The 72,089-nt window shown below is 39.6% G+C and overlaps 1 pseudogene; it reads left to right on the top strand.

Annotated features, from left to right (window-relative positions):
• Positions 1–8,352: 8,352 nt before the first annotated feature.
• LOC101334134 (small ribosomal subunit protein eS6-like) lies at positions 8,353–57,751 on the top strand (annotated as a pseudogene).
• Positions 57,752–72,089: the final 14,338 nt, after the last annotated feature.

Genomic DNA, 72,089 nt, shown 5'->3' on the forward strand with positions numbered 1-72,089 from the left:
AACAACTGTTCTTTTCTATCAAGCTCCGCAATAAAAATGGAAGTTAATGTTTGCCGCACATTCACACAGGCCTATTGGATTATAATGGCACTAACCCTGCCAGAGAAAACAGATATATGGCCCCAGCTGGTAACTCCTATGCTCTGGTACGTTCTGAGTTTTTTTAGAGGATGGGGGAAGGGCTTTTTGAGGTCTAAGCATGTTTTAAAGATGGCATGCATAACATTGCTATCACATGAGAACTCTGTGGTGTAAATAATAAACTCTAGTGCTTCAAAAAATTCTAAAAAGGATTTAGCCAAGTCTATGCGCGAAAAAAAAGGGGTTTTCACTAGGTATCATGCTTTACAGATGACGATGCTTGTTGTGTGAACGACCTTATTTTGCAGCTATGTGCTTTACCACATCACAAACAACACTTCATTCACTGTTGCTTAGGAGAATATTCTGGCTATCCTTTTTTTTTCTTTAAACTATATTTTGTGATAATTTCAAACACACAGAAAAACTGCAATAATGGTACAAAGAACAAATAATAGTACAATGTGTACCCTTCATCCAGATTCAGGAGTTTTTAATATTTTTACCTCATTTACTTTAATATTCCCTCTCTCTCTCTATATATATCTCTTTAGGTAGATAGAAAGATAGATATTAACTCTCTCTATATATATGTAGATAGATAAAAAGATATATATTTGCTGCAAAACAAATATGGGTTAAAATGACACGTAATACATATACATGTATGTAATGATTATATGATTTTTCTGAACCTTTTGAGAGTAAGTTGTAGACACAGTGTCTCTTTATCCCTAAATAGTTCAGTGTGTATTTCCTAAGAAGAGGGATATTCATTCACATACTTATGGTACAATGATCAAAATGAGGAAGCTGAACGTTGATACAGTACCATCTAATCTACAGATCTTTATTCAAGTTTTGCCAATGGTTCCAGCGATATCCTTTAGAGTAATTTTGTCCCTGGTTCAGAATCCAATTTAGGATCTTGCATTTTGTTTAGTTTTTATGACTTTTATTTTTCTCTAATTTGGTATGTGTCTTTAACCCTTCTTCGTCTTTATGATATTGTTTTGAAGAGTATAGGTCATTTATTTTGCTGAATATCACTCAGTTTGGGTTGTTCTGACGTTCCATTACAATTAAATTCAGAATCTACCTATCTATCTATCCATATCTCTCTCCTTTTTTTAATTTTAATTATTTTTGGTAAGCAATACAAGGTAAGTGATAAGTGGTACTGTATCCTTGTGTCCTTTTTTCACGATGCTGTTAATCTCACTATTGGTGATGCTAAGTTGGGTAGGGTGGCACCGGACAGAGTTCTCCACGGTTCAGCTGCTATTTTTCCCTTTACAATTTATTAGCAAATTTCGGGGAAAATCTCCTTTTCTTTGTTGGTTTTGCTCTAAGATAAGCATAGCTGAACAACACGCTGCTAGAAGCTATTCTCACATATTTTAAGAGGAGGCTAGATAAGATTTCTTAAATAGTTTAGAAAACATGTTGACTAAACATATTTGGATTTTATTTTTCTCTTACTCTGTGGTGTACAGTCCCGCACAGAATCAATCAGTGCCCTTCCCTTATCCGAAACTCAAGGCTTATCATTTGTTGACAAAATAATCTAGGAACTCCCTGCCTGCCATTTCTGTGAGGGAAGGTGACAGGGGTGTAAAGAACTATTAATGGGGAAGAGGCATGAGAGAAGAATGGGGAGAGCACATACATGCTAAAAGCACGATAATGACAGTTTACAAAGTCTTCTCACATAAATTAGATGTGCACAAATCCGCTTTAGCCCTTTCAACATATACAGGTCCTAAGCCATTTGCTTCTCCCCTCACAGCTACTCCTACTTCCTGCCATTGTTTTCCATTTCAGTGGAAACAGTGGCATCTTCCTGCAGGAAATAAGCTCAATTAAGCTGACACAAAGTTTGTTATCGGTTTCCTCAAATTGTCTTAGTCATACTCATTGTTGAGAGCATTCAAAAAAGTAAATATTATTATGTATATGTTGGAAGATGAAAAAGTATAGCCAAAAGGGGACACGCCTGGGTACGCGATTGACGTTGTCCGTAGATCAAACCCAGGGTTGAGGAGAAACAACTCGTCCTGGCACTGAGAGCTAAGAGAAGTTTCTCCAGCAGGCCTTCACAAAGAACGTGCTTTGTAGTGAAGTAAATACCGTCCTTGACAACATCCTTACAGGAAAGCAGAAAATGAGCTACAGGGTTGTTTCTTATGAGGTCTCTCAATGTGGCTGATTGCCTTATGCCGAAGCACAGGGGATAAAAAGAGATCAGTCAGCTGGTGACAATGCGCTCTGTGGTCTGGTTTATTCCAAGGTTAACTTGTAGAGTATCTAAAGCAGTATTTCCAAATGTCCTTTTTTTAAATCTCCCTCAGCCATGTCCTCAGATCTGTCAGATGGGAATTATAAAGCTTCCTCATTGATTGCAGTGAGGGTTGAACGAGGTAAACCGATGGGATCCAAGCAAGGCGGAGCCAATGATGGCAGAAGAAGAAATTAACAAATGGAAGTTATTAGCAGTTTTGTCTCTCAGGAAACAAAAAGGAATGAATGGATAATCAAGGCCCCAAACAGGGAATGTCCACAATAATGTAGCTGGAAAATTTTAAAGCAGTTTTACCACTCCATGACGCACGCTGTTAGAAATGATCTTTGTAAGTCATCTAGTGAATGTCTGGTTTTATGTAATTTATCTTTCTAGGAGACAGGAAAAGCAGGATATAAAATATGTCCCTACGTGACTTAGTAGATTTGCTAGGTGGGGTTGTTAACTATAACCCAGTTACCTTTCAGCTTGGGTGCTGGAAAAGCACACAATTTCAGTGACTCTCAAAGTGTGGAATTCGAACCTGCAGCATCAGGACCATCTGGGAACTTGTTAGAAATGCAAGTTCTCAGCCTTATCCTAGATCTACTGAATCAGAAACTGTGGAGTGAGACCCAGCAAGCTGTGTTTTAACAAGACCTGAAGGTGACTCTGATGCTGGCTAAAGTTTGAGAATCACTGCTCATGCGTCATAGTTAAATAAGAGGGCTAATAAGCTATTAAGGCCTTTCCCAGGATATGACTGTCTCCTCAAAAACAAAAATCCCCTTTTCACATAGAAGGATGCTTATTTTTCCTTCTCTATGGAGAAGGAGGAAGTAGAACATCCAGTTTATGGTTCAAGTGATATCACATTATGGTATATTATTAAGATCAAAGTTAATATGAAAGGGGATCAAACTACATTTGTCTCTAATGTATCCCAACGGAAAAGACTGAATTTGGCCAATACTGTACCTCCTGACTCTAATATTGGCTTAGCCTAAAACTGGTTTCTCTTCACAGAGTTAAAGGCTGTGGGACAATCAACAAATGTTACAAATGATGCTATGAAAATTAAACCAGTACTACTAACTGGCTTTCTTCTGTTGCATAAGGCAAAGGATGCTGAAATATAGAGCACGTGCTCACAGGAGCAGAGGGAAGTTAGAGGATGAGCTGTGTATACTTTCTGGTGTTTGAGCTTTAACTGGGCTCCTTTCTCTTCTAATAAGAAAAACATACTGAAGGGCTTCCCTGGGGGCGCAGTGGTTGAGAGTCCACCTGCCGATGCAGGGGACACAGGTTCATGCCCCGGTCCGGGAAGATCCCACATGCCGTGGAGCGGCTGGGCCCGTGAGCCATGGCCGCTGAGCCTGCGCATCCGGAGCCTGTGCTCCGCAATGGGAGAGGCCACAGCAGTGAGAGGCCCACGTACCGCAAAAAAAAAAAGAAAACAAACAAAAAAACTGAAACGCAGTAACGAGTGTGATATTTTATAGGAAAATTCATAAATGTCATCTCATTTCCATTTTAATTAATTGTTTGTCTACAACTTTTGGCACTTTACGAAGAGCAACAAATTTCCAGTGGTACCCACATAACCAACATGACTCTTTACAACTATACTAGTGCATTAAACAGTATGCAGGCAAAAATGGGTTCTGAGCAGTAATTCCAGACCTTATTCTGAGTGAACCAGGCTTATTAAGTTTTTTTTTTAATACGCTGCTCAGTCTTGAACTGCACACTTAGGCTGTAGCACTGGAGGTGATTTAGAATTTGGATTCCCAAGTAGAGTTAAGGGAGCAAAATGAACATTTTTCTCTCCTGCTCAGTAAATATTTAAAAGGAAGAGAGAGCTAACTAGAGAGAAAAAGAAAAGGAGGGGAAAAAAGGGAGGGGGGATTTTCAATTTTCGTAATGGCCCAATCATTTGGTCACCCTGGGGAGAAGTGACCTGGCTTCACCACTACCCTGAAAGCCTCAGCCAGACTGCCTGGTGTCGAGAACAAAAACGCAGATGGCAATGACCACATAGACCAGACCGGGGTGGCTCATCGGGTACATGCTTTAAAGACAGATCTTTAACCATAATCCCATGCGATATGGGAAAAGAAGTGGGGAACTCTGTAAATATGACTGCTTTTCAGTTTAGTCTGAATGTTCAATAGTAAATTTTAGAAAAAACAGGTTACCTTTAATTCTAAAATTGGCTCATTTGGCTAAATGTCATATCCCTGTCAAAAAGGAAGAAGGAATGCGTTGCTGTCTTCAAACTCGTAGCAGGCTTTTAGGTTTTCCATTTTTAAAAACTTATTTAGTTTTTACAATATGAAAATTATAGACAGAGTGACATTTAAACCTTTGCTTTTCATAGCATTTCACACTTACACCATTTTAAAAGACAGCTATTAACATTTACAAAAATCTTTCAGAAACCAAATGTTCTAACATGCAGAATTCCAATTATACTGTGTAAGAGGGATATCAACCATTCTTCTACAAGAATACTTTGAAGTGTCTGGTATTAAACCAAGAGCTAAAATGTCAGTTGCACATAGACAATAAATTAGGGTTTATAAAATCTTGTAAGATTTATTTAACATTACAATTTTGACCTTTAGGCTGTCCTCACCATAGCTTACTTAAGTTTCTTTCTCTCTCTCCCCCTGCCCCCCATTCCTGTAATTTTACTTGAATGTTAAACAAAGCTTGTGTGGCAAGTTATATAAAAGTGATAGGATCCATTCATGCTCCTCAAGCCTCCCCAGACGCCCCTGTTTGGGGTGATGGAATCCATGAGGCACTGCCCATTTGCCTACAGAGAGCACTTGTGGGGTTATCAGTGGAATGCTAACCCTCTTAGCAGCAATGCCAACAGAGCACAACCTGTTCTGTTCCTGGAGCAGGAAGGCTGTCCACCTCTTTTAGGACCGACTTTGGAAGGCAAGCCTGAAAATGTAAGAACCATTCTCACACCCCTTAACTACTTTGCAAGAGAGATTAAAAGAAGGTGGTATTCACATCTATTATGCTTACAATCTGGGGTGAGATTCGCTGAAATTCCCAGAAAAAGTGATCAAAAGAAAATTTGATCATTCCCACTGAGCTGAGGAAGAGTCAGGGCATTTCCCTTGAAGAATGGGATTCCGACCAGGTACCATCCCTTGGACATCTCGTGGGAGGCTCCTACAAACAAATCGTTCTCACCATTGGGCGCTTTTCCCAGAAATGTGGGAAATGTGGAGGGGAGACAGGAAATATGAGAATAGAGAAGCGAGCAGTCGATCATCTTGGTCTTCTCCAGCTGTTGGCAACAATGAGAAATGCTCCCTCTCTTCCACATGTTGGAAAGCAGCTAGAACCGTTGTAGTTTTTAGGAATGCTCTCTCAACCACTAAATAAATCTTAATAATATCAGCCAACTGTTATACAGCGTTTCTATAGCCCAGACTTCATTCTGAGCACTTCACATATTCACAACTCACAAGGACTCTAGCATTTACTGATGAGTAACCAAGACATGGCGAGCTTTAATTAAGTAATTTGCTCAGGGTCAAACAGCTAGGAGATGGTCGAGCCATGATTTGCACCCAGGCAGTTTGGCTTTAAGGATGGCAAGGGTCTTTCTGAGAACCAACCTCTTCAGCTGGGTTAAGAAAACTACACCAGCCTATTAATGCTCTTACGTTTTTTACCAACAATCTGTGAAGTTACAAATGACCTGAAATAAGGCCGTAGACTTGAGCCTTTATAGAATTCATTTTGTCACCTGCTTCTGAAAGCAGCTTTGCGCTGGAGCCAAAAGCAACAAGCAGAATCTAATCGCGAGGAATTGCTTAAGTAAGTGGTTCTCTCCAGCCAGCTACCAAGTCAGAAGCCTGTGAACAACCTGCAGCTGACGCATTAATGACACTTTTCATTTGTGGCAGATATGACTTTTTTTCTATATTTCTGTTAAACAACATATTGTGACATATTGTGCGAGCACATTTCTGAATGTTAGCTTCTGAGATAGATCTATGTGAAAAATAGATCAGTATTCATGAACCCATAGAAGGGTATCTTGCTCTACTAGACTACATTTTATGATTGTAGTACAAATCAAATTCCATTCCAATGAACTATATTCAAAGATTTCTTACTTTCAGCCAATGGCCCACTTATTTTAAGTAATATTCCATACAACAAAATTCTAACATAACCATAGAATTGGGTCATTTTCTTGGAGTTCACGGAAAGGGATTTGGCATGCAGCCGTAAGATTGGCACTGTAAACAGCCATCCATTTATACTGATATCTATCTAAAGTGGTTTTAACCCCTTATCCACTTCTACTGGATTTCTATGCACTTAGGTCATGGGTAACAAATACTTTACACCTGAATAGGCCAGCTCTGTCAACAAGAAATATTTGCCGATTTCCATTTCTTAAAAGGTAGATATCCATTTTTTTGTGGTAACTCCTGATAAAATGGAGGCAACTGGGATTCTTTTTCACCTGACATGATGTTGCTTTTTCTGCAAGAAGGGTTCTCTGGAAGGCAGAGATTGCACAAGGCCTTTGTTATTTTATTTGTACTTAACTTTCAAAATATTGGCCTTTGCACTTGGCAAGTGGTCCTTTTAAAGTAAATTCTATCATTTACTAGAAATTTACCTCTAGCGTTAAGCACCAACCTAGGATAATAGAAACAGTCATTTACCTACATTTGGAACTTTGGTTTCAAGACTCCATTTACAAAAAAGAAATGAAGCCTGTTAAAATTGGTAATAAAAAGATTACATTTTAGTCTTATACAGATAAAAATAGGAACACAAGTTAAAGATTTTATTTACTTCATTAATGAGGAAACCAGTGAGCTGTCTGAACCAGTTCAAGGGAGAAATTTTTTTTCAGTTTACATTTTTAGATCAGAAATGTTGAAATAAACACGCAAATGGAGGCAAAACTGGCCTCTTCCGTGTGGGGAAGAAAGTCAGTTGAACTTCCACTAGGCAGAATTTATACATCTGCAGACAAGAATTATTTTGCATTGCTAACAGTTGTCTACAAATTACAGAGTTGTAAAAGCTCAAAGACAATTACAGACTAGAATAAGATAACCTGGAAAGGTGTGCTCCAAAGAATGCATTTTCCACTGAAGCACATTTTTTTCCTTTACTAAAGTCTCTGTGAAAAACCAGGAAGGGAATCAGAAGCAGACTTATTTCTGTTGGCCTACCATCGGAGCAGTTAACAAATCTCCTAGTTCAGTCCCTCATTACTGCATTACTTCTCACCTGTAGAGGTGCAAAAGCTTCCTACCTGGTCTCCCCTTCCAGACTTTTCTTTCTCCAGTTTGTGCTACTTGCTGCTGACAGTTTGATCTTCTTAGAGCACTTCTGTGATTGCTACAATCCCCTTAAAACTTGTAAATGGCTCCCTGCTGCCTGTAGATAATATTGGAAAGTTCTAACCTGGTCCCCCAGGATTTAGTCCTCTATCAGTCAGGGTCCCACGTTGTAAGTTACAGGAACCGACTCTGGTTGATTTAACCAAGAAAGGAATTTCTTAAAAAGGATACTGGGCAGTTCACAGAATTGCTGGGAGGGCTGGAGAACCAGGCTCAGAAGTTTATGCTGCCAGAGCTTATTCTCAAAATCACGCCGAGGAACTGTTTGGATGAAGACATCACTGCTGCCGCGACCAACAGCTGGAAGGGGCGGTTCCCACCACTCATGTTGTTGCTGTGGGCGCTGGCTTCTGCTTCAGCCATCACCCTCCTGCTGCCCCCAGCACAAAGTTCCGCAGCTGTCACCAATGCCACCGTGGATTTCTTCCTCTCCCTGCTACTTACATTACAAACCCCCTATTCAAAAATCGGGGGGTGGGTGGAACTTAGGTCACAGGCCCATGCTCTAGCTGCAATGCAGGCTGGGAAAGAACAGTTGGCAACTGGCCATCTTTAATGGTGGGTGGATCTACCTCCTTCCATGATTCAAAAATGGTGGATTCCATAAAGGAAACTGGGAATTCCTCAGAAGAAAAGGAGCGGGGGTTAGATTCCGGGTAAAGGCACAATGTTCGCTACAGGCTCCCTCTGTCTTCCCAATCTCACGTCCTGCTACTCCCACTCCTATATCCTACATTCCAACAAAACCCAAGAGCAAATCAACTAATTACTGTCTCACTTAGCAAATATTTGATGATACCTATATTCTCAGCACTGTGCTGGGTAATGAAAATAGAGAAATAGTGGTTACTTCAAGGAGATTATAGTCTAGGCAGGGGCACATACAGGTAAGCAGGCAATGATAACCCTGTGCTGTGAGACAGGTAAACTCAAGATGCTTTGGGAATGTTCATGGGGGGGGGGGATATTCTGGAGGGAAGAAATCATCACCTAGTTGTAGTGGTGATTTCTTCCTTCAATGCAGACCGAGTCAGAACAGGTGGTCCTGCTGGTGCCTTTGTGCCTCTTCTGGTCATCCATCAAACCATGGATGAAACCAAACTGACTCTTCTATACCCCACAGCACTATTTAGGTCTGGCCACCAGCATGTTTACTAGGACCCTCAGCTTGTCCATCTCATAAGCTACCTTCAGAAGCTGCCAAGAGCACATTCCTGCAGAATGGAAGGAACTCAGCCCTGCCCCTTTCTTGTGTCTCTGTGGAAGTGACCATTTTCCTACTCACAACCCTCTCCACTACCTGTGCCTCTACTCTTCGACTGCCCTGTTGCAGCTCAGTTTATTCAGAGAGAAGCTGCCCATACTCATCAGCCTGGTCGCCAAAGCTCTGCTCAGGCAGCCTGCAGAGTGGCATTGGCCTGCCCCTGACCCCTGAAGTCCCTCGTGATGTTCGGTCTTTCTGCCTGCCTCTTGGCATACTTTGTTATTTTTGCCTACCTCTAGATTAGTGGATGACTTTCCCTGATCCCAGCTGAGATAGTCTTAACACTTTCTTCATCCAAGGAGCTGCTTTGATTTTAACTAATTTTTCTGAACATGATAAGAAAGGGGGTATGATGTTTCAAGTTCTTGGAGCATGGTTTCAGAACACCTAAACTATATAGAGTGTCATGTGCCAGCTTGGCAGTTGGATGCTGGCCTGGAAAAACTGGTTCTCAGCTGACAGCAATGTCTTACTTCATTTTTTTCACCATTCCTGAACTTTGCTGCCAGGGAGAGATCCAAAAAAATGTCAATGGGTTGTTTAAACTGAGTTATTGTGAAATTTGTGTTGAATGGCACGTCACACTGCTGCCCTGTGTTAGCCTTTTGAGTCTATCACCCTTGTAGACTGTTGGTCCCCAGAGGACAGGGCCTCTGACTCATTTTGGTAAGACTCAAAATCTCCATCAGACTGCCTTGAACTCCAGAAACAGATGTCAAATACATGAATAATTGAATAAATGGTCTTCCTACTAATAAAGAAGTTGGCAGCCTATGTTTCATGGGATGATTTGACCTACTTAATGTTTTCAAACAACCTGCAGTGTCTTCAAAACCTGTAATTGGTCTGACTCATGTCCAGGGGCTAGAGTGAATGCCAGTTCTGGGCCCTGGCCCAGAGGTTTGCTGGCTTATTGTTTTTCTGAGCAGATGAGGAGTGAAATGTGCTGGTGATGAGCAACGGGATTGGAAACAGTACGTCGTATTCTATTCTTTCCCTCCTTTGCTTTCATGAAACTAGATGACCTCTTAGGAAATCAAAAAAGGAAATGATTTCATAGCTGCTAGTCCTTGAAACTATGTTCTTTTTCTATAGATCTTTATAAAGGTATTGTTTCTCTGTTTGTCAGCCACCTAAATAGTAAATATTTAGTGTCTTTCACATATTCAGGTGCATAGAGCAAGCACATTAGACACCATTAGCCCTCTGCTCGAACTACTTTGGAGAAAGGTACCAGGTTCTGCTGACTGAGTCTTGTGCTATTGATTTGGGCATCTGACCTTTCTTTCCCCTCCCACTGCCTCCATCCCAGCTGAGTCTTTATGAGATCTCATCTGGACGTGCAGTACCCTTCCAGCTGTTCACCCTGCCGTTTACGGATTCTATCATTTATCTATTACATGAATTTAGATGTCACTAAGTACATTGTGAGCAGTATAAAGTTCTGTTTATCTGTTCATACACTCCACTGCTCAAAAATTCTTCCATCCTGTTTACAGTATGAATGAAGCCCCTTAGAGATGTGCAGGGCCCCATCTGCGCAACTGTAATGGTGGTTGTCCTATTCAGACTCTAAAATGGCCCCAGATGATCCCCATTTTCTGATAGCCACAGCGCTGTGTAGTCCCACTCATACGGCAGGAGGGTTGGGCTGAGAGACCCATAGAATATGGTGGAAGTGATGGTAGTCGTTTCCAAGATCAGGTTACAAAAGGCACTAGAGCTTCTGATCTGGTCTTTCTCTCTTTCTGCCTATGTCTCTCATTACTTACTCTAGGGGAAACCAGCTCCCGTGTGGCGAGGTCCCCACGGAGGCGGACCGAGGCCTCTGGTTGACAGCCATGTGAATTGAGAAATGGAAACTCCAGCCCCAGAAAAACCTTAGGTGACTGCAGCCCAGACTCATAGACACCATGATCGCAGCCTCATGAGAGATTCTGAGCCTGAATTACTCAGCTAAGCTGCACCAGGATTCCTGACCTACAGAAACTGTGATGTAACAATTATTTTTTGCCTGAAGCTGCTAAGTTTTGGGTAATTTGTTATGCAACAAAAGAGAACTAATACTAAATAGTCCTGATGCTCTTTTCCATCTGTCTTCTCCTCTCCCTTATATCCTTATATATGTTTTAAGCTCCAGCCAAACTGAACAGGTCTTCTTCCCCCAAACAGAACCAGAGGATACAGACTTTTACATCCACGCCTTCTCCTCAAGATGCTCTTCTATCCAAACTGCCCTTTCCTGCTGTCTCCACTTGCCAATGTCCTCCTCATGTTCGTTAAGGCCCAGTTCATGTCACATCTCCACCTTAAAGCCTGTCTGATCATGTCTATTGAATGGAGAGTACTCGTTCCATCTAAGTCACAAAATTACTTTTGTTCCTCTCATGTCATTTAGCTCTTGGTGTCTTTTATGTGTTCATCTGAATATGTCCTTCTTGCTGTATGAACTGAGTTACACAGAACAGGGATATGTAAATATCTGTCAAATGAGAAGATTACTCTTAAACCTGAAAACCAACCTGGTTTGGCTGGTTTAGTCATTTTCACTGCAATGACGTCTTCTCCCCTGTGCTAAGCATAGGAGACATTTAAGCTTCACGACAATGTCCAGGGAGGCTTTTTCCATCTATTTCAGAGAGACAGGTCTCTGGGAGACGAGATTTTCAAAGGCAACATTGTTTCCTGGACAATAGTGGTTTCCACTGTTCTATGATTTCCACCGTCACCCTAAATGAGCAGTTCTTGTAACTCTGTATGTTTGATCCACAGACAGGCGTTTTCAAAAACACAGAGCTTTGATCCTGAGCTTTAAACTTAGGCTTCAATTTTTCAAACTACTTGAAAATCTAAATAAATGTCCTTATGCAGGCCCTTCTTCCAACCATTTCCTTACATCATTTATTAATAAGTAAGATGCTAATGCCGGAAAATGGTTACGCAAATGAGAAATGAATTTGCTTTGCTGCTGGCTCTAGCACTGCATTCTATGTGAAAACAATCACGTTCAATTCTTTGTCCCCTTCGGTTGTGAAACTAAGGTACATTTTTATTTTATGGCTCTGTGGGGAATAGGAGAACGATTGAAGCAAATGGGAAGCTGGTTCAAGAAAATGAAACAGAGAATATAGATGGATAACGGTAAAGAGGTTTCCTCTGTGTTTACGTCAGATATCCAAGGCTCAAAGGGCAACATATATGAGGTCTGTTCTTATGTGGGAAATCTGGTCACCCAGACTTTTAGAGAAGTGAGTATAAGATGACTCTAGGCAATTTAAGGAATGAGGTTCAGAGAATGGGTGGAGAATGGGAATAGCAAACTCTAATTAATATGTAAGGGAGAAAATGGGATCTTATGGTAGAAATTTAAAATTTTCCAATTGGTTTGTCACTTCAGTAAACCAAATTCCTTAAACTTAAAAAATAAAGAGGCTTAAGAGAATGAGAAGACAAGCCAGAAACTGGGAGAAAATATTTGCAGAAGATATATCTAATAAATGACTGTTATCCCCCAAATTCAAAAAACACTTAAAACTCAAAAATAAGAAAATGAACAACCCAATTAGAAAATGGGCAAAAGACCTGAACAAACACCTCACCAAACAAGACAAACAGATGGCAAATAAACATATGAAAAGACGTTCAACATACGTCATCAGGAAATTGCAAATTAAAACAACAATGGGATCCACTACATACCTATTAGAATGGCCAAAATACAAAACACTGACAACAGCAAACGTTGATGAGAATGGGGAGCAACAGGAACCCTCATTCTTTGCTGGTGGGAAAGCAAAATGGTACAGCTACTTTGAAAGATGGTGTCTTAGTCAATTTGGGCTGCTATAACAAAGTTCCATAGAGTGGATGGTTTATAAACAACAGAAATTCATTCCTCAGAGTTCTGGAGGCTGGAAGTCCAATATCAGGGTGCCAGCATGATTAGGTTCTGGTGAGAACCCTCTTCTGCGCTGCAAAGTGCCAATTCTCATTATATCCTCACATGGCAAAGAGCAGAGAGGGGAAGCAAGCTGTCTCTTATACGGTTCTTATAAGAGCACTAATTCCATTCCTGAGAGTTCCATCTACATGATATCTAATCCTAAATACCTCCCAAAGGCCCTCCCAATGCCATCACATTAGGGAAGGGGGTACGGATAGGGTTTCAATGTATGAATTTTTGGAGGACACATTCAGTCCATAACAGAGTTTGGCAGTTTCTTACAAAACTAAACACACTCTTGCCACACAGTCCAGTAATAATTCTGATGGGATTCAGTACATGCTACCTCAAAATACAGCACTTTGGCATACTGAATATTTCAAGCTGAAGGAATTTGAGAAATGGCAAGTGTAGGAAGGACTTTCTGATCTTCCCCTGAGGCAGGTCATAAAACCCTTCTATGAAAGGTGCCCTCCCTATACTTGGAAAAAAGGAGCATCCTTGTCACTGAAGATGGAAGGACACAGAAGAATCTGAAGGAACAGGCCATATAAATTTCCCCAGTTTACTACACTTGCCTCATACTCTTTCTACGTACCACTTTCCATTCTTTCTCAAAACTAGCATACACACACTCAAGTTTAACCATTTCTTTGGGGTCTTCATTTCCTTCTGAAGGTTCCTGTGCCACATACAGTTTTATCTTAAATAAATGTGTAAGCTTTTCTCCTGTTAATCTGTCTTATGACACTTAATTTTAGGCCCAGCTAAGGACCCAAAGAGAGTTGAGAAAAACTTTCCTCCCCTATAGCACTCCTTAGTATTTCCCCAAATGGATTAAAAAATTATGTCTACACAGAAACCTGCACACAGATGTTTAGGGCAGCTTTATTCAAAACTACCAAAGCTTGGAAGCAACAAAGACATCCTCCAGTAGGTGAATGAATAAATAGACTGTGGTACATTCAGACATTAGAATATTACTCACCGTTCAAAAGGAATAAGCTATCAAGCCATGAAAAGACATGGAAGAAACTTAAACGCATATTACTTAGGGAAAGAAGCCAATCTGAGAAGGCTACACACTGTATGAGTCTAACAATATGACATTCTGGAAAAGGCAAAATTATGGAGACAGTAAAAAGATCACCGGTTTCTAGGGATTAGGGGAGAGGGATAGATGAATAAGCAGAGCACAGAGGATTTTTAAGGCAGTGAAACTATTCTTTACGATACTGTAATTGTGGATATGTGTCAAATGTGTCAATACACTGGTTAAAACCCACAAATATAAAAAACCGAGGAAGAAAAGTAATGTGAACTATGGACTTTGGGTGCTAATAATGTGTCAATGTAGGTTAAACAATTGTAACAAATGTACCACTTTGGTATGCGCCGTCAATGATGGGAGAGGTTGTGTATGTGGGTGGACAGGCAGTATATGGGAATCCTCTGTACTTTCCACTCAGTTTTGCTATGAACCTAGGAGTGGTCCTAAAAATAGTGTGCTAAAAAAAAGAGACCAATAACTCACCAGAAAATGGCATGAAGCACTGAATTTATCATGAAGTTTAAAGTTATCTGAATTTAAAAAAATTAACTTTACCTCTATTATTTGTATTTAAATTTATGATGTGATCTTGAACACTGGAATATCTTCTTATATATTTTATATTTTTACATAACCTGATTCTATTAAAGTTATTTTCCAACAAGTTGTGTGACAATTGAATATTTGTAAATACACTCCTGTTTTTCTTACGTTTGTGAAACTACAACGTTCCAAACATTTTTATTTACAATGTAAAATATCCCTTTATATCTCAAGTAACAATTGAATATATGGTCATAAAAAGTTCAACAAGAGCAAAACACTGAAGGTGGTTAACCCTGTTGGGGGGAGAGGGAGACTTCAATATTTTGTTTTATAGTTTTCATATTGCTTGAATTAAAAAAATGCATTACTTTTGTAATTTGTAAAACATGAATTACAAACATTTTTTTTTTTTTTTTTTTTGCGGTACGCGGGCCTCTCACTGCTGTGGCCTTTCACGTTGCGGAGCACAGGCTCCGGACGCGCAGGCTCAGCAGCCATGGCTCCCGGGTCCAGCCGCTCCGCGGCATGTGGGATCCCCCCAGCCCTGGGCACGAACCCGTGTCCCCTGCATCGGCAGGCGGACTCTCAACCACTGTGCCACCAGGGAAGCCCGGCATGACCCTTTTAAACAGAAATCATGTCCTGTCAGATTTTTGTTGTGACCCCTCTAATGATTTCACATCTCATCTAAAATAAAACACGAAGTCCTTATAGTGTTCTACGTACCATACAGAATCCTTCAATTCAGCTCATTAGGAAGGCCTTCAGTGGCCGCCCTTTACAAAATGGTATCTCACCATGACCTTGCCCTATCACTCTGTAACTTCATTCTTTTTTTTTTTTTCATTCTTTTCTTTATAGCACTTATCATCACCTGACATAGAATTACCCCTACTGGAAAGTACGTACCAAGAAGGCAGAGATTTTGTTTGTATAGTTTACTATTTTAAAAAACAGCTTTATTGAGATATGTCACGTCACCCACTTAAAGTGCACAATTCAATGGCTTTTAGTATATTCACAGAGCTGTGCAGCCATCATTACAAATTTAGAACACTGTCTTTGCCCCTAAAAGAAATCCCATTTATCCTAGCCATCACCCCCATTCTTCCTGTTTGCTCCAGCCCAAGGCAACCACTCAACTGGCTATATAGATTTGCCTATTCTGGACATTTCTTGTAAATGGAATCATATATGGTTCTTTGTGACTAGCTTCTTTGACTTAACACAGTGTTTTTTTTAAAAAACAAATTATTTATTTATTTTTGGCTGCATTGGGTCTTCGTTGCTGCACACGGGCTTTCTGTAGTTGCAGCGAGCGGGAGCTACTCTTCGTTGTGGTGCGCGGGCTGCTCATTGCAGTGGCTTCTCTTTGTTGCAGAGCAGGGGCTCTAGGTGCATGGGTCTTCAGTAGTTATGGCACGTGGGCTCAGTAGTTGTAGTGCATGGGCTTATTTGCTCCACGGCATGTGGGATCTTCCAGGACCAGGGCTCGAACCCGTGTCCCCTGCATTGGCAGGCAGATTTTTAACCACCGCACCACCTGCGAAGTGCCTAACACAGTGTTTTTAAATTTCATCTATGTTACAGCATGTATCAGTACTTCATTTTTTTGTGTGTGTGCCGAACAATATTCCACTGTAAGGATAAACCACACTTTGCTTATTCATCAGCTGATGAACATTTGGGTTGTTTCCACTTTGTTTTTTTTGCTATTATGAATAGTGCTGCTATGAACATTCATGTACCAGTTTTTGTGTGGACATTTTTTATAATTCTTATAGGCATATACCTAGGAGTAGAATTGTTAGATCATAGGGCAACTTTATACTTAACCATTTCGGAAACTGCTAGACTGTTTTCCAAAGCAGTGGCAACATTTTACATTCCCAACAGCACTGTATGAGAGTTCTGGTTTCTTTTCATCCTTGCCAACATATTTAAAAAATTCTCGCCATCCTAATGAGTGTGAAATGGTATATCATTGTGGTTTTGATTTGCATTTCTCTGATGGATAATCATGTCAAATATTTTTTTCATGAGCTTATTGACCACTTGAATATCTTTTTCAGAGAAATGTCTGTTCAGATACCTTGCTCCTTTTAATTGGATTATTTTTCTTATTATTGGGCTATAAGAGTTCCTTATATATTCTAGATATAAGCCCCTTATCAGAAATATGATTTGCAAATATCTTCTTCCATTTGGCGAACTGCCTTTACACTTTCTTAATGTTGTCATTTGAAACACAAAATTTTTAATTTTGATGATGTCCAGATTATCTATTTTTTTCTTTTGTTACTTGTGCCTTGTCATATCTAAGAAAATCATCAACTAATCCAAGGTCATGAAGGTTTACATCTATGCTTTCAACCAAGAGTTTCATAGTTTAGCCTTTATATTAGGTCTTTCATCTATTTGGGGTTAATTTCTGTACGTGGTGTGAACTATGAGGTAGGGGTCCAAGTTCATTCTTTTGCATGTGGATATCCAGTTGTCCTGGCACCATTTTTTGAAAAGACCATTCTTCCCTAGTGAATTGTCTTGGTACCTTGTTGAAAATCAGTTGACTAATTATGAGGGTTTATTTCTATATCTCAAGTCTGTTCCATTGGTCTACATGCCTATCCTTATGCCATTTCCATACTGTCTTGATAACTGCAGGTTTGTAGATAAGTTTGACATCAAGAAGTGTGAGTCTTTCAACTTTATTCTTTTTCAAGATTGTTTTGCTGTTGTTTAGAGAGTACTGCAGAGCTGTTATTAAAATACTGTCTTGGGGCTTCCCTGGTGGCGCAGTGGTTGAGAGTCCGCCTGCCAATGCAGGGAACACGGGTTCATGCCCTGTTCAGGGAAGATCCCACATGCTGTGGAGCGGCTAGGCCCATAAGCCATGGCCGCTGAGCCTGCACGTCTGGAGCCTGTGCTCCACAACGGGAGAGGCCACAACAGTGAGAGGCCCGCGTACCGCAAAAAACAAAACAACAAAACAAAACGTAAAGTAAATGCAAGTCATGCCATTACAAAATACTCAGTTTATCTAGCTTCCTTTACCTTTTGCATGATCTCCCTTCAATCTCAAACAGTTATCCATCAATAACCATGGTTTTACCACTCCTACCCAGAAAAGTCCTATTTAGGTTGTTACGGAAAAATTGCCAGATAAATGGACGTGTACTTATTCTGCAGAATACCTACTATGCGCAAGAAAAATGTGCAAACAACCCAGATTTAAGTGTGCTTCAGTTTGGTGCCATCTACTTTAAAAATAAGGGCTCTTTGCTTTTGTTTCAGTTTAGAGACTCAGTGGTGAATCAGCTCATTTGATGAGTTATAGATGAGAGCAAGTACTCAGGGAACATCAAGCGCTAAAAGTTCGGAGGATTTGATTTTTTTTCAGTCCAGTAACCCAAAGCATTTGATCTTTTATTGACTGAATATGGTTGCTGTAAAAAAGAAATGAAATGTCCTAAGTATTCAGGGTTGAACAACTACAAATGCTTTCCATTTCCACTGTCCAAACACCCTTAACTTTATGCTGTGTATAATAATATATTAGCCTGTTCAGGTTTTATTAAGAAAACAGACCTTTTTTCCTGACAGTATTAAAATGGTCTCTTTAAAATGTAGATTTCAAAGGAATGAAATTCTCTCCAGGCTGTAGTTCTTTGTATTAACAATTATTTTTCCAGATTAGCCTTCTGTTTTACCTAGGTAAAACAAGTCAAGGGAAAGTAACATAGAGGGATGCTTCTTATTTGAAAGAGTAGGGAATGCAGTTTTCTTCCGAATTGTCATTTCCTTTGATAAATGTGCTGTAACTAGATCCTGGGGGCTACTCGAAGTGCACTCAGGAACAACATACAGCTCGTTGGGCAAATCCTCCCAGGAGGCCCTGGAGACAGTCCCACTGGGCTAGAATAACAGTTCCATTATTCAGCCCAGCAAGTCTATCACTCTACTTATTAGCATAGTTTGGAGGTTAAACAATGGTATCTCCTCCTACTTATTCATTATCAAATTACTTCACGATGTTTATTTAGACTACTATCACTGAATCAGTGATAAAAACCAGTTATAAAAACACAACTTTCTGAGAAGGCTTCATTAAAGTGAACACTCCAACAGAAAAGCTCTCTGGGTAGGAACACGGGAAATGTGCTCCTTTGCACTCAACGAAAACAATTCCGATATGTTTCAACTATCTCAAAATTACTATGGGGGACATATCAGTTACTTTAATCAAAAAATAATACTTAGAATAGTATCATTTAAATATTAATGTAATTAATGCCACATCACAGTTAATTGAAAATCACTAACACTTGTTAATAATAAATGGAAAAATACGCTTTACAGCCAATGCCAGCAAGTAAAATGTGTATTTTGCACATGGCGGTTTAGAAATACATAAGCAAACCAAGAGGTGTCAGTTTTTAGCGGGCAAGACTGAATCGGTCTCCTTTACATTTATATTTGACGGCAACACTTATTTAATTTTTAAGAAGTCTTTGTGATGAATCAGAGGAGGAAGGATGATCTGTGGGTTAAGTCTGGGGGTTTGGAACAGAGAACTCACTTTTCACTTTCAGTCACTGAAAAACTGATAAACTGGTTAATCTTTTACTAGGAAAATGTCCACTGATTAGGTAACTTGGAAACATGCTCGTATTTCCTAGCTAGGAGGGTAGATCTGCCAGGTCAATTTACACGTTAAGCCTGGGAAATGGAAACTGTTGATCCTGGATGTAGGTCTACCCAAAGCTCTTTGGTGTCCAGCCCTCCTTCCTTCGCCCCCAGACATGGTTTCCCTAGAGGAGGCAGCCTTTGCAGTGGGTATGTGAGCGGCGCCCTGCTCCCCAGCACACACGGACAGTCAGCTGTCTCAGCACCATCTAATAATGAAGTGAGCACCTAGGCAAGCCCAGATCCTGAGCAAATTCTGTTTGAAAGGCAAGCAGCTGTGTAATCATTCATCTAGGCTTGGGAGGAAATGGCTTATTTTACATCATTTTTTTCAAAAGCAAACTTGAAGTTCTAGTTGTAATGTGACACCTTGCCTATCCTCAAAGTGGAGTGAGAAAAGGAAAATTTAATATGGGTGTCAGCTTTCCCCCTCTCCCCCTTACTAACAGTATGCTAAAATTTGGGAAGAGCTGAGGTCACCTTTTTTGGGTATTTTCATTACAGTTGGTTGTCAGGGCTAAACTGAATTACATTAAGTTCCATGAAGTTAAGGAGGATGAGAATTGTGTTAACTGCAGAATAAACCCACCAACCACTAGACTGTTTACAGTGAAAAGGACTCTCAGTTTTTTCATAGACCCTTGATATTTACAGCCTTCTAACCATCCACCTTCTCCAATTATAAATGTTAAGGCAATTTCAAAATCGGAAGGACTATAGTCAGTCCGTGAATTTAGGAAGAGAAAAATTTCTTTACGTGCTTACTTTGCATTTCAAGTCTTCCAGAAAGAAGGCTCTGGCACATCTGGAAATATCTTGGGAGTTAGTTACACAAAGGTATGCAAGGCATCTCAGATTTATCTTTGGCATCTCTGCCATTTATTTAGAAGCTGCACACAAACAGAATTCCTCCCGTTCTGGGCAGCCCTTGCCTCACACTAGGAATACATCAGCGTGCTTCTGTTTCTCATGCAGAAGGGAGCGACAGATATGGTCCACTTATACTTTTATAGCCTCCAGTTTACAGTTGAGCACTATGCCTTTTTAGGGCTGACTAGGAAATCAGATTGGATGAATCTGGGAACACAGCTTCACAATGTGCATAACCCTGACTCTGCAATGGAGGAAAATCAATGAGGGGAAGGAAGCATTGATCTCCTTGCAGAGTGCAAATGCAGTTGGCTCAGAAACACTCTGCCCAGGGATTTTGTTATTCAAGTCATTCCGTTGCACATGTTTTCAAACCAAGCTCTTATCATGAAGCAGCTCTCTGGATTCAGCTTAGCTCCAGTTACACATGCATAAAACCCACGGCTTCTAGAAGGGAAAGGAACTCTGCGTATCCACAGTTCAGCTTCTGTGTTTGCTCAAGGCTAAACGAAACAGCCTTCACTTCAGTGATATTTCACGATGTCACTCTGTCACTGGGTGGAGAAAACTCCTGCAGGAAGGTGAGAATATGACTCACTTCAAGAAAATATTATCTTCAGCTATGATGAATGTGATGTGCGTCTGGGCTGCTTGGCCAATTTGTTTTCCTTTTTTTATTAAGAAGTACATGTGACTAAGAAATTACCTGGAGGGCCTACTAGAGATATGCACGTTTGTGCAAATACACACAAAAATGAAACATATAGCCACATGCAGTATGTATAAAAATATATATTGCAATATTTCATACTTGTTAGTGAAAATATTTTTACAACATAGTGCCTCCCAAGTGCAGGAAATAAATCAAGCCTCTTAAAAGTGACTGTAGTTGATTCATTTAGTGCTGTCATAATACAGCGTTTTCTTTAATGAAAATTTATATCGTTTTTTTCCTGGACTCAGTGGAATAAATTTATACTGAAAGATGGAAGCGATCGATGTATTCAGTATTAAACACACCCAATTCCTGACAATATACAGGAGCTTGATCAAGTGAGGTACAGACGGACAGAGCTTAAGCTTAAATGCACCTTTTCTGCTCTGAGCTTTTCCACATCAAAATTGTCATATAAACGTAGTAGAAACCAGTGGCTTTTGGCAATGAGACACAGCACTTTCAGATCAACCTTGTGCTGGTAACACAGTCAACTACCAACACACTGATTCCGATTCAGATAATGGATTTACGTTTAAAGCAATTTGCAATTGTGAACATCTGCAGTAAGAAAGAAAGGAAGTTAGCGGCTCTAGCTTAAGAGCATTTAAAAATGCAGACAGATGTAAAAAATAGTACTAGAGAAGGATGACCCATATAAAATCAGCAGGAAAAGAGAGTAACTGAAAGATTCGTATACACGCATGCCTTGTTTTACTGTGTATATTGCTTTTTTTTTTTTTTTTTTAAACAAATTGACAGTTTGTGGCAACCCTGCGTGGAGCAAGTCTACTGGTGCCATTTTTTCTAGTAGCATTTGCTCACTTTGTGTCTCTGTGTCACATATCGGTAATTCTATGTACATTGTTTTTTTTAGACATATTGCTATTGCACACTTAATAGACTACAGTGTATTTGTAAACATAATCTTCACATGCATTGGGAAAGCAAGAAATTTGTGTGACTTCCTTCATTGTGATATTTGCTGTATTATTGTCGTCTGGAACCAAACCTACAATATCTCTGAGGTATGCCTGTGTGTATGTATGTATATATATATAAAATCTTATAGTCCTAGAATATGAAGCAAGGACTCATGATAAACAAAGAGTCGGGGCCATAAATTAGGACTGAAGAGAAAAAAAATCCTTCCTGGTGTAGTCAAGGTAATCACAGAAAAGAATGTAGTTCAGGAGATAACAATCTTTTCAAGTTTTAATGATGAAATAAAAGGCTCTCCTGCCTAGGGGCGGGGGCAGGGATGGGGGAGGTTTGAAGTCAGGCTAGGTGGGAAGTGGGAGAAACGGGGTGAACCATCAGGACTGGGGTTTCATCTCAGTGTTTTGGAACATCAACTTCATAAACACTGTGAGCTGTGGTCCACCATGGACCACAACAGTGTGCTGCAGAGTCCAGAAAACAAACCAGGCAAGGAACCCGTGGTCCTGTGTTAATATTCTCCAGGATTACCAGTATGAGAGGGAGGGCGACTTTTTATTGCCCTTGAAGTAAAAAGTGATGTTAAAATTTGATTCTTGCTCTTATGATAATCTAATTTGGAACATCAAACAAAACCTTAAGTACTGTATCAGTCAGGGTCCAATCAGGAGAGAGAATCCATACAAGAATCTCAACGGGGAAAGTTTAATATAAAAACTATTAATTTAAGAGGGGATTAGAGTAATGACGTATTGGCTAGTAGGAAATAAAGAGAAGTCTAAAGACAGTAGGAATGGCAGATAGAATAGCATGTAGTAATATATGATATGATATAATATAAAACATATAACAGAATATAATATAATATGTTACTACCCCTACGGCTGAGAGAGAAAAACCAAGGAAGAGGCCCCCAGAGCTCAGATCTATAACTTGTTGGAGAGGGCGTAGCCACGGCTCACACACTGGATGGAAGAAAAGTTGCTAGTGGAATTTTCCGGAAATCCACCCTCTCAGAGGCCAGGGAAAGCTGTTCATAGGAAAGTGTCTCACTGGAGTCACTCTAGTGCAGAACCACCTGAGGCAGGTGTAGGAGGAGGTTGTAAGGACTGTGCACTGGAGAATCTGTGGGCACATCAGGAATCAGGTGCTGGAAAAGCCAGCCGTGCTGCAGGAGCTGGGCACTGAGGGAGCAGCCTGCCCTGCAGGCACTGAACCTGAAGAATCCACCTGTGCTGCAGTTGGCAGATGCTGAGAAAACATCTGGAGAACAAGGAAGAAAACACTTCTCCTCCTGCAATGTCTCTCCAGTGCTCTCTACTGATAAAGCTATCACGCCTGTCAGCAAAGGGAACATAGTTAAGGGGCCCAGATCCGTTTTCAAAGAGCAGGCAAAAAGGTTTAATTTGGAGCTGAGAAGCAACAAATCACAACTGGCACAAGCATACATACAGAATCACCATAATCCTTTAAGTTGCAAATTTGAACACACACTGAGAGTCTTTGTACAGTGAGATGATTCTTACACTGTGAGTTGTTTTTTGTTCTCTTTTACATCTTCATGAGATGAGTACTCAGAGGAATAGCAGAAAGGGTAGCTGCGTAGGCAGCACAAATCACCCAACTTACAAAAGTCTAAATCAGTCCTCCTACATCATTAACATCGTATTTGGATTACAGACAATAAAGAAATAGAGCATTATCGATGCTTCTTTTTAAAATTCTTTTATACTGCAGAGCGAAATACATAAATAAGTGACCTGGGCTCAAGCCGATTCTTTTTTCTTTTCATAACATTGCTGTTAAACGAATGTTCTTCATCTCTTTTCTGTTAGCCTCGTAGGATGGTGTATTAGTTTGCTAGGGCTGCCATAACAAATACCAGAGATTTCTTTTCTCATAGTTCAGGAAGTTCTCAAGAAGTCTGAGATCAAGGCATCGGCAGGACTGGTTTCTTCTGAGGCTTTTCTCCTTGGCTTGTAGATGGTTGTCAGCTCCCTGTGTCTTCACATGGTCTTCCCTCTGTGTGTTTCTGTGTCCAAATGTCTTCTTTTTATAGGGATACCAGTCATATTGGACTAAGGCCCACCCAATTCCCTCATTTTAACATAATCACCTCTTTAAAGACCCTATCTCCCAATACAGTTAGATTCTGAAATACTGGGGATTGGAGGCTCCACATATGAGGTTTGGGAGGAACAGAATTCAGTCCACAACAGGTGGTTAACTGCGAGGGTCGTTAACTTCGAAAGCCTGGGTTCAAACTCCAGATCAGCCAGTTTGATACATCAGCTGTGTAACATGGGGCAACTTATTCACCCACCTTGAATCTCAGTTTTCTCATCTACTTTGTAAAGCTGTTGTGAGAATTAAATTAAGTAATATAGGCAAAGTATTTAGAATAGATTCTGGAGCATACTATGAGCAAAAGATGTTAACTATTAGTAATGGTGATATTATTTTTATCTTCACTTATTTATTTGATTATAAACACATAATGGCTACTTCCCAGATGACATAATACCTTTGCTGGTAATATGATAAGGAGGCACACAAACTAATAATTACCAGGTTAAATTTGTGCTTTCCTCAGGACCTTTGCACTTGCTGTTCCTGGTGCCTGGACCTCTGCTTTGCTGGCTTCTTCCAGCCTCTGCCCAGATGGTACCCACCCAGAGAGGCCTTCACGGACACTCTATGTAAAGTAAATGCTCACTCCTGCTCTGTGTACATCCTATCGCCTTCTCTTCTTTTTGTCATCGCCCTGAGTGCAATCTCAGATTCTCATTTATTTTCCTATTTGTTCTCTGTCTCTTCCACCATAGTGTAGACATTGCTACATCTCAACTTCCTAGTGTACTAAACCTGGCACACAGAGCCATTCAAAAATGTTGTTTACATGAATAAAATACAAAAAGCTGTGTAACACCCTATTTTGAGGTAAGTATGTGGTGAAAAAAACACACAGCCATGTGCTCCAGAGCATAAATAAAAGATCTCAAAAAGGAGAAAGGGATATATTAAACACATTTTGAATACTTCTATTTTTCTAGTTCAGTGATACAATATTAATTGTTTTTATTGCTGGAAAACCTTTTGTTCCTTTCCAGGACACTAGCATTCGTGTTACTCTAACAATAAGTTGGTATCTTAAAATGTTAACTTTTAAATCTATGAATGGAGAGCTAGAAGTCTTTCAACAATCACTGTCATCCACTGAAAATGATCTAAAAATGGGAGCACTTAATGAGCGCTCTTCTCCTTTCCTTCCCAACCCACTCCAATGCATTTGTTCTGATCTTAGGGTTACCACAGACTTCAAAGGGGGCTACGGTCAGCTCTGCAGGAAGGAGAAGAAAAGTCCCAGTAAACACAAAGGCCATCAAGTCTGAATACACATTTCTTTGACTGAGTCCACAGTGCATGAGTATTGGGACAATGATTGGTTCTGGCTGAGGACTGTTTTGTCAGGCCTATATGGTTAGGCAGGCCATTTAAATGGTCATATTTTATTCCGGGAGCACGAAAGAGTTATAATCAAGTCAAATATATTTTGCGTACGCACAAATGAGCCTCTGTATATCTTTTTGGCATGAAAATTTGAATGCAATCCTTATTCAAAATTCTAGCTAAATTATTAGATGATTTGGATTAGGAGATATTACACTTACAGACTTTTGTCTGCCATGAACCTCATCCGTCGTAGTTTTATTATCAATATTTTAATGACACTGACAGAAATTTAAGCCTGTCCAAATTTGATGCCACATCTTCGTGGTGCTTTTCAAATATAAACTGAGATAATCTGAGTTTGTTAATATAGTTAGTGAAAACTTTTAACAATTAACTTTAAAGTGAATAAGGAAAAGACAAATTCTCTGCAATCAGTATGCCAGTCCTGGTACAACAAAGTCTACAGTCTAGCATGAATCACTGTTGGGGATGGGTCAGTATGGGACCCAGAGGGATCAGGGGGCAGCCAACAAACAAGATTATTTTCCCCTAAACAATAGGTGGCTAAGGATTTCACCATTTTACAAGTGAAATACTGAAATTAACGCTAAAACCACGTACCATAGACTAAGATAAGAGTTGAGTCAACTACGTTTAGTCTATTTCACATTATGAAATTAATTCTTCCCAGCTCCTAAGTTTTGCTGCCCTTTAAAAGATATGTGTAAGGAACAACTTCATAGGCATATTAAGGGGACTTTATCTGAGTGAGCTGGACTCAGATGATTACTGCAATCATGATTCTGATGTCCAGAAACATAAGGTCAGTTGATTAGCTCCTGAATACTCAGCTTGGCAAAAAGTAGTCTTTGCGGCTGGTTACTCAGAAAGTATGGTGATTATTGATGTGGGTAGGGGGTAGCAGAACTAAAATGAGAGCACTTGCTTTGCCTGTCTTAGAGAATAATGTCTAAATGTGAGGTGCCACATAGAAGCTTTTCTGCTATTATGTGATATACATGTTCCTGAAAGACTTTCTTGTTCTGAAAAATTATGCATGGAAAATAATAGGGTTCTCTGGCTAAATAGGGTTGGGTCAGATCATTCAAACATATGCAACTTCATAACCAGAGCACCAAGAACACAACAATAATCTTAAAATACTAACACAGTTAAAAAGATATTCCAAATTCCTACTGAATAAATATCTTAGCAAACATAGGATTTTATCTTTTTTTTTTTAAAAAGTAGACTACGTATGAAAGAGGGTACAAAGAAGAGCCAAGGTTGCTAAATAACAGAGATAAGGAAAAATATACAAAGACTGAGGAAGAACCAAGCCCAAAGCACCTACATGAAGTTCAGAATAAACTGAGCCAAGAGGAAGACCATGCAGCAGATATGCATCACTGGGAGAACCCTGTTTCTTGGTGGTTCGCCGCATTCAGTGCCTACTGCTTGGTGACATAAAACAGTCATGTGGGGAATGATTCTTTTGTGTGCCAAATCGACTGGGCTAAGGCATGCCCAGATAGCTGGTAAAACATCATTTCTGGGTGTGTCCGTGAGGGTGTTTCTGGAAGAGATTAGCATCTGAATCAGTAGAGGAGAAGAGAAGATGGCTCTCGCCCATGTGGGTGGGCACTGGACAATCAACTGAGGTCCCGGATACAACACAATATCAGAGGAAGGGTGGATTCATTCTCTGCTTGACCTATCTATCTTCTCCTGCCCTCTGACACCCACAGTCCTAGTTCACAGGGTTTTGAACTTGGACTGAATTACACCACTGGCTTTCCTGGGTCTCCAGCTTGTACACGGCAAACTATAGGACTTCTCACCCTACATAATGACATGAGCCAATTCCTATAATAAATCTCTTTCTACAAAATACAAGTACAAATTAAACAGATATTTCCTATTGGTTCTGTTTCTCTAGAGAGCCCTGACGAACACAATGCAGTGGGAAAAACCCACGTAAGAACTAATAGGACATCCCAGTTATGTTAGCATTGCTTTCTTACTTACAATTGCATATGAACTTGTGTCCTTCAGAGAGGCATGTGTGGTACCAGAGTAGACTGTATTTCACTTTGAAGTGTGTGTACTTATTTCTATCATCATTTACTGATTTGGGTCACTGGCTTTCAAACAAATTTTACTGAATTTAGCTAAAAACTCTGTATTTGTTTATCGGATATTGAGATCACTGCTATCCTGGTTTCCCTTTTTTCTTGACTATGGTTTTCTTCTCAACTTCTCTGCTTTGTTCCAGGTGGGGTTTTCAGGTAAAAATTTTTTTCTTCCTTTCTTTTTTTGTTATTGCCTTTTTGTCTTATTCTTTGTTAATCATCCTTGTTCTTAATGTACCTGTGTTTCGATGGTAAGATATCTCATATACATATTTGAAGCAAAGAGTGCATAAACAAGCAGTAACACATATTTAAAAACGTTGATACTAAAGACACACCTCACGCAACATATCACCAATCCACTTTTCCACCAGCTTGTTCTCTCCTCTCTCACACAAGCATAATGCTCTCAGTCAAGCATATTACTGTCCCAGGACTGCTTTGACACATTACCACAACCTGAGTGACAGTTTTATACTCTCACAGCTCAGGATCCCAGAAGTCCAAACTCAAGGTGTTCAGAGTGGGTTCCTTCTGGGAGCTTTGAGGGAGAATCCATTTCATTCCTCTCTCTTAGCTTCTGGTGGCTACTGGCAACCTTTGGGGCACTCCTTGGCCTGTAGGGACATCACTGCAACCTCTGTCTCAGTCTTCAAGCTGACTTCTTTGTGCAAGTCTGTCTTCTCCCTTCCTCTCATAAGGATACCCGTCATTGGTTTTAGGAACCACACTAATCCAGGATAACCTCATCTTGAGATACTTAGCTTACATACCTCTTCAAATAAAGCCAAATTCACAGGTATCAGAGGACAAAACTTTTCAAGGGACACCACTCAAACTACTACCGGCATAATCAGAGATACTGTGGGTACAGTTCCAGACCACAATGAAGTGAATATCAAAATAAAGCAAGTCACATGAATTATTTTGTTTCCCAGTGCATATAAAAGTTATGTTTACACTATACTATAGTCTATTAAGTGTGCAGTAGCATTGTGTTGAAAAAAAAACAATGTATGTACCTTAATTTAAAAATACTTTATTGCTAAAAAATGCTAACCATCATCTGAACTTTCAGTGAGTGGTGATATTTTTTTTGCTGGTGGAGGGTGTTGCCTTGAAGTTGATGGCTGCTGGCAAATCAGAGTGGTGGTTCCTGAAGGCTAGGGTGTGTGCCAATTTCTTCGAATAAGACAACAATGAAGTCTGCCACATTGATGGACTCCTCCTTTCATGAATGATTTCTCCGCAGTATGCCACGGTCTTTGATAGCATTTTATCCATGGTGGAACTTCTTTCAAAACTGGTGCCAATCCTCTCAAACCCTGCTGCTGCTTTATCAACTAAATTTATGTCCTATTCTAAATCCTTTGTTGTTATTTCAACAATCTTCATAGCATCTCCACTGGAGTAGATTGCATCTCAAGAAACCACTTTCTTTGCTCATCCATAAGAAACAACTGCTCATCCGTTAAAGTTTTATCATGACGTTGAAGCAATTCAGTCGCATCTTCAGGCTCCACTTCTAATTCTAGTTCTCTTGCTAGTTCCACCACATCTGCAGTGACTTCCTCCACTGAATTCTTTAACCCCTCAATGTCATCCACGAGGGTTGGAATCAACTTCTTCCAAACTCCTGCTAAGGTGGATATTTGGAGCTCTTCCCATGAATCATGAATGTTCTTCATGGCATCCAGAATGGTAAATCTTTTCCATAAGGTTTTCAATTTACTTTGCCAGATTCATCAGAGGAATCACCATCTACGGCAGCTATAGACTTATGAAGTGTGCTTCTTAAAGACTAAGACTTGAAAGTCGAAATGACTCCTTGATCCATGGCCTGCAGAATGGACGCTGTGTCAGCAGGCATGTACACAACCTGAATCTCATACCCCTCCATGAGAGCGCCTTGGTGACCAGGTGTATCATCAGTGAGCAGTGATATTTGGAAAGTAACCTTTTTCTGAGCAGTAGGTCTCAACAATGGGCTTAAAATACCCAGTAAACCAGCAGATGTACTGTCATCCAGGCTTTGTTGTCCCATTGAGAGGGCACAGGCTGAGAAGTTTCAGCTTAATTCTTAAGGGCTCTAGGATGTTTGGAGTGGTAAAGGAGCATTGGCTTGAACTTAACGTCAACAACTGTGTTAGCCCCTAACAAGAGGGTCAGCCTGTCTTTTGAAGCTTTGAAGCCAGGCGTAGACTTCTCTCTGGCTATGAAAGTCCTAGATGCCATCTTCTTCCAAGATAAGGCTATTTTGTCTACATGGAAACCCTGCTGGGTAGTGAAGCCACCTTCATTCATCATCTTAGCTGGATCTTCTGGATAACTTATCACAGCTTCTGTATCAGCACTTGCTGCTTCACCTTGCACTTTGATGTTTTGGAGACAACTTCTTTCCTAAAACCTCATGAATCAACCTCTGCTAGCTTCCAACTTTTGTTCTACAGCTTCCCCTCCTCTCTCGGCCTTCACAGAATTGAAGAGAGTTAGGGTCTTGCTCTGGATTAGGTTTGACTTAAGGGAATGTTATGGCTGGTTTGATCTTCTATCCAGACGACTAGAAGTTTCTCCACCTCGGCAATAAAGCAATTTTGCTTTCTTAGCATTCGTATATTCACTGGAGTAGCACTTTTAATTTCCTTCAAGAACTTATCCTTTGCAATCGTAACTTGGTTAACTGGCTCAAGAGGCTTACCTTTCGGCCTGTCTTGGCTTTCCACATGCCTTCCTCATTAAGCTTAATCATTTCTAGCTTTTGATTTAAAGTGAGAGACGTGCAACTCTTCCTCTCACTTGAGCACCTAGAGCTCATTGTAGTGTTATTAATTGGCCTAATTATAATATTGTTGTGTCTCAGGGAATAGGGAGGCCCAAGGAGAGGGAGAGAGACAGGGGAACAGCCGACAGTGGAGCAGTCAGAACACACGCAATGTTTATGGATTACATGAGCCGTCCTATACGGGCATGGTTCATGGTGCCCCCAAACAATTATAAAGGTAACGTTAAAAATCACTGATCACAGATCATCATAGCAAACTTAGTAATAATGAAAAAGTTTGAAATATTGTGAAAATCACCAAAATGTGACAGAGACACAAAATGAGCAAACGCTGTTCGAAAAATGGCCCCGACAGACTTGATGTACGTGGGGTTGTCACAAACTTTCAATTTATAAGAAACACAGTATCTGTGAAGTGCAATAAAGTGAAACACAAGAAAACAAGGTATGTCTGGATAGTATGGTTTAAGCAATTTTTGTTGTCTGTCATGGAATGATGATGATAGATTTTACTTAATTGTTGAAAATCTCGTGTTAAATAATTGGCTTGGTTAGGACTGTGGACAGTGGCTGGGAGAGTTTTCCTCTGCTTGAAATTAACTTGTTTTTATTGAATCTGTGACCTTGGCTGTGTTAGTTGAATACCCCATGAGAAAGTACTTTGATTAGACAGGCAAGTTCAGGAAAAAGTGACTCTAAAGGCCCAACAGTATTAATGTTGGCTCTCCCTCACAGGCAGTATAACTCTTAACAAGTCAATTGCTTTACAGCAACCAGAGTGTGAGATCATTCATAAATTATACAAATTCTCACAGTGGCAAAGTGAAATTTACCTGTAGGGAAAAATACAAATGTAAAAACGTTTCCTGTAGTCTAATTCTGTTTGTAGCAAGATAGAATGATTGACCTCATCTTCTACCACTATTATACAACCCCACACCAACACACACACACACACACACACACACACACACACACACACACACACACGCAACACTTTGACTAAATACCCAAAGTGATTTCAAGCAACTCACAGAGTATAGACTCAGTAAGCAGTAATTAAGAGCAATGAATTTATTTCCTTTATTTCTTCCTTTTAGTACATTCTAGACTCTGTTTTTAACCTTTCAATATCACTCACTTAATTAAGAAAAACGACCCCACATTTCTTTTACGTAATACACCACTCCTTAGCAAATATAAGGGGATCTTGGCATACAAGGCTATTGTTTTCCTTTTCACTGATCTTCCTCTCTAGAACCAAGGAACATGAAACGCAATTACTTTATCCACTGAGAAAGGAAAGTTTAAATCAGTGCCTTTATGTATAGGGCTACATGAGGCTTTTAGATCACTAGATGAAACTAAATGCCTGACTTAAAAAATAACTGAGTTTACAGATACTACCAGAATTTTACTAGCATTTCTGTTTATCTGTGGCTTAAAAAAAAAAATAATGCCAGGGCTTCTGGTGAAATACAGATGACCCTTCGTAGACCTGAGTCAATGTCAAATATCTTATTTTCTCTGGAGCTTCTTGTGTGGTCAACTGTAATTGCTATTCATAGACCCACAGGGCAGGCTTCCAGGTCCAAAATGTACACATTCTACAGTTTGACCCTTCAAGGTGCTGTAAAAACATAAAATACATTTCTTTGGAGAAAACTCTCTGCTACAGCAGGGTCCCTTGAACTGTCCAATTTGATCTGTGATTCCTGCTGAGATATGCATTACATCATGGTCTATTTTCAGCTTGTTACATTAATCAAAACCTATGCCATTTATTAAACAGCTTCCTGCAGCTCAGGCATTTGAAATGCAGAGTGCCAGCACGCGGCTGCCAAGCACCGTGAAGGAAAGAGGTGGGCTGGATTTAAGTAATGTACAAATTGAATTTCAAGTGACTGAGCAGCCTCTTTATCTCTTGGTGACACAACCAGGGACTGTAGCAGCGTTCTTAAGGAAATGAAACCCAGAGCCATGGTTCAATCATGGGGTGGTTACCAAGCCTCTGCCCAGCAGTCTTTCCGGAACTGCTGATGAATGTGACCTTTGCAAAAATGCACAAAGCCTTGATTTCTGCACGGTTAACCTTTACAAGCTGGAACCCCTCTGTGAAACCTACCCACAGCAAAGGGAAGCTTCAGAATCAAAACAGACACATACACATTTCATGAAAGAGCGACTACAGACACGCACATGCTCACGCGTATTCTCAGAGGATGAAGACATTGAACCATTTTCAATGATTCTCTCAACTGTGTGTTTCCAAGCATTTACATTCCTCTTCCTTATGAGCAGGAAAGTACCAGAACTCGATGCAGTGTCAACTCTGTACTTAAATGCATTCGCTCCATTTCAGAACTGCCTTGACCGGAATTGGTGGTGGGAATGGAAATTATATGTGTTCAGGTTTGAGAAGAGTCACTGAGACCCTTTGTTCACCATTAATAATGATCGTGTGCACATGTTGAGGAGAAGGGGGTGGGTATTCAATGGACAGCCTCGATTTCCACTGTTGGCCTGCCTAGGAAAACCATTGTGCTGTGACAGCATCTCACCACGTTGTTTTTTCCAAACGTATTGGATATTCACGGTGAGGAGCAGGTAGGATGAGCATTATGAGAGTGACTATGTCAATATTCTTAACTGGTTACAGTAGTGAATCAAACTTCCTTTCTATGGCTTCTCCCTGATTTTAACAGAATTTTGTTTTTAAACAAATCTAATTTTTCTCATTATTAATAAGTTGATTCAGATGACATTAATCATTAAGGAAAAGTAAGTTACACTAACTTATCTAATCCTCTTGTAATGTCTAGTTCTAGTGGTAATTTTTTTTTTTTTTTTTTTTTTGCGGTATGCGGGCCTCTCACTGTTGTGGCCTCTCCCGTTGAGGGGCATAGGCTCCGGACGCGCAGGCTCAGCGGTCATGGCTCACGGGCCCAGCCGCTCCGCGGCATGTGGGATCTTCCCGGACCGGGGCACGAACCTGTGTCCCCTGCATCGGCAGGCAGACTCAACCACTGTGCCACCAGGGAAGCCTGGTAATATTTTTTATATCATACTTTTCTCTCAACTAAGTTCTTTACTACCTGATCATGTGATTTGCCTAGCAAGCCTATGAAGTAATTAGAATAGGGTAAGCTATTATTATTGATGAGAAAACTAAAGTCCAAAGAGGATAAAGAGCATGTCAAAGGTCAGCATGGCAAATGACTAGTAATCCTGGAACGTTAACCTCTCTTTCCTGTGATTTCTATGAACCATGAGGGCTATGGCAATAAGGATATGGGGAAACCAGTGACTTCAAAAGACACCTTGATTCATCTTTACAGGGTCTCGATCTGCAGCTTCCTGTCCACTGTATTCACTTCAGAATCCTTGTCAAAGTGCAGGAAACCCCTGATCCTCAAACACCCAGCTTAGAAATGACCCAGCCGTGCAAACACCCGCTTTCTGGCTGTCTTTTTACTGTCAACTGATCAACCGTGGGGAAACAGTGGGGAGGGTGTAGGGCAAACTTCTAGAGACATCAAGTGAAAAAAAAAAGTGGGAGGGAGGATACACTGTAAAAGAATAAAGAAAGAGGAGGTGATCCCCAAAGTCATTCATTCATTCACTCACCCACCATGGGTTAGGCAGAAAAAACGCAAGTTAGCGAAATTCATGAACCCTTTTTAGTCCTTGTGCATTGCACTAAGTATTGAGAACATAGACCCAAGATGTGTCTACAAGTAACTCTAAGCAAAGAATGAGTGAGAAGAATGGTATTTGAAAAGTACAAAGCAAATTAGAACACAGAATTTGGGAGGTTTATTTCTGTCTGAGGTAACCAGGGAAGGCTTTGTGTCCAATGATGGGGCTGTGACGGATAAGCTGGACTCAGTAAAATCCCAGTTCTCAGAAGTCACGCTAACGTGTTATTACTCCCTTGAGTCCAATTTTCAGCCCAAAAGGTTTTGTGGGGATTCTAGTTACTTTCATAAAATGTAAAATACATAAAGCAATGGACGTTGTATAAGGCAAAGTCATACCAATATCTGTTAGGACCCTCTGTGTACCAGGTGTATATTATCACTCATCTTTACAACTGTCTCCCAAGGTAGATATTCTAACATCATTTTACAGATGGAGAAACTGAGGCTCAGAAAGGCTAAGTCTCTTGCCATCACCAGTAAGTGGGAAAGGAATGCAGTTATTTTCGAGCAAAGTGTCAAACACACAAATGGTCTTATAGTCCTAACGTGTGCAGATAACCTAGCCCTGCTGGTTACTTGGCTGGCTACAGTGTGCTGAATCTTCCACAAAAATATTTTGAGATGGTGAGCTACCGTCAGTGTACTTGACCCCTTTAAAGCTTTCACGTATAACGCAAACTTTTCCAAAATACGTGTTCTTTTCTGTAAGACAATGTCCCTTTGATTTTGGCTAAGTATGGTTTCCCTCCTTCCCTGTTCAATACGGGGGCAACTGCCTCAAAGACATGATTTAGCTGAAGTTAAAAATAAGGAGGGAAAGGGTATAAGTAAATGTGAAGGCTGATCCTACTTGAACGAGAGGTGATTGTCCCAGGGAAAAGTAGGCGATTCTTTTTTTATTTTATGCTGTCAACTCTGGCCTATGTCTTTAGAGGCACCTAAGGCCTTAGTGTATTAACTGTTCAGACTTTTGATTTCAAAAGATTACTTCTTCCTAAAGGCTGACCCAGGGCTTGGCTGTGCTGCTTTAAATTCGGGTCTCTAAGAACTGAGCAACTTTCTTTGAGCCTTCAAAGTAAAGCCAAATGCTCCATCCTCAGCGGGAAAGTGACTTTAATTAATTCTGGACGACCTTTAGGTTGAAAAGCAAAACACTGCCCCGAGGCTTTTTAGAAAGGTTAGGTTGTACCTTTTCCCTCTTACTGTGATGAGTTTTGAGAAACACATGTGTGTTTCTCACACAAGTCTCTGCTTCCTGCATTCTTGTAGATGAGCATGTTCTTTAATAAGGGAAAAACAAAATAAAACAAACAAGCCCAAAAGCCCTGTTTGTAGCCAATTAACTTCTCAATTCTAGCTAGAATTAAACCACAGTATAAAATCTTCCGTAACAATAAAATATGACTAAAGACCTCATCAATTCTCATTTAGCAAATGCTTCGTACTGGACCATCTTTTTCTAATACTTAGGAATTCCATTATTTCTTATTTCAGTGAACATGTTAGGAAAAAAAATTAAGTGAAATGGGATTAGGTTTGCCATTTGTCATTTACTCGGAGCAGAATTCTGGTCTGACATGTGGGCAACTCATACCCAGAGCTTAATGCTTTTAGTAATTATAAGGATCATGTAGAGTATGTTGATTGGTGGGGGGAAAAATTCTTTATTAACTGCTCAGAAATAGTTAATTCTTCATTAGTCAGAGCACTGCACTAGAGGCTGCAGCCTGTGAACCATGGATTAGAGTTTATGATAGTAATAACCTCCCTGAAAAAACATTTGTTACTATACTTAATGACCAGATTTTAGTGCATTAACCTTCCTTGGGAGGTCAACTAACAAAATGGATGTTAACTGCTGGTAACAACCAATTCCTCTGAAATTAATATTTAGATGCCTTTGGTGTCAAAAAACCTTCCTTCCATATCAGGGCATTAAAAACACTTCTAAATTATTAATAGCAGGCAGGATTCAATGCCTCAAAGATTTCCATGCCAATGCTCTTTATCCTCGGCCTCTTCCTATTTTCTCAAACAGTTCTCTTCTGCAGGAACAAGGAAGGCATTCAGGGAAATTAGGTCTCAGAAATGCATGTGGGTCAACAATGCACTGCAGTTTGGAAAAGGTCACTCTTTAAGTTCAACAGAAATAAACATAACAGGAGCGTGAAAGGCGATGCTGAGAGCACTGGGAACCCGACGGGGACAAACGCCCCACCAGGCCTGGGCTCCGGAGCCACGGCCCTCTCACCACCTGTCAGGAACTCCCTGCCGACACATTTTTGCATCCCTTCTGTGACTGACCTCCTGGCTCATCTCTTCAGCCCCTCCCCCTGCCCTCAAATTGGAAACAAACCACACTTATGTCAAAACAACTCCTGAACTATTTCCTTCCCAAGCAACCCCAGAATATAAAACATGTTCTGAAAAGCTGCACCATTCCCTGGAGAAATTTTATGATTTGGTTACTGCAGCGTGTGCTGCTCCTTGGCCGGGGTAGCCTTGAGTCCTTGCCAAACAATGAAGCATTGCTATTATTAGCCTTCCTATTCAATGGCCACAAAACAGTCCCTGTTGCTATTTTCAGACTGTGTTCTTCTGGTGCAATAGGGCCGACGTTGCACCAGGAGGGCAGAGTAGCTGTCTATTGCCAAAACCTGCACAGTGGCATGAATGTGAAAATGTTTTCATGGGGGTATTTTTAGGCAGAGGTGAAATACAGATAGAGAGCCAAAGCCCAGCCTGCTGAAAGCTCTGCTAGTTTCAACAGAGACATACCTACTGGCGTTGGGAGAGCGCCCCTGGGACCTCAGTGATGAAGCTGCTGTGTTTAATAATTTCCTCAAATCCCATGAAGGCAGTGACAGTCCTGACTCAGTCATTTACATCAGCCCAGGTACAGGCACAAAGTGATAAACCAATATCATACAGAGCTGCGACGGGGATGATAAGGGTGGCCATGCAAAATGCACGTACATTATAAAAGGGCCTTTCCCTCATGGCCTGGTCAGTTACAAACCCAGCAGCAGTGTTTCCAGAGCTGTAATTGATATAACATTGTATCAGTGTCAGGTGTACAACTTAATCATTCAATATATATTTGTGAAATGATTACCACAGTAAGTCTAGTTAACATCCATTTCCGAACAGGGTTACAATTTGTTTTCCCTTGTGATGAGAACTTTTAAGATTTATTCTCTTAGCATCCCACTTCACCCATTTTACTCACCCCCAACCCTGCCTGACAATCACTAATCTGTTCTCTGTATCTATGAGTTTTTTTTTTTTAAAGATGCCACATATAAGTATGATCATACAGTATTTGTCTTTCTCCACCTGATTTATTTCACTTAGCATAATTCTCTCAAGGTCCATCCATGTTTTCACAAATGGCACTATTTTATTCTTTTTTATGGCTGAATTACATATATATATATACACACCTATATATATACACATACGTATGTCTGTCTGTCTGTCTATCACCTATCTCACATTTCCTTTATCCATTCACCCATCAGTGGATACTTAGGCTGTTTTCCATGTCTTGCCTATTGTAAATAATGCTGTAGTTAACATGGGGATGCATATATCTTTCCAAGTTAGTGTTTTCATTTATCTTTGGCTAAATACCCAGAAGTGGAATTGCTGGATCATATGGTAGTTTTATTTTTAGTTTTTTGAGGCACCTCCATACTGTTTTCCAGAGTGTTTGAAACAATTTTCACTCCCAGTAACAGTGTACGAGGGTTCCCTTTCCTCCACATACTTGCCAACGTTTGTTATTTCTTGCCTTTTTGATAATAGCCATTCAAACAGGTATGAGGGGATATCTCATTGTGGTTTTGATTTGCATTTCCTTGATGATTAGTGAAGCTGAGCATCTTTTCATGTACCTGTTGGCCATCTGTGTATTTTCTTTGGAAAAACATCTCTTCAGATCCTCTGCCTACATTTTAATTGGGTTAGGTTTGTTCTTGTTGAGTTGTATGAGTTCTTTATATAATTTGGATATTAGCCTCTTATTCAATATGATTTGCAAATATTTTCTCCCATTCCATAGGTTGAGTTTTCATTTTGTTGATGGCTTCCTGGACTGTACAGAAGCTTTTCAGTTTTGATGTCTTCCCACTTGTTTGTTTTTGCTTTTGTTGACTTTGCTTTTGGAGTCAGATCCAAAAAATCATCCCCAAGACTGATGTCAAGGAGCTTACCACCCATGTTTTCTTCTAGGAGTTTATGGTTTCAGGTCTTATGTTCAAGTGTTAAATGCACTTTGAGTTAGTTATTGTGCATGGTATAAAATAGTGGTCCAGTTTCATGCTTTTGTATGTGGCTGTCCAGTTTTCCCAACACAATTTATTGAAGAGACTGTCCTTTCCTCATTATATATTCTTGGCTCTTTTGTTATAGATTAATTGACTGTATAAACATAGGTTTATTTCTGGGTTCTCTGTTCTGTTCCATTGATCGAGGTATCTGTTTTTGTGCCAAAACAATACTGTTTTGATTACTATAGCTTTGTAATATAACTCGAAATCAGTGAATGTGATGCTTCCAGCCATCTTTCTTTCTTTCTGTTTGCTTGTTTGTTTTTTTATACTGCAGGTTCTTATTAGTCATTAATTTTATACACATCAGTGTATACATGTCAATCCCAATTGCCCAATTCAGCACACCACCATCCCCACCCCACCGCGGTTTCCCCCCCTTGGTGTCCATACATTTGTTCTCTACATCTGTGTCTCAACTTCTGCCCTGAAAACTGGTTCATCTGTACCATTTTTCTAGGTTCCACATACATGCGTTAATATATGATATTTGTTTTTCTCTTTCTGACTTACTTCACTCTGTATGACAGTCTCTAGATCCATCCACGTCTCAATGAATGACTCAATTTCATTCCTTTTTATGGCTGAGTAATATTCCATTGTATATATGTACCACAACTTCTTTATCCATTTGTCTGTTGATGGGCATTTAGGTTGCTTCCATGACCTGGCTATTGTAAATAGTCCAGCAATCTTTCTTAAGACTGCTTTGGCTATATGGGGTCATTTGTGGTTCCATACACACTTTAGGATTGTCTGTTCTATTTCTGTGAAGAATGCCACTGAAATTTTGATAGGGATGGCACTGAATCTGTGGATTGCTTTACATAGCATGGATGGGTCATTCTTGTTTCTTTCTGATGGATACTTTTGTACTATTGGAAATTTAGTACAGACAGGGGTCCATTAAAATTTTGGGCCTGTTTTCATTTGAAAACACGATTTGCTATCTGACCACTCAGCTAGGACAAGTAAATCAAGCAATTTAAATTTAATAGCTAGATTCTTCATTACTTTGGGAATAATTTCTAATCGAAAGGCTGCAATGCCATTGCATATATATTATTCTTCCTTTCAATTGTTGCTGCTTTTCACTTTTTTTATATTGTCTTAGGAAAGAAGTATTTGCAAACAGTAAATAAGCAATTCTTTCTTTTAAACCATGACAGATTTTGCAGATTCAGTTGCTAAAATTTCAGATGATGGTCTCTCTCTCTTAAGGTTTGGTGTTTTACTTTTTCATTTAAAAATACAAATTAAACAATTAAACTTTTTATAAATTCAGTGAAAAAGACAGGATGTTATCTTGGTTTTTAAAATATTTTTTTGCTAGACGTTTGTTCTTAACAGAGGCATTTAGAAAAAGATCTCTTTCCAAATATAAAACTGAAATATGAACTGTTGACATTCTCCCCTGCCACCCTTTTTCCCACGGAAATATCAGTTATATTCTGCTGGTAGCCAGCTTTCAGACATAGTGTTCTGAACTGGTAGGAATGATGAAAATACAGTTATTGTCTTGCTCTGCTTTATCTCTAAACTGATAAGGTTTCTGAAAGCTATTTAATTGTCCTGTGAATCATTAACTTCATTACGTTTACAGAGAATATGTTATCTCCCCTGATTCTTGGGAACTGTGGATCCTTCATCAGTGACCTGGAATGGTTGCTATGTGCAATGCAGCTAATGTACCTGTGCAATTTATTAGTGCCAGGTAGAGTTTTAAATCAGCATGTTGATTGTGGTGTTGTTCACTTAATGAACTTCCATGCACTGCTTCCTGAAAACCCTTTTATGGTTTCTGTTGGCTCCATATGGCATTCTGATGAGCTTACACTTCTCCTTAAGTGCTTCTATATCAGAAAACAAGAGCAAAGCTAAAACAAAGTGAGTCATCTGGTTTTGTCTTTGCTTTCACTGCATGAGATAATGTGGAGGTGTTAATTACAAGACTTCACTGAGTCTTGACTAATAACAGTGTGCAAACAAATGCATGTCAGGCTCAGCCACAGAAATGCTTCTACTAATAAGGTAAAACTAGCAATTAGAGCTGACAATGAAGTAATACTTTCCGCTGAATATTCATTAATGAAGTTCTTGTTTGGGAGAAGGGAGGCTTCTGATTGTCCAGATGGATACCTAGAATAGGAACCCTGGTCATTCCTTTTAAATGAATTAACCACCATTTGGTGAGCCAGCACACTGGATTAATTCCCTTTTGTACTAACGCACTGACCCTTTGCTTCAAAGGCAGAGCCCTGATGACCACTGAGATCCCTCAATCCGTGACCTTGGCATAATAGGGACAAATTGAATTCCCAGAAGGAGAAAAATGATAGTGACCACAGAACATCACAAACAGCGGGCTGGAGACACAGCATGTTTTATTTAAATTCTTTGCTACAGCTCCTAGGGTTTCAGGGAGAAAAAGTGTGATTAGCTTACCTAACCCAGTCATGTCACTTCATCTGATGTTTTCCTTTTTTTCCCTTTTCCCTTTCCCTTTCCTTCCCTCCTCTTGTCTCTCTCATTTAGAGAGCAGTTCTGACATACTTCTTTAAGCACACAAGGTCCACTGTTTTCATGTCAAAAAAGACACCTCCCAGGAAAGAGAGCTTTGGGCACTGACGGCTCTTTCATACTCTGCACCGTTATTTCTTTTTCATTTTTTAGTTACTTTTTATCAGAGTACAGTTGATTTACAATGTTGTGTTAGTTTCAGGTATACAGCAAAGTGAATCAGTTACACATATACCTATACCTGTTTTTTTTTTTTTTTTAGATTCTTTTCCCATATAGGCCATTACAGAGTACTGAGTAGAGTTCCCTGTGCTATACAATAGGTCCTTATTAGTTATCAGTTTTATATATAGTAGTGTGTATATGTCAATCCCAATCTTCCAATTGATTCCTCCCCCCTGCACCGTTATTTCTGATGCCAGATCACGAGCTATACTACCCAAGTGATATATGCCTTTTTGGCATTTCTTAGTAAAGATGCCCAAATGAGAGACTCTACTGATGAAAGCATTTCCTTTAGGGGACCCTTTAAAAGCTCTCTATATATTTACAGAAATACAAAGGGGGATGTATATTTTTTGGATTGGGAGAATACAAAATCTTCCATTGCAATAAACCGTCAACGTATCAAATTTTTAGAATGGATCATGACCTGGGTAAAATAAAACAACCTTCTGTTTTGACTTTCTTGACAGCCCAAATCCTAATTTGGTGGAAGTGACTCTGCCCTGATTTAGAAAGCCACAGTCCCAGCCTTCTTTGCAGTTAGAGGTGGTCACATAACATACATCTGGCCAATGGTATATAAGAGGAAGTTACTCAAAGCTACTTAAAATAGGACAGTAGCTGCTGAGAGTCACAGATTTTGTTCTGTGTGTTCTCCTGTAGTAGCCGGAACCAACTAGCCAGTCTGCACTAGACCATGAGAAAAAAGTGAAGAGAATCATATATTCAGAGCAATAACGGTGCTCTGTACTTCTCCTGATGTAAGGCATTCCTCCTTCCTCCTCCACATTATGCTAGTAATTTTCAGTTCTCTGATTTGCACAGCCAAATGTAACTCCTAATTGAAATAGACTATGGTATCAGAACCATTGGGGGGTGTGGGCAGGAAAGGATGCTTCAAGTAATAGAATCTAAAATGTTTAATTTGCTTAATGGAAGAGGTGGGATAATGAGGGCATTATTGCAGGGGGTAAAGCTGGATGACCCATATTAAACAGGGCAAAACATTTTTTCAGACTCTAGGAACGCTGTCTACTGACTCCTAAGTAATACAGAACGTTGGCATGTGTTGGACCCTTCTTGCTGCTTTTAGCAAAGCCCTAAGGGACTGATGAACTAATTCAGTACACACACAGTCTACAAACAGATGCGGAAGCAAAGACAGCGCTGCTAAGAGAAGTGCTTTTCTCAAGACTTACAATCTAAGTTGTTTGAGAATCTCAAAAGCTGGAGCCTTTTGATAGCTAGGATCAATGTTTGATGGCTGGAAATGAAACTCAAAATATAATGGAAAAGAAAAACAGAAGCTTAGTTCTCTCTCCTGTAATAGTCTGAGCGTAAGCCAGAAAGCCGTGAAGTGCATCACTCCAAGGTGCATTTCTACCTTACTGCTTCTGCATCTCTTTGTCACAGATATCCAAGATGACTCGCAACCACTTGGGCATTTCAGCAGGCAGGAGGGGAAAGAGGGAAAGAGAGGGTACCCTCTTCCCTTTAAAGGCATACTCTGGAAGTTGCACACATTATTTCTGCACATAACTTATTTGACAGAATTTAGTTATATGTCCACTCCCAAGCACGAGGTCTTTAATCTGGGCCACATGTGCTCAGCTAAAAGCCATGGGTTCCATGACTATGGAACTGGGGGAAGAACTGACACTGCCTCCCTTGTAGAGTTGAATATCCAGCTTCTCCTCTACCTCAAGTGGAAACCATTCTAAGCTGAAGACCCTACTCTGTTTTCCTCCTCTGATCTCCTTCTGAAAATCCAGCTTTGAAAAGCCGCCTACACCAATCTTAAATTTTTCCTGCTCCACGTTAGAAAAAAAAAAAAGCAATGTAGGGCTTCCCTGGTGGTGCAGTGGTTGAGAGTCCGCCTGCCGATGCAGGGGACACGGGTTCGTGCCCCAGTCCGGGAAGATCCCACATGCCGCGGAGCAGCTGGGCCCGTGAGCCACGGCTGCTGATTCTGCACGTCCGGAGCCTGTGCTCCACAACGGGAGAGGCCACAACAGGGAGAGGCCCGCGTACCGCAAAAAAAAAAAAAAAAGCAATGTAGCTTTAATAAGATAGCAATACTTTGTATTTATATTTCACTCTTCCATTGGGCCAAAGGGTTATAGTGTTGGAATGCTCTTTGGCAATTCCAATCAGGAAAAACAAAATCTAAAAAATCTTTTGAAGATATCTACGATAGTGGAAACGTCTCAAGATTTAGTTCTAATTAGCCTCTGAAATAATGTTCCTGGCAACTCTATTGCATTATCTGAGTTCAGATCAGGCATGCTGGGACATTTTCTTCTGTTTTGAATGAGGTCCATTGCTAATTCTCTAATCAATGAATGAACACTCCATTTGTCAAATGGCATAATTGCCATTCAATGAATATAATTCATAGCTAATTGGTAAATAGGAATAATTTGCTGTGACTTGACTAGGTTGTATTCCTTGACTTATGGGACCATCTAATTAAATAGTGGAAAAATCTTTTTTAAACCTATATTTTGGAGAAAAACTTGGCAATATGTTTTTGAAATCACACATGGGATGGATTAATTGATTCAAACATTATGTGAACAAGTATGCTGCTACAAGGATGTTCATTGAAGCAGCATCTACAATACCAAAAAATTTCAAACAACTTACCTATCCATCTACAGGGGATTAGTTAAATAAAATATAGTATATCTATGCTAAAAAACAAAAAAGTTATGCAACCCTTAAGATAAGGAGATAGGTCCATGGGGAAAGATATTCAAGATACAATATTAAGATTTAAAAAATTATAAAACAATATGTATAGTTCAAGTTCATTTGTGTAACACGGAACAAATCAGGAAACATACACATATAATTGTATATGCATGAAGGTTTCTGGAAGCATATACAAGCAGCAATTAATAATGTTTACAACTAAATAGTGGACTGGTTGTCCTGGTATGAGGAATGAAAGACTCTTACCTTTTACATTATAAACCTTCTGTATTTGTTGAAATTTTTACCTTAAATGTGCATTCGTTTTAAATTTTAAACAATTATTAAAACCTCTAAAAATAATTTTGTTCCAGTGTATATTGTCTTTAAACATTTCATAGAGTATACAGCGTAAGGAATTATTGAACGAGTGTCTAAATTGAATTCTGCTTCCCTTTGTTTTATATTGATTAAGAGCCTGCTTCCAGACAATTTACTGTATTTGTTTAGATAACATAAAATCTGATACTGATTTGTTTCATTTGTACTCTTGCCCCAGAAGCAAAGCCACTGTAAAGGCACACCATAAGATCTTTCAGTAATGTATTTTTAAAAAATTTTTAAATTTAATTTAATTTTACTTTTTTTGCGGTACGCGGGCCTCTCACTGTTGTGGCCTCTCCCGTTGCGGAGCACAGGCTCCGGACATGCAGGCTCAGCGGCCATGGCTCACGGGCCCAGCCGCTCCGCGGCATGTGGGATCTTCCCGGACTGGGGCACGAACCCGTGTCCCACTTTCAACCACTGCGCCACCAGGGAAGCCCTCAGTAATGTATTTAATACGTTGCAAATTATTTTCTTTTTTTCTAAATTTTACTTTCACAAAGGGTTTCAAAATTAGTGAAGTTTGTCTTATTTAGCAGTTTTGGAATTCACTGGAGAAAAATGAGAAATGTTCTTCGTCTCAAACTAAGCTTAATCCCTTTCCTTATAACTACGAAGCCCTGGCCAGAACCTGTCAAGGAAGAAATCGTCAGTAATTTCCTACCTTATCTGCAAGGTGAAAAACAGATGAAAGGAGCTGATGCTCACTTTGACAGCTCACAAATTTATTTTAAAAATTTCCCCATTTATCAAAATGAAAAGTGCTCAATCAACTGGACCTCAAATTTCAAACAAGTATGTGGTAAGTACAATTTCTGCTCATTTTAAGAAAGAGTACATTCCTCTTAAGGGGAACACAAGGCTGAAGTCTGCAGGAGCATGAATTTGAATTTGATTGCTGTATGAAATTGTATGAAATCAATAAGAAGGCCCAACTTCTCTAGCCTCAGGGGGTCATAGGTCACAGCAGAGAAATGTTTAATTCGTAGGAGCTCACGTAACAACCACACTTATCATTATGGTAAAAAAAAAAGCAATGATTGAGGCTATGTCCTATAAGCTACTGTGTCCTAGGCCCTCTGCCTGCAAAGGGAGAAGACAAACTGTCATCTGAGACTTTATCACCTAGTTGGAGGAGACCAGATTTTGCTATGGAAATTCTTCATAACGAAAAAGTTTTATGTTGCTATACCACAGTATTCATTTCTGAACTTCAGAAATTGAGAGCTTAGCTATGTTATAGAAAGACTCCTCCACATGAATGTGATAAATGCTTTTTAAATCTAATTTGCAAACAGAGAAGGGTAAGAATGGCTGAACAATAATAGAACTTATCACGATAGGCACCTACTCTGAGTTCCACCCTTCACAGACATTCTCTCTAAACTTCACATGGATCCTGCAAAAATGGATACTATTAGTTTCATTTTGCAGAGGAAGAAACTGAGGTTATGCACCAGTTAGCGACTGAGTCAGGAATCAAACCCCAAGCACAGGTTCTTTGAACCTCTGAGCTCTAATGCTTTGTACTCCTAATGAAGGGAAGTGGAGATGGGGAGGGGGTAGGGAAAACCTTTACATTCTTTTTTTCCTCCTGAAACCCTTTAAAAAGACAGACAGGACAAAAGAAGAATGCGTGTTCTATATGCACGATTCTTTGCCGCCCTCTGACGAAGTACCTCAAAAGCTAAGCTTCTATCAATCCTGGAGAGATAGGATCGGTGGAGCATTAGTGATGGAATGAATGGTTGAAAAGAACGGCGGTGACCAAAGAAGTTTTTATGCAAAGAAAATCCCAAATCTGGAGCAAAGCCCTCCTGTTCATTTTATCTCACAAAAGGCAGGTAGCGCTGCCTGTTAAGGTAATGCATTACTACACTATTTGGAAAAACTACAGTTCTAATTAGACGAGCAAATAAATGTTCATTTCAATTTATTAATATAGCTGTAGGCCTTGTTACACTTTATCTCTTGGTTCTGAGACCAATCCATCTCGAGCTGGGAATCATTGTGGGGAAGTAACGGGTTTTAATAATGGATACAGGCAGTGAATTATTCAGGCAGATGGGAGCAAGCCTTGATGCCTTCACTCACTTCTTTAATTAACTGTGAGATGCTGACGAGTCTGGGCTGTCTGGAGGCTTTCTAAGTTCATCTCCATCAGAACTGTGAATTTTTCTTGAGCCATGGAAATGTTGTGTTCTGGCTCACCCATATCTGAGAAAAAGGAACGCCCGTTCTCCTGTCACCATTTTGTCTTACGGTCTGAATTTCTTTGTCTGCTTCAATCTTATTTTCACGCAACTTTTTAGCAATGAACATTTTTCTTGATAAAACCCACACCTTCGTTTGACTGCACCTCTGGATACGACTTTAGCTAAAGAAAATCCAAAATATTTCAATCCTGATTGAAGTCTGGGAACTAACCCATAAACAAAACAAAATCCGGTTCTGGTCACTGAAGCCCATTTGCTTGGCTTAAAGCCACTTGTTTTAATGGCTCAGAAAGAAAAGAACTGCTAGAAAAGAATTTTTACAGTCTTCATTTGACAGAGCATCAAACAAACAAAGCTAAAACTCTTATGAGATGCAAATTGCATAATTTGCATGGAACAGGGTATATTAGTTATGGAGCTTTGCAATGTGCCCTAGTGGTTCCTGTAAATAAAAGTTCTAAATGATGGAACATGGCCTTGTCCAGTGAATTTTCTCCTTTGCTTAACACAGATTTTCTGAGTGGGAAATATAGCTTATAGACTTTGCCCCAGTGTAAATCAATGGATTTGCTCTGAACATGTTCATAACATGTTAGATAACCGATTGCCCTTATTTGGGCAATCTACTTTGCCATTACCTATTACTATGAAAATTTTGTTTCAAAAGTGCACATAAGCTGCTATACAACCATTAATGCTGTGACAAGAGAGTTCCTCTTTCAGTTTTGTCACAGCAGAGAGAAAGTAAGGATCTGGGGGAGGTCTGAGCTCACCACTTCTTGGTAGAAATTGAATCACGATTTCTATAAATCAAAAGTCATGTTAAAAGCGCTGTGAAGTAAACAATGATGTATACGAATTAGCAGCATGACTGTAGTCAATACAAATCAAAGTGGCTTTATGAACATATTGATGTTTTCGGCTCTTCTAAGGTTGAATACATTTAAGTGTTTATCCCCCAGGGCATTGTTGGTTTAAATGAATCTATTTACTCTGAGACCAGACCACAGTTGCAGCTGGAGACACAAACTATCCACACTGACCCAAAGGTGGTTCTGACCCAAACCCAGTGACCCCATCTGTGTCCAGATGCTCATGGTAAACTGAAATTAAATGAACGACACTCAGGACAAAGACACTGTATAAAACAGTGGCTACGTTTGTGTTCGGTTTCCTTATATATTGATTTCAGTTTGGAGTCTCTTGGAATGCAACACAAAATTTTTTTCTAAGGATTTGGCCCAATAGCACGCGTCTGGATGTGAATCCTGTATCAGGATTTAACTTAAACTATGCTCTTAAGAGACTGATTCTGTATCTTCAAGTTGCATCAATACATCCTGTTACGGGATATTGACTAACTCAGTAGGTACCATAGACATATCTTGCTTGTCTGAAAGGAAAGTTTATTTTTATATCCAAATGCCATGTTTTAAAAATCAGATAATGCAGGCATCCTGTTAGGATTTACTAGATTAGCTGAAGAACACAAAACATCAGATTGTAATTAGATGACTACAGAGAAAAAACATAGGATGCATATTTCCACAAAATATCTGGCATCCTTCAGCATATTCAAAGTAAAGATAAGTCATCTATTTTGGCCTCTCTGTGGTTTAGAAAAGGATTCTTTGCACAATGGCTACACATTGGAATTCATCTAGCTTTTCTGAGAATATTACAGCATCTCACTATGCCTCCAAAAGGACCAGCCTCAAAATTATCAAGGGCACTTACATAGAGACCAGCAGTTAGAAAGAACACAGAAATGAAACATAGACTGATAAGTGGGTGGAAGTCATTCATCTTTTAAAGCCCATTAAAAAAAAGAGAATTTTAAATTAAAATGTCTACAATAGGTTCAACACCTCTCTCTCAGCCCCTCCCCTCCCTTTGTCACGGAACAGCATTCAAGTGTGGGAATGTTTCTCTTAAACATGTGTAAATCACACATTTAGTCATGCTCCAGGCAGGAGCCCCTACCAAGGGGTCCAAGGGGAGGGAGGCAAAGGATATTAAATACTAGTCCAGCAGTGTGTTAATGAAACATTTACACAAGCATTTTGTGTGGTTATAATAAAAAGGGGGACCTCTTTCACGGCACCCTTTCATTACTTAGCACAATCTTTAAGAGGATTAATGTTGGGGGAGGTAGGGGTAAGAATGTGCTTATCAGTTGAGTCTCAGGATCAGTAATGCCGAGTTCTTAATAGATTGCCTCTGGATTTGGGATTACTGCCGTGCAAATTCTTCCAGGCTTTCAATAGAATAGAGAGCAGTTTGTTTTCTCCCCTCCGATGCGGAGAGCTATTGACTTCGTGATGAAATGACCTGGTTTATTTATTTATTTATTTACCTCAGTTTATTCATATTCCTCCTTCCTCTCCTCTGTCACTCCAAACAGACAGACTTATTTATTTGTTTAGGCTCCTGGTGGCTGATGCATCAATATACGCATTCACACCACTGTTACTCTGATTAAGAAGCAGCTAAGGAAGCAAGTTTAATAGCAACCAACTGACTTTTATGACGTTCATATCAAGAAAAGGAAGTTACTGAGAAGACAGATCTACATTTTAGAAGTTGTTCGTTCTCTGCATCTCATTTTCTGAAAGGTTTCCAAACAGCTCAGTTAAACTACATATTTTGGAGGACACTGAAGCTTGTAAGTGGCCCTTTTATTTTTCTGGGGAGTTAGAGGCAGCTTTTGTTGGCAGTCTCCTGAAAGAGTACAGCACTGATGGATCATGCTGCCTGAGGTCCCGTGGCTTCTCACTATTTTTAGCACAAGAAAGATGTTAGTTGAAACAGTGTACAATGGACTAATCAGCCATGATAGAACTCACACTGTTTTCTACTTCACATTGCACTTATTATGTGCCTTGAATGTAAACAGCTCTTTGCTCTGACAAAGATGGCAGCTTGCCATGGTGGGATTCAGTCTTCTCTAAAGCTCAGTAAACATTGAAAAGAAACAAGCCTGAGGACTCTGAAAAAGCAATTGTTTGAATGTATGTCACTTGCAGCCTTAGACAAAATTATTTTTGTTCCTTCCATCCTTTACTCTCCACCTCCTTCCTCAAATTAGCAAGCATTCACATACACCAGTTATCTGTGTATGAAAAATTATTTCGATCATTTCTCCACCCACATTTAAAGAATCAGAAAATCACATTTTACATAAAAGGCTTGAATGATGACACCCTGTACAATTTACACTCATTGTGAAACGTGCAACTTAATGTAATAATATAAAGCTTGATCACGTAAGTAAATTGAAGTCTCTTTAAAGTATGATAAGAGAGATTCCGATTCTATTTAAAATTATACCCAACACCAAAAGGAAGGTTATTTTTTTGTACCATCTGTATCTGCCATTAGCAGATTCAATAGTTTGCTCTCAAAACAGATTTAGAGCAATTTACTATAAAGTAAATTGTTGTTAGCCAGCCTTCCTACATTGTTATCATCCCATGATTTTCCAGCCATGTTGGCTTATTTAAAAGTATTTTGAATTATGATCACAGTAATACATGCCTATGACATAAACAATCAAATAGCAGAAGAGGGTTTATAAAGAAAACTATCCCTTTCCCACACAGCCCTTTCCATGCTCAGGCCCATTTCCAGCAACAATTTTTAACCTTTTTGGTTTTTTAGCTCTTCTGGGAATTACCTTCTAAACTCTAAATAAATAATAGGCTTATAATGGTTATTCTTGACTCATTCAACGAATGACTCAACAAATATTCATTGTGTGGTAGGAATGTAAATTGCTGCAGCCACTGTGGTAAACAGTATGGAGGTTTCTCAAAAAACTGAAACTAGAACCATCATATGACCCAGCAATTCCACTCCTGGGTATATGTCCGAAAAAAGCAAAAACACTCATTTGAAGAGATATTTGCACCCCATGTTAGTAGCTGCATTAGTTACAATTGCCAAGATATGGAAGCAGCCTAAGTGTCCATGAATAAATGAATGGATAAAGAAGATGTAGTACATATATACAATGGAATGCTACTCAGTCATAGAAACGAATGAAATTTTGCCATTTGCAGCAACATGGATGGACCTGGAGAGCATCAATCTAAGTGAAATAAGTCAGATAGAGAAAGACGAATACTGTATGATATCACTTATATGTGGAATCTAAAAAATAAAACAAACTAGTGAATATAACAAAAAAGAAGCAGACTCACAGATATAGAGAACAAACTGGTGGTGACCAGTGGGGAGAAGGAAAGGGGAAGGGGCAATATATGAGTAGGGGATTAAGAGGTACAAATTACTATGTATAAAATAAGTCAAATACAAGGATATATTGTACAACATGGTGAATATAGCCAATATTTTATAATAACTATAAATGGAGTATAACCTTTAAAAACTGTGAATCACTACCTTGCCCACCTGTAACTTATATAAAATTGTACAGTAACTATAATTAAAAAAACCCAAGTATTCATTGTGTGCCCACTATCTGTCAAGCTCTCTTCTAAGACTCAGATACAAGAGTAAACAAAACAGACAAAAGTTCCTGTTCTCATGGAGCTTATATTCTATTAGGGTGGCGATGAGGAGAGTTAAGTAATAAACAACATCCATGAACAATTTCTATAGTATATTCAAAAGTTAAAACTGCTACTGAATAAAAGAAATGGGAAAGGTAGGCAAAGGGAGCACTGAGGAGGAGAGGTGGTTTGCAGTTTAAAATAAGGTGGTCATTCCATCTAGAGGGGTGGGATAGGGAGGGTGGGAGGGAGGTGCGAGAGGGAGGGGATATATGTATACATATAGCTGATTCACTTTGTAATACCGTGGAAACTAACACAACATTGTAAAGCAATTATACTCCAATAAAGATGTTAAAAAATAAATAAATAAATAAAATAAAATAAGGTGGTCAGTGATGACCTAACTGAGAATGTGATATTTGAGCAAAGACATGATGGAGGCAATTCAGTAATCCACGAGAATATCTCAAAGGAGAGTGAACGGCAAGTGCAAAGGCCCTGAGGCAGGAACATGCCCCCGCAAATGATACAAATTAACTTATTTACAAAACAGAAATAAAGTCACAGATGTAGAAAACAAACTTATGGTTACCAAGGTAGAAAGGGTGGGGGAGAGGGATAAATTAAGAGCTTGAGATTAACACACACATACTGTTATATATAAAATAGATAACCAACAAGGACCTACTTTACAGCACAGAGAACTCTACTCAATACTCTGTAATGACCTACATGGGAAAAGAATCTGAAAAAGAGTGGATATATGTGTATGTATAACTGATTCACTTTGCTGTACACCTGAAACTAACACATTATAAATCAACTACAGTAAGTCCCCTACATACGAATGAGTTTCATTCTGAGAGCACGTTTATAAGCCCAGTTCATTCCTAAGTCCAACAAAGTTACCATAGGTACCCAACTAATACAATCGGCTATATATACTGTACTGTAATAGGTTTATAATACTTTTTACACAAATAATACCAAAACAAACACAAAATATAAACAGTTTTAACCTTACAGTACAGTACCTTGAAAAGTACAGTAGTACAGTACAACAGCTGGCATACAGGGGCTGAACAGGCAAGAAGAGTTACTGATGGGATGACGGAGAGAAGGTGGGAGATGGTAGAGCTAAAGGACAGTCAGCAACAGGAGACAGAGGGCAAGCTGCAATTTCACTCACACCTGACGTTGATGGAACTTTGCACGTTCACATCTTTGAAAGTTCGCAACTTGAAGGTTCATATGTAGGGGGCTTACTGTATACGCCAATAAAAATTATTAAAAAAAAAAAAGAAATAAACAGCAAGGAGACCAGCTTGGCTGAAGCGGAGTGAACAAAGAAGACCGTGAGATGGGGCCTGTGAAGGAAAGCGATTGGGAGGTCAATCATGTAAGGACCCCACTGAATTTTACCCAGCAAGAGATGGAAGTTACAGGAAGAATTTGAGTGGAGAATTGATTAAATAGTATCTAAGTTTTTGCTCTATTGAGGAAAAGATGTACGCAGACAAGAATGGAAGCAGGAAATTGTTTTGGAATGTCTATGGTGATCCAAATAAAAAGAGAAAACTCAGAATGGGCTAATGGCAGGGGAAGGGGTAAAGTGGTCAGATTCTGGGTGTACATTGAAGCGTACATGATTTCCTGACAAATTGGATTTTATAGAATGTAAGAGAAAGACTTTGCCTGAGCTACTATAAGGAAGGGGTGGCCCTTAACGGAGATAAGAGAGACTGAGGTAGAGTGGGTTTTGGGAGGAAGATGTGGTTATGGACATGTTCAGTGTGAGATGCCTTTTAGATTTTGAAGTGATGATAACAAATAGACAAGCAGGAATAAGAAGCTGGAGTTCTGGGGTGAGATCTATAGTATACATTTGCATTTTTGGTCACTAGCACATATATAGTATTTAAGGTCATATGACTGGATGAACTCACTAAGGGAATGAGACTAAAAAGCAAAGTCCCAAGACTGAGCACTGGAACACTCCTGCAATAAAAGGTTAGATAATGAGGAGAAACCTGAAAAGAAAATGGAAAGAAGTGAGGTGGAAAGAAGTGAGGTAGGAAGAAAACCAGGAGAATACTGGAAGAAAGGAAAGTAGAAAAGTAGACTCATAAATACATAACAGGCTCACATGATTCACAGTAATATACCCATGTTAGAGAAAGAATTAAGAAGAGAATGGAGATCTTGCAACCAAATAAAAGGTAGCACTAAAAATATTATATGAATAGTTTTTATTCAATGATAAATAATCATATGAATAATGTTTCATTAAACATTAGAAGCATTCCCTTTAGAGCAGGGTTCCCCAACCCCCAGGCCGCAGACCAGTACAGGTTCCTGTTAGGAACCAGGACACAGCAGGAGATGAGTGGCGGGTGAGCGAGCGAAGCTTCATCTGTATTTACAGCCGCTCCCCATTGTTCGCATTACCGCCTCAGCTCCTCCTCCTGTCAGATCAGCGGCGGCATTAGATTCTCATAGGAGCGCGAACCCTACTGTGAACTGCACACGCAAGGGATCTAGGTTGTGTGCTCCTTAAGAGAATCTAATGCGTGATGATCTGAGATGGAGCTGAGGCAGTGACGCTAGTGCTGGGGAGCGGCTGAAAATACAGATTACCATTAGCAGAGAGGTTTGACTGCACAGAGACCATAATAAATCAATTGCTTGCACACTCATATCAAAACCTTATCAGTGTGTGGCAAGTGAAAACAAGCTCACACTGATTCTGCATTATGGTGAGTTGTATAATTATTTCATTATATATTGCAATGTAATACTAATAAAGTGCACAATAAATGTAATGAGCATGAATCATCCCAAAACCATCCCCTCCCCACCCCGTCCATGGGAAAAATTGTCTTCCACGAAATCAGTCCCTGGTGCCACAAAGGCTGGGGACTGCTGCTTTAGAGTTTAGAATCAGTATTCTAAAACTGTCTGGAATAAAAGAAAATATATGTAAGATAACATTGCTATGTACTAGTAATAATCACTTTTAAGTATTATGAAACTCAACATCAGCAGAGACTATATATACCAAAGAGTAGCTTTAACAAAGAATGTGAAAGATGCGAATGGATAATATCACAATACTGTTTTGAGAGGTATAAAACTTAAAAAGATTTAATAGAGATACACGTTTATTTGATTATGAACTGTAAGACTGGATATTGGAAAAATGTCAATTTCCCCTAAATGTGTGGGTTTATTATAATTCAAAACAGAATTTTGATGGGCAAATTTTGGGTACAATAATGATCAAAAGAGCACTATTTGTAATAGCCATCAAACTATAAACAATTCAAATGTCCATAAATAAGTAAACAAACAAATAGTATGTTCATTTAATGGAATAATATATAGCAATGAGAATGAATGAACTCTAACTATAGACAATGATGGCGATGAATCTCAGTAATATAATACTGAGCAAAATAAGGCAGACACTAAAGAGTATGTACTTTATGATTCCCTTTATATAAAGTTCTGAAACAGATAAAAGTAATGTAAGATTCCCAGAAGTTTTGGAAGGGAATCTTTAGCCCTGTGATGTTTCATTTCTTGATTTTTTGGCTGCTGGTTACATATTGTGTCCATTTTGTAAAAATTCGTTGAAATTACATTTGTAATTTGTGTACTTTTTATATGAGTATTTGACTTTGATAAAACTTTAAAAATACCAATAGTTTTAAAAAATTGGACATACTGATTTAACCATTTGCTTGTAATTGCAGACAATAAAAAAGTAGCTTCTAGTTTGTTCAGAAAGGAAAGTAATAATGAAAAACTGTATAAAATGTATAAAAAATCAGAAATGAGTGGAATATTCTGGCAACAGCTAAGGATCAATGGACAGAATACAACATTTGGTTGAGAGGAAAAATAATTCAGTAGGGGAAAGGCATGATCAATAAATGATGTTGCACTTTCAAACCTCCCTATGCAACTGGGTACAACCATGTGATCAGATTTTAGCTAATGGGATATAAGTGAAATTGAAAAATACCACTTCCAAGTCTTGCTGCTCAAAGGATTGGGCTTCTGGTCCTTCTCTCCTGTCCTTCTAATTTAGAGAAGGTCAGATTTAAACAAATGCCTGAGACGCAGCTGTTTAAATGGGAGCCGCTGGTCAAGAATAGCAGAATCACCTTCCTAGGCTTGGCCTGTTAACTGTACAAGAAGTAAACTTCTAGCTTGTTAAGCAAATAAGCAAACAAACAAATAAAGCTGCAAGTGCTGGCTGTTCCTTTAGGAATATATCAGTTACCTATTGCTGCATAACCAATTACACTTAAATGTAATAGCTGAAATCTACAAACATATATCATAATTTCTTTGAATAAGGAATCTGGGGAGCAACTTAACTGGGTACATTTCACTCAATCAAGATCCCTCATGAGGTTTCAGTTGAGCTGTCAGTTGGAGCTGCAGTTATGATCCAGACTCAGCTGGGCCTGAAGGACCTGCTTCCAAGCTCAGTCACTTGGTGGCTGGCAGGCTTCACCTCGTCACAGGCTGTTGGCTAGACAGTCTGAGCTCCTCTTGTTCTATTGGTTTGAGGGCCTGAGCTCCTCGCCACCTCGCGTGGTTCTCCCATAGGGCTGCTTGCAATAGGCTGCTTCCTCCCCGTCAGTGTAATAAGTGAGCCAAGAGAAAGGGCGAGAGAGAGCTCAAGACAGGACCTGCAGTTATTTATAATCTAATATTGAGCTACTGAGTCCAGCCCACACTCAAGGGGAGGGGGTGACACAAAGGCATAAAAGACAAGAGGCAGAGATATTCAGTGCCACCTACCACAGGAAGAAAAATCAGGTTAGATCCTCACTTAACACCACACCAAAATAATCTGCAGATGAATACAAAATTGAAATATAAGAAGTCAAGTCCTTCTTAAAAATAGAACCAAGTCTATGTGAATGTTTCTCTAGTATCAGGATGGGAAGAACAGCTAAGCTTAAAAGCATGGTAGCTCCTGTCACAGGCTGGGTTTTCTAGGGAGCAGACACTGAAATGGGTTAGAAGGTGAAAGCCTTACTGGTAGGCAACAGTGTGAAAGGTAGAGAGGAGGAAGCAGGATCGGGCAGGGAATGTGGATCTGAAAGAAGTCGGTTAGCCCCAAGGGGAGCTCCGGAGCCAAGATTTCCCATCAGATCAGTCCCAGTCTGGGTAGATCAGCTAGGCCCTTGAACAAGTTTCTTGTTCTATATATGGTTAGGGCTGCCTTGAGAACAAGAGCAATCGTGGCATGAAAGCTGAGGAAGATCAAGAAGGAACTTATAGCTGGAGGTGGTCCACCAGCTGTACCATTTAACTGGGCAACAAGTCCATTTTTGAAGATCTGAGCTGAGCGTCTAGGTCTCTGCCACAGTCTACCCCTTGCGGCATTTAGACACAGTGCTTCAAACACTTGTGCAGAGCAGCTCCTTAGGGCTGGAATGGGCTTCTTTTCCTGAGGAGGAACTGCCCTCAGGCTCCTGCTCTAGGCCAAAAATACCCATTAGAGGGATCATGCACTGGGCAGAAATGGCCAAGCTTCAGTGCCTCTTTACTGGCTGAAGACGATCCTGAAAATAGTGGGCCCTCAGCTCAAAAGCGGAGGCAAAACCTAAAAGGCTAACAGCTAGCGGCTGAAGCTAAGCACACGCCTGGTCACGTGGCAGGGAGTCCTTTCTAGGAGGGCCGTCTGAGCAACACACAGTCACAAAAGAATACACCAAAACAATTTTTTTTTTACTTCACAAAAACATAATCCTCAACATGCAAATATATAAAACATAACAGGAAAAAACCCATGACATGTTAATATCATAATTTCATAAAAGGCGAATGCCCTATCAGAACATCAGTCTTTAGTAAAGTCCATAGCGGATGTACTGTATATGATGAATTTAACATATTGTTAAACACTTAAGACATAAGTGAATACTTAGAACAAAGCTCTCAAACCCAAATAAGTATAATTAACTAATAGATGTGAACAAATATTCAGCTGGCCTCCCAAGTAGTCAAATGAATGCAATAAAGTTTTATTAAAGCAATAAAAAAGTTTTGGCAGCCTATCGAATTTCCCATTTTTTTAGTAAATGATTTAGTTTTGGCAAATGAGCTTTAAGTTAGACATTTGCACATGCCTGGCAGGAGTGTCAATTCATATTTCTGTAAATCAATTTGGCATCAGGTTTTAGGAGTTGTAAAAACAAATCCTTTTACTCAGTAATTCTACTTCAAGAGTTTTTCATCTCTGCTGTGTCTCAGAGGCAAGCAACTGCTTCAAGACAAAGCTGAACATCTCTTTCCCAACCACGGGCTGCCAGAAACTCACTGAAGTGGACAACAAAGGCAAACTCTGAGCCTCCTATGAGAAGCGTTTAGCCACAGAAGCTGCTGCAGATGCTCTGGGTGAAGAAGGGAAGGGCTATGTGGCTGGAATCAGTGGTGGGGATGACAAACCAGGTTTCCCCACAAAGCACGGTAGACTAGGAGGACTAGAGAAAGCAAGCACAAATCCGTTCAGGGGATGCACCGTGGATGCCAATCTGAGTGTTCTCAACTCGGTTACTATTTTAACCAATAATAACCATTGGAAAAAGATATTCTTGCACTCACTGATACTACTGTGCATCATCACCTGGGGCCCAAAAGAGCTAGCTGAACCCACAAACTTTCCAATCTCTCTAAAGAAGATGGTGCCTGCCAGTATGCTGTGCAAAGCTCCTGACCAGAGAAGGTAAGAAACCTCGGTGCCCAAGACGCAGCGTTACGTTATTCCCTGTGTCCTGCAACACCAAAGTCGGCTTGTTGCTCTGAAGAAACAGGGTACTAAGAAAAATTAGGAAGAGGCCACAGAATATGCTAACCATTGGCCCAGAGGATGAAGGACACCAAAGAAAAACTCCAGGAACAGACTGCCAAGAGATGGAGGCTGTCCTGTCCGACAGCTTCTACCTCTAAGTCTAAGTCCAGTCAAAAACAAGGTTTTCTAAGAGTAAGAAATAAATAAGGTCAGACTTAAAAAAAAGAAAAAAGTTTATCTTAAGGAAATAATCAGAAATGTGGACAAAGATTTACACATAAAGATATTCATCTTAGCTTTATTTGTTATATCAAAAGCCAGAAGCAACCCAAGGGCTCAAACTTAGGAAAAGTGTTAGATAAACTACATCGTATCTGTAGGATAGTGTGTCGTGCAACCATTAAAATGAAAATGGGTGATGAAGCTTTAATGTCAAAAGATAACGCTTATGATGGACGTGTTAAATGAAAATAAAAAGAATTGCATATATAGCATTACCCCAAGTATGTAAAAATCCATAAAAAGATGCGTAGAAGATATGCCAAAACTATAAACATGGATTTGATTATCTTTGGTTGGGTGATTTTATTTTCTTCTTTTTACTTTCAATTTTTACAGAATAAACATTCTTGGAGTCGTCTCAAGAGACAATTGCTAGAAGCTTTCCTTGTCCTTAGAGAAAGGGCTGGGTCACGTGCTTCTCCCTGTGTGCCTCCTGCACTTTCTCAGTGCACACCCCTCTCTTAGCATTTCCTCGTGGTGCTCAAGTTTTCTGTGCATATATCTGCCATGCTGTCCTGACACTAATGATGTGGAGTTGGGTCAGATTTCACAGGTCGAGAGCACAGTGCTCTACAACATACCCCTCACTTCAGACACCAGCTGCAAGCTCTAGAGTTCTCAGGCCACTCACACTTCTGACCAACCGGCTACGAATCTGGAGCTTCTCACTACCTCCCCAGGTTCTGTAATTGGCTAGAATGACTCAGAGAATTCAGGAAAGCATTATACTTAGGATTATAATTTTATCACAGAGCACACAAATTAGAACCAGCCAAATGAAGAGACACACAGGGTGAGGTCTGAGAGGATCCCAAACAAAAATGTTCCCTGTCCTCAGGATGTAGGACCCTCCTGGCACGTTGATCAGTATCGCTAACCTGGAAGCTCACCAGAGCTTCAGATATACAGAGTTTTTACTGGGGTTTCATGACATAGGTTTGATTGATTGAATCATTGGCCATGTGATTAAACTCAATCTTGAGCCCCCGTCCCCTTCTCAGATCTTGGACTTATAAATGCATGGCTCAAAACCTTAACCCTCTAATCATGCAGTATGGTCTCTCCAGCACGGAAGCGCCATCCTGAAATTATCTAGGGGCTCACCAGGAGTCACCTCATTGGCATAAATTCCAGTGTGGTCCAAGGGACCCACAATGAATAACAAAGACACTCCTTTCATTTTGGAAATTCCAAGGATTTAGAGGCTCCCTCCTAGGAAGTGGGGCAAAGTTCAGCCGAATTCTTTCTTATACAACAGTATCTGTCTCACCCATTGGCTATGGTGTCCAATATGGAGGGACCATGCCTATGCCTGGGACTGGCACCCAGCAGATTTTTTTTTTAGTAAATCTGGCAGCTTAGGAAAGTTAGCCTAAGGCCCATTAGTAAACTAGAGAAGCCCCTTTCTGTCTGTGAGTCCCAAGTTGACATTTTCTCTTTTACCTTCCACCACAGTATCCTCAGAAGGTCATTTTTCCGGGAATTAGTAATTCACTGATATTTTGGTCCTTTGATAATTTAATCCATCATTGAGAACAGTAATATGACAGCAATGACCACAAAACAGTTTTTTCTTTCACCATCTCTTTTCCCCCCTCCTGGGTGATATCTATCTATAGAAACATGTTAGCTAGTCTTGAATTAACTAGGAAATTAATAGAGGATGTATTAGCTTTGTACCAGGAAAGGCAACAAATAGCACAGGATTGACAATTTCATGGCTGTGTTTATGCGGGTGCTTAAGACCGTCAATATTAAGTAAGTTACAGAAGTAAGTGCTGGTGTTTCCATTTTTGTTCTTAATCTAAACATGGCCTGGGGATGGGCTTTTAGAACATCAATATGGTGTTTGGTGAATTTAACAACTTAGTTGATTGTATTTATGTTTGCTCGTTTATTCCAAAAGCTATTTACTTCTGGTAGGTTATATAGTCAATGCTGAGTATTGAATATTTAACTTAGTTCTCCAAGTCTTTCATAATTTCTATTTCACAATTTACTAGATTAAAACTAGGACTACTGCCTGAAGTTTTTTTGTTTTACTTCATAAGACTATGTACTCAAAATTAAGTCACTTAAGATTAAATCAACTTTTTATTGAGACAAAATAATACATATCCTAATTTTAAATGTTTTACACAAAGACAAGGGCAGAAGTTTCTGGGCATCACAATTCACTAAGTTTTTCCTCTAAGCACATGGAGGCGCCTTGCTGGCGTCCTAGGACAGTGGCCCTGGGTGTTGCTTCACTTTCTCCAGACCCCTGACTGGTCTGAACTCTTATTTTTTCTCTTCTTATCTGAGCAGACTTGAGTCCAAGCTTGTGCGAGAAGACAGGACGTTTTGTAAATTAGGATGAACAGAGAGCCTTCTCTGTTTATTGGATTTTTTATAGTCTCCTGTTGTTGCCTGAGGGTAGGGGTCTCCTGTGACTATATTCACAGTAATTTCTAGGTAGCATCCAATACCTGGTCCATATTTAAATTTTCCTATTAAAATCAAGGGTTGATTTTACTTTATTTAAAACTGTGGAGAATAACAGCATGTTTGTATGTAACAGGATGATGCAGCCAAGAAGGGAAAACTGATGATGCAGGATTGAGTAGAGACCTTTGCAGGGGTGATGCCCTTAACCAGGGCCGTGCACCTCACTCAGCTCCACGTGAGACTGTCACATGGCCTTCTCTGTGCATGGTTGTCCCAAGAGGGTGCATCAAGGGTACATCAAGCCTGTCTGTGCAGGCTACAGGGGATAGGACTGAAGGAATTAGCAGCCCACCAAAGTGGTCTGAAGATTATTTTAAACAGAAAACATCTGAACAGACAGTAGCCACAGAAAGACATTATCTCAAAAAGAAAAACCTCCCGAAAATACAGCTGCCACTGACTCCCTCCATCTACCCCACCCCGCCCCCGAGGGAGTTTCCTGTTTGAAAGAAGACAGACCTTCAGCCCTGGGAAATATGAATTCAGCTGCCATACTCCGTACTCCCCACCAGGAGGAAATTTCTACCCGGGAAGGAAATAGTCCGCCCATTTCCATTAGCATCTAAACACTCAATAAGGGCTTCCCTGGTGGTGCAGTCGTTGAGAGTCCGCCTGCCAATGCAGGGGACATGGGTTTGAGCCCTGGTCTGGGAAGATCCCACATGCCGCGGAGCAACTAAGTCCATGCGCCACAACTACTGAGCCTGTGCTCTAGAGCCCGCGAGCCATAACTACTGAAGCCTGCGTGCCTAGAGCCCATGCTCCGCAACAAGAGAAGCCACCGCAATGAGAGGCCTATGCACCACAACGAAGAGGAGACCCCGCTCGACGCAACTAGAGAAAGCCCGTGTGCAGCAACAAAGACCCAATGCAGCCAAAAAATAAATTAATTAAATTAAAAAAAAACCCAAAAAAACACCCAATAAAAGCTTCCATACGTTCCCACTGAAACCCTAAGCCCTGCTCTTTGTTAAGCTGGTATATAAAACTTTATCTCTATCCATTCCCTCAGTTACTCACTACTGAGCAACTCCTGTGTGCTCCTGTTAAAGAGGTCTTGTCTTTTTCTCTAGCTAATCTGTTTATTTTCAGTTAATTTTCAGGCCTCTGACTATTTGGACCTAAGCTGGTAGAGAAAAACTTTTTCCTTCCCACAAGATCGTAGGTACATGTGGAGAGCTGGCCTTAGTTAAGAGCATGGACCCTTAATCTATAGTAACAGGAGAGAAGGCAGAAGGATTTACGTATATTCAGACTCTCTCATTCGCAAACACACTAGAAGTGTCATCTCTTCTCACTGACTCATGTCCTCACTTCCCATTCACTACTCTACCTATTCCAATAAGGCTGCCAGGCTTAACACATATTCATCCAATTATTCATTCATCAAATGTTTCTTTAATCCTACTAAGTAGTCTAGGCCCTGAAGATACAGCATTGAACAAAATCCAAAAATCCCTGCCCCTATGGAGCTAGATCTCTGGTGGGGGAAAACAGATGTGAAACAAACTACATAGCACTTTCAGTGGTAATAAGTGTGATGGATAAAAATACACACACACACACACACACACACACACACACACACACACATGCAAGGCAGGAAAGAGAGTGATGGCGTGTTGGCCGCCTCATCAAGAAGGAAGCACTTGAATAAAGACCTGAGGAGGTAAAGAGCAAGCACTATGGATACAGTGGGAAGTCTTTTCCAGGAAGAGGGAGCGGATAAGCAGTGGGAGTGTGCCTGGTATATACAAGGAAGAGCAAAGAGATAAATAGGGAATAAACAAGGGGAGGAGGCACAGCAGGAGATAAAACCAATGAGGTCATATGGGGACGGATTGCGTGGGAGCTTGTAATCATTGCAAGTGCTTTGGCTTTACTCTGACTCAGCTGAGGAGCCAGTGGAGGGATGTGCGCAGACAAAATGGACTTGGGGAGCAAGGATGGAAGTAAGGACAGCAGTAACAATGTTGATGAAATAATTCCACCAAGAAATAACGGACACTGCTTTGGAAAGCAATCTGGCAGCTCCTTAAAAGGTAAAACATAGAGCTGCCCTGTGATCCAGTGATCCAGCAATTGCACTCCTAGGTACACACCCAAGAGAAAGGAAAACAAATGTTTACACAAAACATGAATATTTATAGCATCATTATTCCTAAGAGCCAAAAGGTGGAAATAACTGAAATGTCCATCAACTGATGAATGGATAAACAAAGTGTGCTATACCCATACAATGGAATATTATTCAGTCATAAAATGAAGTACTGATATATCCTACAACATGGATAAACCTTGAAAACATTATACTATACGAAAGAAGCCATTCACAAAAGACCTCATCGTGTACAATACCATTTATATGAAAATTCCAGAACAGACAACTCCATACGGATACAAAGTAGATTAGTGACCGCCAGGGACTAGGGGAAAGAGGGAATGGGGAATGACTGTTAAATTTTTTGGGGGGGATGACTAAATGTTCCAAAATTAACTATGCTGATGGATGTAAAACTATGCAGATACAATAAAAACCACTGAGTTGGGCACTTTGAATGGATAAACTAAATGGTACATGAATTATATTTCAATAAAGCTATTATTAAAAATAAGAAGAAACAATGGAGTTTAGCATAGGGAGGTGGTGACATGTGGCTAGGGGTCGGAATACTTTGAAGGTAGAGTTAATAGAACTTGGTGAAGACTGGATGAGTTGTAGGAAAGTAAACTAAGAGTCAAGGATGGTGCACTGACACTAAGTGAGATGGGGGAGAATGCAGGGGGAGCAAATTTGGGGAAGAAAATCAGGAACTTTCTTTTGACTGTGTTACGCTTGTGATGCCAAGTAGACATACAATATGCAACTGGACATATGAGTCTGGGGTTCAGGAAAGAGATGGACTGGAATTTTACATTTGGAGTTATCAGCATATGAATGGTACTTAACTGGTTAGAGTCATCAGTTACCTCGAGGGAGCCAAATCTTCACCTTGGCTTCTCAATAACACTGGACATTATTGACCACTGTCTTCATGTAAAATTGTCTCTTCTCTTACTTTTAGTAGAGTAATTTTTGCTGTTTTCTTCCTTCCTTTCTTGTCTCTCCCAATCTGTTTCATTTGCAGGCTCATCGTCCTCCACCTGATCTCCAGTTCAGAGTTGTTTAAATTTTGCTCCTGTATCATTTCTTTCATGATACTCTATATTCTCTGAGAGATTGTATCCACATCCTAATTTCAACTATTTCTTATACATAAACTTGTAAGTGAGCTTCAGATCCTTCACATAACCACTAAATATATATCGAAAACATCTCTAATTCAATCTGTGCAATATTGAATTCATCATTTCTACCTCCACTCCCAATCCAAAACCAGTTCTCTTCCAACATCCCTCATTTCAATGAATGAGTTATGTATGAGTTACGTAAACCACAAGCCAGAAGCCATCCTTGGTATCTCTCGCCCCAGCATATCTAATCCATCATCAAATTCTGAGACTTTCATCTCCTAAAATATTCTCTAAATATCTCTACTTTTCTTTATTTTTACTGGTGAGCAATGCAAATACATTTCTACTCTATAATTTTTCACACAACAACCCCTATTGATAACCAGCATTTCTACCATTCTTATGCCCTGGAGACAGACTAATTACAAAATATTGTGGATTTTAAAAAGGGGACGATGGGGGCATGGGCTCCTTTTATATGTTGAGGATTTCTCCTCCTCAATGTTTTCTACAACTTTCCTTTTCAATTTTCCTACTTCTTGTCTCTTTTAAATCCAAATCATTCCACCAGTTATCGCCAGACTAATTCTCGTAACACGTAGTTCCAGTAATTTCCCAGCTAAAAATTCAAAACTGCATTTTGCCTAGGAATTTAAGAGCAAACTCCTAATACTAGCATTATCGTTCCATCATGACAAAGTCTAAATACTCTTCTTCTCTATGTCCCAGTGTTATGGGTTGAAGAGTGTCCCCCAATTCATGTCCTTCCTAGAACCTCAGAATGTGACCTTATTTGAAAATCGAGTCTTTGCAGATATAATCAAGTTGAGATGAAGTCATCAGGGTGGGCTCTAATGCAAATGACTGGTGTCCTAATAAGAAGAGAGAGATTTGGAAACTGACCCACAGAGAGAACACCATATGACAACAGAGGCAGAGACGGGAAGGATGCATCTCCAGGCCAAGAAATGCCGAAGACTGATGGCTTCCACTAGAAGTTAGGGGAAGGTAAGGTGAAGCTCTCCCCTACAAGGTACAGAGGGAGCATGGCTTTTCAATGTCTTATTTTGGATTTCTATCTCCCAGAACTATGAGACAGTAACTTTCTGTTATTTCAAGCCACTCAGTTTGTGGTAGTTTGTAATGGTAGCCCTAGGAAACTAATACATGCAGTTACTTTGGAAAATTCAGTGTTCTCCTAAACCTGCACTCTGTTTTTTAAAAAATTCAGGTATAATTCATGCACTATAACATTTATCCCTTTTAAGTATACAATTCAGTGATTTTTAAAATATTTTCACAAGGTTGTATAAACAACACCACTATCTAATTTTAGGACATTTTCCTCAGCCTTAAAATACATCCCATTCTGTTAGAAATATAGTTCCCCAATGCCCCCTCCTCCCAGCCCCTGGCAACCATATACCTTTCTCTATGGACTTGCCTGTTCTAGACTGCACTAATTTTATTTGTTTCCATGCCTTTTTCTCATGTCCTCTCTCCATTACTCCTATTTGTGGCTTATAACTATTATGTCATCACTCACTCACTAAACTGGTTCTACCTGAGGACAGGGAATGTGTATCCCTGTTCCTAGTACATATTAAGCATTATAACATGCGTCCTGAGTGAAAATACGAATCAATGAATGCCCATCTCAAAGCCCATCCTCTTTCTATCATCTATCTTTTCTCATTTGGTTCAAATCTATGCTTCTAACTCACGTGGTTCTCCTTGGAATCAAATTGGTTTTGATGTATGAAATATAAACACACAGTAATGTGTGCTACAATATTCAGTGGACAAAATTTATTGAATAAACTACTCTGCAAGTAGCATTGAACAAGACTCTCTACTGGGCAAAATAATTACGATCATGAAATAGACATAAATGAATGGTTGAGTTTCTTGTTTTTTAAGGCCATCTGCACCCTTTAAAGATATTACAGTCTGAATGGGGCTGAGACTAGAAATACTATGAGATACAAGAGATCAGCACGTGGAATCTTGGTCTAAGTATGAATTGCTGATAGAAGACAAATGATGTTGCTTGAAATTGTGACTTGAAAAGCAAGTACCATGAATCATCCCCACGTATAAGGTTGTAATCAGAACAATGGAGAACTGATACGTGAATAGTTGTCATTTACTATGTTGTTGGCAAAACACTGGCCAATTCATGGCTATGCATGAAGCTTAAATGTTGCAACATGAATACACTTCACATTATCTGGAACAGCAGACACTTCTGTTTCCAATTATTATTTTTTTTACCATATGTTTAGAAAAAAGAAGATATCTTAAATTAGCTAGAGCTAGGACAGCACGTTGTGCTTCTCTGGTTTTTTTTTAAATAATTAATTTATTTTTATTATTTATTATTTTATTTTTGGCTGTGTTGGGTCTTTGTTGCTGCGCGTGGGCTTTCTCTAGTTGAGGTGAGCGGGGGCTACTCTTCGTTGTGGTGTGTGGGCTTCTCATTGCGGTGGCTTCTCTTCTCCCGGTGTGCAGAGCACGGGCTCTAGGCACGCGGGCCTCAGTAGTTATGGCTTGCGGGCTCTAGAGTACAGGCTCAGTAGTCGTAGCGCACGGGCTTAGTTGCTCCGCGGCATGTGGGATCTTCCCAGACCAGGGCTCGAACCCGTGTCCCCTGCATTGGCAGGCGGATTCTTAACCACTGGGCCACTAGGGAAGTCCCTGGGCTTCTCTATTGGAGGACACCATATTAAAAGAGATAGGACTAAGTATGTATAGTACTGCATAGTACTTTAAGATATTCACAATATTTAAAACACTCTTGTGACTTAAGCATTATTATTGTCCCAAATTTACAAATGAGGAAATGTCCTTGGTAAAATGAGATGACTGGCTTATGAATCTATCAAGGTAGTACATGGTAGGGAGGCAGGACACAAACCCACATCTCCACCTTCAAACTTCAAACTCACTATGTCCACAATCCAAATGGTAAGCACGCACTAATAGGCAAAGTTGCTCTATTTAATCATGATGATGATGATGTTGTAATAAAAATAACGATAGTAAATCTATTGATTTGTCTCCATTAGAATGTGAGTGCTATGAAGAGAGAGATTTAGTCTTGTTCACTGCTGTATCCCAGTGCCTAGAAGAGCCCCTGGCACATAAACTGTCTAATAAAACTTCTTTGTAAATCAAAATAATACATCACATTTTCAAAGACATTTCACAAATATTACTTCATTGTTGTCATAGCAATTTCTAAGATTTCTGACTCTGCTCCAATATTCTTTTCATTACTCCCCATTGTATAAAAGAGGACTTCAAATATCAGCACTGAGATATTACGAATAGGATATATTAGTCATCAAGACCAGTACCATAATAGGATCCCAGCCGATCTTACCTCAAGGATGACAAGTACTGACTTGAATAGGTTGGCTCCTCTATGGATGGAAGGCGTTGAAAGGCACGTAGAGAAAGTCATCAGTGAGGAACACACACATCTGTCAAGATTAAAAAAAAAATTCTGTTAAAGTTCTGAAATGTGGGAGAAGGTTGGCTTCCCTTCATAAGGAAGGTAGTGTTCAAGATCATTGCCTGTTAGAGTTACTAAAATGACTTTCTCTACTATTATCCTGGTTTTTTACATTCATTATGGAGAATCAAAGAGTAAGTAACTGAGTTTAGAAATGAGTATTTTGTTTTCGAATAGAAAGGTAGTAAGACCCTGGACTCTGAGGAGTCTCTTCTTAAGGGGCCCAATGGTTTTGAGAGGAGGAGATGCCAAGTAAGTGGGATGTGGCTCTGCTTCACTTTCTTTAACATAGGAAGTGGGAAAAGGGATTCTGCTGTTTGAAAACCACTTTTATTTAAAGTATAATGCCGTCTGTATCCAGAAAAATGATTACTCTAATTGGAAAAGATACATACACCCTAATGTTCATAGCAGCACTATTTACAATAGCCAAGACATGGAAGCACCTAAGTGTGCATCGACAGAGGAATGGATAAAGAACATGTGGTACATATATACAATAGAATATTACTCAGCCATGAAAAAGAATGAAATAATGGCATTTGCAGCAACATGGATGGACCTAAAGATTATCATACTAAGCAATGTAAGTCAGACAGAGAAAGATAAATATCACATATCTCTTAAATGTGGAATCTAAAAAATGATACAAATGAACTTATTTGCAAAGCAGAAATAGACTCACAGACATAGAAAACAAATTTATGGTTACCAAAGGGGAAAGGGGGTGGGGGAGGGATAAATTAGGAGTTTGGGATTAACAGATACACACTATTATATATACACTAGATAAACAACAAGGACCTACTGTACAGCACAGGGAACTATATTCAATATCTTGTAATAACCTATAATGGAAAAGAATCTGAAAAAGAATATATATATCTGAATCACTTTGCTGTACACCTGAAACTAACACAACATCGTAAATCAATACTTAATTGATATTTAATTAAAAAAAAAAACCAATGTGGATATCAATGTGCAAATCAGAAAAAAATTAAGGATTTTTTTTAAAAAAAGGTATAATGCCATCAATACCATTTTGTATGGTCTTATTTATGTTTTACTCTCCATCCAGAAGCAATATCCAATCAAAGGTAGGGCAAGGTATTTTGAATGTAAACGTTGTTTATCCAGCTCTCTCAGAAAACTGGAGCTCAGTTAAGAAGCTGAAAGGTCATGAAGAACCTAGGGGCAGGATGGGAATAAAGACGCAGACCTACTAGAGAATGGACTTGAGGACATGGGGAGGGGGAAGGGTAAGCTGGGACGAAGTGAGAGTGTGGCATGGACACGTATACACTACCAAACAAAAAACAGATAGCTAGTGGGAAGCAGCCGCATAGCACAGGAAGATAAGCTCAGGGCTTTGTGACCACCTAGAGGGGTGGGATAGGGAGGGTGGGAGGGAGGGAGATGCAAGAGGGAGGAGATATGGGGATATATGTATATGTAAAGCTGATTCACTTTGTTATAAAGCAGAAACTAACACACCATTGTAAAGCAATTATACTCCAATAAAGATGTTAAAAAAAAAAGAGAAAGTCTCACAATAAGCATAGGCCTCCCTGACACCACAACACCATCTTCAAAACTTTAAGCTGTTTACTCACAGGCAAGTCTTCAGTCTTCATCAGGACCCGCTCCCTGGAATGCTAAGAGCCTCAGCTCTCTGGTTTCTCAACCCCTAACAGGAATACAACACCCACGGAAGGACGAGAGGCACCAGGAGGGTGATGGGGCTCTTAGAAGTAAGTTCTACTGGCCGCAAAATGGAAGTGGGAGAGATTGGTTAGGAGGACGGAGCCCCTCCTCACCACCAAACCGCCCTCTGATTTTGCAGAGGAGACAGGTGTGCATCGTGAGGGACTCAGACTAAATAACTTTATAAGCCTCAGCTGACTCACAGGACCGCAGATAGGGAGATAGTCAGTAATGTTTGTAACAGTGATGGGAGTATTTTAAAAATATTTAAAACACTCTTGCAAATTAAGTGTTATCAGTTTCCCACGTTTACAAAGGGGGGGTTAACTTATGTTTAAAAGATTAAATGATGTTTAATACTGCTCTTAAAAACAAAGAGAGACTTATGCGGTACAATTTTAAGGAAATACTTGAAAAATCTTGGTAGGTTAAAGGGAAAAGGCTCAGTTACCTGGAAAAAATCCCAGTGTTTGGAACAGTGAATTCCTAAGGGATTTCCAATAAAGGAGGTGTTACTTTACTTAGATGTAACCATATGTTCAATTACAGGAAGGCACATTTGTGGAAAATCAACAAAATATCCACAGATAGTTTTATTTCACAAAGCATAGATGATAATGTGGGTTTCTGTAATTGTTTCCTTGAAATCTACATTATTTCGAATAAACGTTTTTAAAATTAGTTTGTGGAAAGTAAGTCTGTTCAAGTTTGGTGTTTTGTAAATAAATACATTATTTTAAAAAATGCATTCCTACCAGAAAAATGAATGGTACTGTCTGCTATTTTGCAAAGAAATATGTATAAAGATAATTGCTCTGTTTTAAAAACTAAACAGATAGTGTTTAGGCTTTTTAGTCACCTATTATATTAAAGTGCTTTATTATCATTAAAATTACTTGTGCCCTTAGTTCACCTAAAAATTGGTGATCTCAATTCACCAGAGAAATCATTCATCCAATAACATGAGTGAAGAGAACTGATCAGGTACACACATATACACACACACACATCTTGTGACACCACCCAAAACCCACAGCAATGGTGTCAGCTCAGAAATACAACAGCTGTTGAGAAACAAATATTCTTTTGAAGAAATATTTCCTTTGTGTCTATCCTACTTTTGTTTTTAAACATTACTTATTTCACTGTAAAAAATGGAATCAAATGAAGTATCCTTCAAAAAATGAAAGCTTCTGTACACTCCACATGCAGGAACTACATCAGGACGTGTGGAAAAGTGTATATGTGCTATGATATAAGGCACTTGGAAAAAGAATCAGTTTTTTCTCCGCTTTCTGATGGAGAACTCCATGAAAAAGTGTGCCAGGAAGAACAAGTTCCTCTAAGTGACATTTCATTTCTTAGCAGCTAGATAGATTAATGCTTGCTTCTCTACAGCTCATGCATTACTAGCCCTAGTACTTCAGAAATGAAAAATCATGTACTCAATTTATTCTTTATTGCATAAATGTTATACAAAGAGAATGGAAATTTGCAGTGGGGTCTTCATTCCTGATAAAATATTGTGGTCTTGATAATAGGTTAAGAAATACTATAGTACCACTGTCCTTTCATATTTAGCCTCTATAAAACAGCCTACTGGATTATATGTATAAGATGAGGAGAAATGAAAGTAGAATTATGTTAAACTGTAGCCTCTAAATAGATTACAACAACTTTTATCACCTTTTCAGGGCATGGCTAAAGAGACACACCTGTAAATCTTCTGAAGAGCCGAGTCCCAGAGAACCAGAGACATTTTCAAATTATCAGCAACAAAACTCAACCAAAGGGCAACTGAACTACAAAACTCAAAAGGAAAGTCTAAAGGAATACACAGTGAAGGACTGAGAGACTCCTGAACAAAATGCTTGAAAGCAGGTCTAAGAGTCTGATCTCTTCTCCTCCAGACAAGAGAAAGCAATTTTCAGTCAAGCAAGTCCAAGGAGCAAACTTGGACTTTCATTTGTGGTGCCCACACTATTCTGCCTTTATAAGAGTCCCTGAGCCACGACCTTTAGTACTTTGGTTAAGCTTGAGCTTTTGTTCTTCAGATCTCTATTTTTTGCCTTAGTTAGAACCTGAATGAGTTGGGATGGGATGGGGGTGGAGGAGGACTGGGGTGAGAAAAGATATTAAGCTTTTGCTGCTTCTCTCCAATTGTGAGTTTATCTAAGTAATCTTCAGTGCTTTGGAAAAATATTGTTTGAAAAAATTAAGTAGAATTAAAACAATTATGGCTGGTAGACTTGTATACATGACAGATCATTAAGTCTGTTATAAATATATTTGGAGGGTGAAATAAATTCTGGGCAAGTGCAGATGTTTCCAACTTAATGAATCAGCATGAGAATCTTCAATTCTGAATCATTTCTTTAAAATATTTGATCTGATCAATGTTTTAACCTTGAATAAATTTTTGGATAATAATTCTACACAGCTGCCTAAAATTCCTTTCCAGCCACGCAAAACTTTGGAAAACAGCACTTCTCTTCCCCCGCACCTCCCCCCAACCTTTAGGATGCACCCTCAACCCCTTCTCTATCCACGAACACTCTGGCCTCCAGTGTGTTTCTACACTCAGCTGAACACGGGGGCTGTGTTGAACATATGAACGACAGATCCTAGCAGCATCTTTCAAGGTCAAAGTTTGAATTTCTGCTCCCTGTGGCCTTGTGGACTGCTTCTAGAAACTTGCTGAGTTAAACTTGAGTCTAACACTCAGAGGAAGGAATTGTTTGTGGTGCTAAGGAAGAGAAAGGGAAACACTTGGGGGTTTAATTTAAAGTAATTATGACATTGGACGACGGCCAATGGAAAATTTTCAGAAAGCCCTTCTTTTGTGAGAAAGTCAACTCCTGAATAGTTGCAGGAGTAAAACCATTTTTCTGAGAAAAAAACACCCTAAGAACCAAGTAATTATTTAAAGCAGTTTTTTTCCCCCCATGGGTAAGATCTTTGTACTTTCCTAAAACACAATGTAGAGGAAACATAAAATACAAAGAAATGCAATAAAACTGAATATTGTCTTTATCTTAGGAAAGTCATAGCCATTTACGTAGTTCCATGGGCCCTAGACTTCAAGAAAATCGTAACAATGCAGCGTAAGCCTGAGGGAAATGAAATGTGGCGTTCACCTCCCTTCTGCTCTGTTTCTACTTCAGGAATTCAGGTAGCCAGACAGAGAAACTGAACGTTGCGGATATCCAAGTGTTCCTGTGTTTTGATTCAGTGGGGGAGAAGTTAAACAAAGTTGGGATGTGTTGAATTACTCAGGTGTTGGTCAAAGGAGTGAGGGGGAGCTTAAAATGAATTTAA

This window comes from Tursiops truncatus, chromosome 3, assembly GCF_011762595.2.
Source record: "Tursiops truncatus isolate mTurTru1 chromosome 3, mTurTru1.mat.Y, whole genome shotgun sequence".
Lineage (NCBI taxonomy): Eukaryota > Metazoa > Chordata > Mammalia > Artiodactyla > Delphinidae > Tursiops > Tursiops truncatus.